This window comes from Symsagittifera roscoffensis, chromosome 3 (genome assembly GCF_963678635.1).
Source record: "Symsagittifera roscoffensis chromosome 3, txSymRosc1.1, whole genome shotgun sequence".
In the NCBI taxonomy this organism is placed as follows: Eukaryota; Metazoa; Xenacoelomorpha; order Acoela; family Convolutidae; genus Symsagittifera; species Symsagittifera roscoffensis.
Window position 1 is genome coordinate 7,040,880 of NC_087064.1, and position 62,091 is coordinate 7,102,970.

Here is a 62,091-nt window from a genome sequence, read left to right on the forward strand (position 1 = left end):
ATGCTGTTGCCACTTTGTTTGTCCATCTTCTTGCTTAAATTTTTTGTTGGATCGTTTTCTTGTCTCTCGTTTTCAGTATTCTCCAGAAGTGTTCTTTGGATTTGCTACCGGTATAAGGAGTCTTCCCGCGTTGTTTGGTAGTCTCAGGGCCATCTTGTTTCAATTTGTTGTACACCTGTATCGTGTTGTTATTAATCATTGCTTCTTCACATTCTATGACAAACGCTTCGTATCATTCGTTTTCCCAACCTTTCAGCTTCCGTTGTATTCCCGTCTAGTTGCTCCTATTTGTTCCATTATTTTTTCGCGTTGCAGTTCCAGCTTTTTTATTCTGATTGCCTTCTTCACCTACCATATAATTCGTTTTTCAGTCTCCTTCACTTACCTTTTTTTAGTTTCACTTTTGAGATTTTGTCGTCCTCTTCGTGTCTTCGCAGCCATTGAATTGTTGTATTTCTCGTGTCCTAAGCTCCTCATGTTTCCGTAACACATTTCAGCATGCTTTTCGTTACTTGGTTCCATGTCGCATCGGTGCTCATTTCTTCCCTTTCAAGTCTTTCTTGGTTTTCTAGAAATTTCTCTTCATTTCTCGATTTCGCCGATTTGATTTGTTTGTTTTTTGTCTGTGGCATTTCTCTTTTTTCTTATCAAATTTCACTCGCATGGTCTTGGGCCTATGATCTGATCATCTATCTTCTCTTTCGGTCTTTTCGTCATTTATTATCATAATTACCATGCCTCGTTGCACTTCTTATCTATTAGGCTCAGACTCACTAAACTCAATTTGTTTGCCAACAAGACAGCAAAACGTACTCTTCTTTAGAATAAATAATTGAAATATTTTATTCTCGGTTTTTTCTAAATAGAAACACACCTGCCAGATGTTACAGAACTCAAAAAAAGATCTGCATAAATCAAATTTTAAGCTCGAAAATATGCAATGAAATCATAGAAAAATATTGTAACTCAGATAAAGGGCAAAATACTATGTAAAGAACAAAAACAGGGTAAGAATAAATTAAATTTTGATCTAAAAATTTGCAAACAAATAAAAAAAAATCATAAATGAAAATCAGATTTTGAGCAAAAACTTCTGAAACGAATCAAGAAAAGAGCCAATATAGATCAGTTTTTGAACTAAAAAAATGCGAGGAAGTCATATTATCAATAATTTGTTTTTTTATTTGGTCTTTTTAAAGCTACAATACGCTATCGATGTATAACTTAAAATGATAGGCAATGAATAAAAGCAATAAAAACTCCAAACTGATGAAACTCGAAGGAAAAAATTCAATTTAAATCCGTTTTAATCCCCTTAAAAATAAAAACAAACTATGACTGGACTGGAAAAATTGAATTTAAATTAATGTAAACTCAATTTGCATCAGTTTTTTAGCTGGGATTTAAGATCAATTTAAATCAATTTTAAATTGATTCAAATCAATCTTAATCTTTTTTATTTAATCAACGTAGTTTTTCATACTGCAATTGATCCTAATCCATTTTTGTCAGTGCGGGTATCTTTAGACTATCCAAAATTTTTATATCAAGCATATGCTTCGGAAACCTGGAAAAGGCTTTTTATACAGATTTCAGAAAAAAATTTGGCACAATTATTTATAGTATTCTTCTGAAAAAGAGAAAAGTTATAGTTATTGTGGCATATGCCACAGTTTCGTACAGCCGTAGTTAAGCAGTCAATTTCAAGACATTTTGTCAAAACAGGGGTTCAACATTGTTGCAATTAGATACAATGTTCTACGGGGTTCTGCTCATGGGCCGCTGATATTTTGATTATGACTCACATAGAAACTCAAAAAATGAAAATTTTGCCAATTTGCGATTCACAAAACGTTGTTTTCGGCAAATAAATTTCCATTAATTTCCAAAAATGATAAAAAATCATTTAGCTAATTTTGAGCGAACAATAGAAAAATCAAAACATCTCGAAAAAAATGGATTTTATAGGTAATATTAATTTTTGTGTTTCATACAAGACAATGGTTGAATTTTCATCAATTTGTTGACACTATTTGCTAAATATTACCTCACTCCATTTTTTTAACTTAACAAACAAAACGAAAGTTCTTTTGTTTTGCAGAAAACAAAACAAATTTTCTGCAAAGGTAGTTCAGTCAGAAAATACCGAAATTTTATACCAAATTTTATCCTCAAACAAACTGCAACCTGACTTTTTGAGACATTTATAAAAAAAAATCGAAATAAACGAAAATACAGATAAAGTATTAAGAACTGTTTTTGTAGATACTTCCGATTTACATTTTTTTGGTTTTACATGGTCATCAACCCTCCATCAACCCTCCGTTTCAACAAAAGCCGACAGATTTTTGTGGTTTGACATTCTAATTTCGTTCTTGGTAATATGAAGTGTTCAGTTAAATTAATTGAATACTTCTGATTGATCGTAGTGAAAACCGTGACAATTTCGTAGCACAAACCATATTGCAAAAACTACCTTTTTAAAAATAATTTCATAACAACAAAATACTAGTTGTAGATATTTTATTTTTTTATTGCATCGTAGCATTACTAATTTGTGTTAGCTTTGGTGTTTTTGTACATTAGTTGAGATTTTCATCAATCAATCGAACGATTTCTCGAGTAGGTTTCAATTGAAATCATTGTCATGTAACTGTGTCTTTGAAAGTGTGAACAAATACAGTTACTTAACTGTTAGTCATACTTCTTCTATCGGAAGCAAATTGCGCCTATTCTTAATCCCATCATTATTACAAATCTTTCCCCTTCAAGGTCTTGATGAGTTTCAGTTTCAGAGATTTTTCTACCCTCTTCTGCAAAACATAGGGTTGATACGTGAACGAAACTTTTCAGCATCAATCGCATAGCATAAACTTTTTGGCAAAAAGTTACACTTTTTTTCCGTTATTTGGATAGATATGTCATATTCAGAAAATTGATAGAAATTAGAGTTCGTTGGAGTTTGATTGAGGTCCAATCTTGGATCTATAATAATAATAACTTATCAAAACCAGTTTACGAGGTCAACATTTCTCCGGGCGAAAGACAAAGGACCCCGATTAAAGATGTTCTGTCAAATCTCTCTATTTCTTGTACACTAACTTAACATGAAGACTCCTTAAAATACTGGCCAATATTGACGAACTTCGAGCATCCAACTTCTGACCAAATAAACTGAATGAACAAGTTAAACAGAACTGCATGTTATGCACAAAGTGGCAATTATATGTTATAAAGATATAAAAAACTGTTGTTTTCTTCCTTTTTTTACAGCTGAAGGCGCGTCATTAGTTTTCTCAGAATATTCTTTCCTAACAACCCTTTCTAGACTTTTTTCATTCGGTTTGCTTTTTTTTATTCAATACTTTTATAATTCCTGCTTCAAAAATATGTTAGATTGACTCGCTTAATGTTTTGTATATTTTATCTATTATCAAAGGCTACTTTTATATTTCTAAATGAAGCGCAGAAAACTTTGGCGAAATTACATTGGCTGAAATTTCCCCTTTTCCCTCAAAATGGAGCTCCCGTTTATGGAAATTACTTTAGAACACTACTGTTTTGTTTGGTTCTTTTCACTTTGTGATATTTTTGTATTTATTTGTCTCAAATTATACATTCACAATTTTGAGAAAATTAGTTAATTACACTGAACTTGGCGATGTTAATCAGATCTTTTCAAATAGAAATAGGTTCTTGGATTATTTAGGATTAAGTTAAGGAAATTATTTCAATAATTTCCATTTTTAGGGTTATTTATATCACAACTTTACATTGTTCCAGGTAAATTACAATTCAAAAGTAACAATAAAAAGCCTCCAATTTTATCATTACTTTCCTATTTCAAAGTTAGAATTTTTGTAGTCTAACGCAAGCAATGTCAGAATAATATACTTTTTGCAAAATTCACAAATAATTATTTTCTGCTTGAAGTTGGTTTTTCAGCATTGAGACTTCAAAAGACGCGAATATTTTATTTCTAGACTGCCACCGCGTTATTACCAGAAGTTTTATCACCTGACTGAAGTAAAAAAAGAATCATTAAAAACATTCCATAAATAACGCCTAAAATTATAATTTTGACACGGAGTACAAAAGTCTGCAGAGCTTTCTTATACTGATTTTTTAATGACAGTTTGAACACTTTTTTTCAGTGTTACTTATTTTTTTTCTCGAAATTTGAACTCCCTGTTTCGACAAGAGACATCTGCTTGGTAGAAAAAAATAGTGCTTCAGCGCAAAAGTATGAAAACAATCTCGAATTTTGCAAACCAGTTCTAAATATTCCAAGTTAATCAAGCCTATTTAGAGAATCATATTTTTTGATTCTTCGATTTAAACAAATTGCTTCTTCCAATTTCTTAATTTACGTCTTTTTCTGGTTACTTTAAGATAGCACGTTTTATACAGTATTTGGTATAATTGTACAATTTTTAAAATTCATAATCACCTGTGTATTATCAAAATACTTTACATGGTTATAACTTTCTCGTTTGTCTAAAAGTTATTATCAGACTTATATAAAAACGAATTGTATAATTAAACTTTCATGTTTTTATTTGTTCGACGCAGTACTTGCTTGAGTTTTGGTATTTATTTTTAATTTGGCCTTATAGTATGTACACGAAAAATAGCTCGATAATTTGTAGAGAGAAATCAACAAAAAAATTTGGTTGATTAGACCAGCATTGACAACTTTGACCATCTTTACTTAGCTGTCAGAAGCCTCTTTATTCTTTTGTCTTGCTAGCTGAAATTTAACAATTTAACACTCATCAAAACTCATAATTACGTGAAGAAAAAAATCATTTAAAAACAAATTTGAAAAAATTTGCTGCAAGTTACGTCGAAAGCATTCCAATTCCTATTGTGCAGGTTATTATCGGCAGATAAAATTGATGTTAGTTGTGATGAAAGTTCTACATTTACAGCTGGTTTTGATTCTTATTGCGAGGGGTGGCTTCGTGATAGCTCAGGGATCCAGTTTTTACGTCGAGCAACCAAGGGATTTGACCATTTTTGAAAACGAGAACGCAGTTTTCGAATGTCGCATACCTGAAGACTACTCTGCTTGCTTGTTCGAATATCGCGGTGTTTATTTGCTGTCGAGCCGACAAAACAGTTCCGAGTATGAGATGTATTCGACGAATGGATATTGCTCGCTGACAGTGTTGTCGGCTCCTGGCGACCACAACGGCGCTGAGTTCTCGTGTATTGTCGCAACAACTAACGGCGGCAGTGAAGACAGCCGGAAAGTCACTCTTAAAGTGCTAAGTAAGTTTCACTCAGTTTAAACTTATAGAATTTTATCTACCCTTGTTTAAGAACAGTTTTTTCATGGACACGTTTAACCCGATTCGTTTTTTCAATCTCTCTTGTCGGTGTCACTTCATCCCAATTGCCTTTAACATGCAGAAACAATGCGTAAACTATTTCAAAGTTTATCGAGTCACTAAAAAAACATGGACACCAAATGCAAAATCGAAACTTTTCGAAATTTACAATTTAATTTCTTTTCGTTTATCAAATTTATATATCACAGTTTCTTTTGATACCATTGAACGTGGGCTCACAGGTTTCCGAGAAAGCGGCTATTCGAATTGACCCATTGCTGCCAAACATGTGGCTATCTACATGTAGCATGTTTTTCTTTCAAATCTTTTGAAATACTTCTGCTGCCTCGAAGTTTTCAGACACTTAGAAGGAACAACAAAGCTGAAAATTGAACAAACAAAAACCACACTTCTCGATTTTGTAAAATTTTCACGTTGTATTCACCTTTATGACATGAAATCATTTCTGCTAAGTTGAAACAGGCTCTGTAAACCATGAAATAACGAGCGTTTCCTCTCATTTCAAAATTGGTTTCGCGGATCCAATTAAGGTTTATGTGGCACCAATATTTTGGTTTAGCACGTTGTTTGGGTAACTGCGCGTGGGAAACTTTGGGTGAAGTTTGGTTGAGAGCCAGCCTCAAAGTTTCAAGTAACGAAAACATACTTTGAGAAAGTTTGTGATAAAAATCATTTCTGTTTGGCCTCCAGATTGATGTTTTCATATTAAACTAAGCGTCGACTGACTTGATAAGAAAAAACATTCGAAAACCGCAATCTTGAGCGTAAGTAGTTATGGGGAGCGGTCCTGAAGTGGTTACGTTTTCGTCTCTCAAGCGAAAGGTCAGATGTTCGAGTCCCACCATAATCCTTGCTTGTTGCTAGAGGGCGAAGCATCGTCACCCAGCCCAGAAGATAGTACGTACAAAATGTTGCAAGTAATTCTTAACCAGGGATGCAACAGCGGTTCTCCGTGAAGAACTGAACAGCTTGTTGGTTGAACCTTTCCCTGTGGATAAATCGTCTTAATCTTTATCTTAACGGGGAAAATTTTTCCTTAGGTGGTGGGGGTGCTCTGATTCACGAGTTTTTTGGTGCAATGTTTACACGCTGAAATTGCTGCAGGCATTTTTTGTACAAAATTACAAGTTCGTTATCCTAACATTTTCAGATACTTTTGCAAATTAGTTCCAGTTTTCATTTTAATTTGCGGCAATGTTCTCTAAATAATCAAATGTGAGTTGGAACGCTCTTATAATCAACCGAGTGTTAAGCCGACTTATTAGAGTCTGATTCAATGCACGTGTGGTCTTCAGAAGGGTCCCTGGGGTAGTTTATCGTTGGATATCTGTGTCGCCTGTTTGTTTTAAATCCGACATTCTGATAGGGTTGAGTGAACTAAAACACCTCAAGGCTTTCGTCAGCACATTGAAAGTGAAACAGTTATCATTTTTGATTGTTACTGAATTTGATATTGTGTTTTCACTATAGTGAGTTGGGCTCAATAAAATAATTCAATTTGGTGCTATTGGTTTTATAGTGAGCCGAAAAAAGTTGTTTAGAAGCAGAACGGAATCAACTTCAAAAACTTTTTTGCTACAGCAATCCTCTTCAAACAGCGGTTACTGTAGTTTTAAACAAACTTGTTTTTGTTGATAAGAAACGGAAACTATTTTAGCCGCTCATTTCTATGCTGAAAATGAATGTAATCTAATTTTTATAAGCTGAAAACAAGTTTTTTATAATTTTTTTTTACGGAATTAACCTCAAGGCGTTTGAACTTGATGGGTTATGTCCAAAAAAATCCTTGCAATCGAAAGCATTCGACGTAGTTGGAGGGAAACAAGTGAACCAAGGGAGCGGCTGTGAAGTGGTTACGTCTCCGCATCTCAAGCGAAAGGTTGGATGTTCGAGGCCCGCCATTATCCGCGCTCGTTGCTTGAGGGTGAGGCAACATTACCCAGCCCAGAAAAACAAACAAAAAACTGCATGTGGTTCTTAGGCAGGGGCACAGCAGCGGTTCGCCGTGATGAGCTGTACAGCTCTTGTGTTGGTCCTTTCCGTCGTGGATAAATGTCTTAAATAACCCAATTTCAGTTGCTCTCAAACCTTTAAAGCAACAAAAAACGGAAACTGTTCAGCTTAAAACTTGACATGTCATAATATCACACTTGAATTCCTGCATGTCATAAATTCACGATTGCTGTATGGTCCAAATAGGATAACATCCTATATGTTAGTAGACACGATGCAGTAGCTAATTTAGGGGAGGGGGGACGAATTCGACCCGCTGACCCCCCAAAGGGTCCCTCCTTTGGTACTATTTCAGGACATCCATTTTTAACTGAAAATCCGCCCCGCTCCTCGGGAAAATCCTGGATCCGCCCCTGATATTATGCAATCATAAGATAAAATATCCCATTACTGACAAAAAACACACTCAATTATATCTATTATCTATCAATTATAACTAATTATTTTTAGTTCCTCCGAAGTCTCTTCAGATGACAGTGTCAATGAACAGTAAAGATCAGGCGACAGTACTTCCCTCCGGGGAGATCCAAGCAGTGGCCGGACAGGTTGTTCAGTTCTCCTGCCAAGTTGTCGGCGCCAGACCAGCTGTGGACATCCAGTGGTACTTGGACGGGGGAGTGCTGCCCAGTGAATTCTTCAACCAACATCAGGAAATATCGGAACGCGAAGGTAAGCATCTCTGAATGACATTTGAGGAGCTAATTTTTGTGATTTTGGGATTCTGAAGTTCATTATTTGCGTATAGTCTAAATGATTCCTATTGAACGTTTGTACCTATGCTAGAATATGAAATTTAACGTTGACTTTTTATTCAGTTTAATTACGAAATAGATAAACGTCTGTATACTATGTTAATAACTGCTTTGATTTTCCTTGATAGAACTTGGAAGCAACATTTTTTTTCTTTTTAAGCAACATTGAGTTTCTCCAAAATGTAATATGTCTGTTTGTTAAAGCTGCCTTCTCGAACGCGATAGATCCCCAATATGGTAAACACATCAAATTCACCACTCAAAGTATCTTTTTGGTGTTCACATTTTGTTGGACTGCTGTCTACTTGCGATGCAGTTTTATGCCTGTCTTGGTTATATTTTGAATGCAATCAATTTTCAACCTGATTTCAGTTTAATTGAACAGTTCAGTTTATTTGCAAATCATGCCAAAACTTGATGGAAAGTTTCCGAAGACCGTGTGTCTGTTTCTGAGCTACAAACGCATGACAAGCCAATTGTTTATGTTAATGAGTTGAACTATTTCGAAGTTTTAGCTGTTTTCAAAAGTTTTATGTTATATTAACCGGATTTTTCAAAATAAATTTAGTTCTGTTGCTTTATCCATTTTATTTCTGTTCTTTAACCTTATAGAAGCTCGTGACTGTCGCTTTGACAGCGCAGATTATGACGAGTTTTGTACCAAAACAATCCTTGGTAAGAAAAAATCTTAGAAGTTGAAAACCATTTTGAATCGTTCTCATGTAATAGAGTTTTCACGTGTTCCCTTTTCCCGAAAAACGTGATCAAATAAAAACAATAAACTGTCATCCTAGTTTTGAGACGCTTTGCATTTTTTAACCACCATCTCTCAAGTTTCATAACAATAATAATTTTCGAAGTACTATCAATTTATTCTTCATGTTCAATTTTGTCTCTTACGCGTGGATCCAGGGTGGCAGGGGTGGGATGGACGCCCCGTTTCTCAGGGATTCGACACCCTCACCAACCAAAGGGTCCTCCCTTGGGTTTTATTTATTTTTATTTTATGACCAAGCAACCCTAAAATTTTTCTAATGGCGCCTTTTGGGCCAATATATGCTAATTTTGGAGGGAAGTGCGCGCCGAAAAAAAACGCTATTTTCGGTCAAAATTTCCATTAAGTGCCCAGAAACGGCATTTTTGATCTGTTTTTTTTTCAAAAATAAGCCTGCGGTGCTAAATCGTTTGATAAAAAAGGGGTCTTTATAGTGCTCTGGGAAACACTCGGGAAAACAATTTGGACGACCTAAAAAAAAGGTAGCCAAAGTTTTCAAACGTTTTTAAAACCCCACCCCCCCCCCTCGATTAAATCCTAGATCCGTTTTTGTATGGCTCGGCGATGTTTCAATATTAATAATATAATAATTTCATTATTAGTTTAAGTTTTTGCATATGCATGGCATGAATGTTTGAATGTAATTTTGACTTCGCATGGTGTTCGAAACTTACGTTGCGTATTTGATGAAATAACGTACTAAAACATCAATTTCACAAGCGTGAACTCTTAATTCATACATCTTTTCAGTGTATGACACCCATTCGACCTTGGATTTGACCATAACTGAGCAGCAAGACCAGAGTGACCTTTCTTGTGCGACTGTTGAACAAGAAAATGTGCAGAACCAACTGATGCAAACTAAGACACTCAACATCCTCTGTAAGTTTCAATGTTCTGGGCAAAGTTTTATTGACTTATAGTTTGCCGCATCCCGGTCGCTAACTACTTTTATACCTTTTCTTTGAGTTTGCCAATCGTTTAATCACTGTGAATTTTGTTGAGCAACCCCTCCTTACCAAAAATAAAAATTTGAAGGAGCATAGGAATGTTCTTAGAAAATAAATTTTTACACCTGTAAAAATTTATCTTTATATTGATCTTTGTAACGAATTTCTACCCAATTTTCAGCAAAATTATGTTTGACCGGTGAGTAAAATCTCCTAAATTTTAGTAAGTTTTTTTGGGTACTTTAGGGGGATTCAAAATTTTTCGTACGCCTTGCCAAAATCTTTGAGTAATTTTTGACCTTGTCGGTCGAGCCGATGTTAATTCGGCGACCGAATATCTGTGAACTGGGCAGGGTTATATAGTCCTCGACAATGTCTGCAAATACAATATCTCGGTCGTGATAGTTGGAAAAGACCCGGGTTGACCGAAAATTGCTATATTCGAAGTTTTCTTATAAGAATCTTACAACTTCTTACAAAATTAGGCTCTAAAATTGTTAAAAGTTAGGGACTTCTTTTTATAAGAAAGTTAGATGGTAAATTTTTCGTTTAATTTTAAATCCTAACTTACTTTTCTTTCTACAGCCAGATTCAAAGTTCTCCGCTGTCGCAGAGCACAATACCGGAAACTCGTATTCCGAAAAATTCGTCGTTTTGCTACATGAGTTTACCGGAAAACCCACTCACTTTACAAATGTTAGATTTTGGCTAATTCTTGCGGAATCTTTGTCAATATATACCTGAACCCCACGTACAAATCGTTCAAAACTGTATGACATGACTCGTCAAAGTTAATTTTTTATTATCTCCAAAGTATTTTACAACCCCTAATTACATATAACTAACAGATTTATTGAAGAAAAAAAAATCAAATTTTTTATTTCGGAATTTTTTGTATATTATAGCCGCTATCTGGACATTGTTAGATCCATAACATTGAAAACAATGAAAATATTCAAAATTGATTTTTATCTGTCAAAACTGTTTAGAAACACTTTCAAAAACAATTTCGCCATTTTTTGAGTTTTGTCAAAAATTTGGGACCTTATTGTTGCAATAGGGGGAAATAGTTAACAAGGTACAAAACTCGTATAAAATGAGTGTTCATTTCTTTCTTTAAAGAGAGAAGATTCGTTACAGGGCACCATTAGTGGGAAAATAGTTAACAAAATCAAAAAGTTGCCATCTCAGAACTTTTTTTTATGTTGAACCCGGGTAAGTCGCGATATGTTCTAATCGAGATATAATTTCAAAATGAGCCGCGGCAAAGTCAGAAAATTTGTCTAAGCATATTTGAAAACTTTTTCGCGATATTCTAACAAAAAGCCAATTTAGGATTTTGGGGGAAACGCATACGTATCTATCGCCTTCAAACCGAGCGTCCTAAACATTTTAATTTTTCACTCCATTAAATGGAACTTTTAGCCTGCTTGTTTCACAGCTTTTTTTGCGCAAAAACTCTCAACAATTTTTCTTCCGACTTTCGTAACGAGAGTAACGGAATATTTGTGCTCGGGTGGGTTTTTTTCTTGAGACAAATTTCGACTCTTCAACTAGCCATTTTGTCAAAATTTTTAAAAATTATTCAAAAGGTTTTGTGTTCCCGAGCTGAAATTTGAAAAGATTTTTCACCTGTGATCTTTTTTCGTGAAATTAGGGGGGGTTGAATTTTGCCATTTCGGCCAATTTGGGACAGTTAACGCGCGATTTATTTCGCGGTATTAACGCGTAAGCGGAGATTTGATCCGTCTTAGAAATCGTTCGAAATTGGTAGAAGGAACCTTATTTGTCATAATTGATTTGTAACTAGGAGCAAAACCGATCACGTTGTAATTTATATGACGTGTGGGGGGATGATTTTCACAAAACATCTCAGATTTAAAAAAAAGTTCATTTTATTTTTATTGCATTTACTTTTTTCATATGATTACTGCTCCATAGACCATAAAAGGCAGTCGGAACATTCACGGCTTCGCTCTGATACGAGCAGTCTTGTTTTGCTTTGGTCTGGAAATGAGGCGCGACGGTCGCGGACACATTGCCTCCGTCTACACAGTCTCTAAATAACAAATTTTGTTCGCGGCGGTCTAAAAACACCCAGTTTTGGTCTCGAAATTCTGGAAATTTCAAAAATGGGTCGCGTCCGTCTTATCATAAAACCACATCTTAAACCCGGGTAAAATTTAAACCGTATTCTACGAGGGAAATGTCAATACTACCTGTTAAGCGCTCTCGGGAGAACCGATGTTGTGCTTCCAATTAAGACATGTCTGCAATTTATTTCGACTGATGGTTTCCTTTTAACATATTCATATGAGTTTTTCAGATCCCCCGACATATGTGCAGCTGAACTCTGCCGACCTTGCCAGTCCTGTGAAAGTGGGGGAGTCAGTTAGGGTCCGATGCACGTGTGATTCGGGGAACCCCCTGCCTGAATTGAAGTTATATCAAAATGGAATTGAACTCAGTGGCTACAAGTCAGTCACCAGTCAACAGGTTAGTCATTGTAATTCATAGATGGGTTTGTCTTCAAAATTTTTGACAGATCAAACAAAAATTAGCGGCCAGAGCGAAAATGAACATTACGAGGCCAAATTGTCCATTTTGTGAAATGTAAATGGATTCCGCAACAGGCCAAAATCATATTTGTCGCGGAATTCGCAACATTTTTACCTTTGAAAGTTGATGGAGACAAAATAAAAAATTGCAAATTTTTCATTTTATAGATGCATTTTTTATTAGGATCACTAAAAAGTTTAAATTTTAAAGTTTGTGTTTCATGAGAGTTTCATCAAGTTTTTGAATCCATGCATTTATGTCATTTTCAGGTGTTGGTGGAGTTTGACTTTGCGGCCGAGCGAGATGACCACTCTTCTGTGTTCAAATGCGAGGCCACATCACCCTCCATCCCTCATGCACCAGTCATCAAACAGGAATTACTTCAAGTATATTGTAAGTCAGCAGTTATACTGATTATGATAAGACTTCATAGTATGAAAAAAACACTTGTTTTACTCTTTTCATATACTTTTTTCAGTCCATGAAATTGTACGAAACTGTATGAGAAGCATTTTTTCCATAGTATGAAATTTTATGATTTTTTTTTTGCATTTTTTGTCAACCCGAATAAACCCCCTCCCATCCACCCTATCACTCACCACCGTTCCTTGTCTTCATCTGCGTGCATTTTTTCATTTTTTTTTCTAGGTCAGTCTCAGGTTTTTTCATTGAATCAGTTAAAGAAGAAACAAGAGAAAGAAGAAAGAAACTTGATATAAATGTATTTTCAAAAAACAAAATTTACTTTAAACAATTTTGAACCATGTCTCAGGCTTCTATTTAATTGAATTTTTATTCTTTTCTGTTTTTTCTATGGAAATCTTTTGATTTTTGGGAGAAACTTTGATCATCAAAAGTTCAAAAAATATCAGATCCTGCCTGCAGCTCCTTTTTTCAAAATGAGATTGAAAATTTGTTGCAGACAAAAGAACCAGTTTTTAAAGACTTAATACGAGAATGAGTCATACTTCAAAATATCAATACAATCAAATTAGGCCAAGTTTGTCTTTTAGATTTCTGATAATCAAATCACAAATCTGAAAACACACTTTTATCTCAATCGTTTCAACTTGCTTTAGTTTCATGAATTTGATAATAACTTCCGCATTCAGGTCTTGTTTACTTCCACATTCAGGAACTTAATGGGGGGTGGGGGTGTATTGTTTTCGAATTACCGACGACAACAAAACAAAACAGAGTGAAAACCCGGTCTGAGAAAGACCCTTTCATACAAGTTTTGTTTTGGTTTTATCCGGGTGATTTTAATAACAACCTGTTCCTCGCAAAATGTTTCCACTCCAGATAATTTGAAAATTTGTTGACTTTTCGAAATTTAATCGGAGTCTTTGATCCGTAGACGCACCCTGAGCTGAACAGTTGTTGGTTGATTTAAAATGAAAGCTTAATATAAATTTCTAATTTTGATTTCGATATGTAATTGAATGGCCGTAAATCAATTTGGGCGGACTTTTAAAATATATTAAGTGACAAATCTGTTTGTTTGAAAACAAGTCAGCTTAATATGATTTTTATCTGATTTGAGAACGAATTTGGCAATTGCTCGTAAAAATAGTACAAATCAGAGGTTATCTTGCGGTTTTAAAAAATCTTTTAAGCGTTTTCCTCAGAAAGTGCCTCCAGAAATTTGCTTGTCATGTGTCAAATTAAAGTCTTTCAAAGACCACAGTCAAAATTTACTAAGCAATACACCCATGCCTTGAGCCAAAATCATTTTTGCGGTTTCTGACTTAGCGACACTTTGTAATTTGATACTGAATGGTGTTGACGCATGATTTTTTTTGGTTCGATTGATCTCTTTCTCATAAAACTCAGGAAATTTTCCGATATAGCGAGCAGTTTTCTTGTAAAAATGTTTACAAAAAAACTCAATTATTTTTGAGCGCTTTGAGACTAAAAAAGCTAATACATTGTGTTTGCAAAATATGTAATATATAAACCTCAACATATAAATCAACAAGTTTTTAAAATTATTTTAAAAAAGAGAGAAAAAGTAAAACTTTTCGTTTATAACTTTAGTCAAGCCAGCCGCTGTCCAGATATCCGGTTTCAACAGAGAGATCCGTCGCAATGATGTCATCTCCCTCGAGTGTCGCACTGGCTTGTCTTACCCCGCCGCCGATGTCTCTTGGACTCTAAATGGGAATAAAGTTGGGCTGTCCCAAGACAAAATCAGTGGGAACTCCTCGCATGGGTACCATACCACTAGTCTCTATGAAGTCAGAATTGGTAAGTTAATCGACCAATGACCTTTTTGACAATTTTGAAAAAAAACAAGGAATTTAACAAACCAAAGAGAACAATTAACAAAAACAATAAGCTCATTGAAGAAGTTTGCAGACAGACTCTTTTCTGATTACTTAATTCTTTTATATAAAAGCGGTTCTTCATCATATTAACTAGTTTGTCACTTTCTCTCAGACGATATTTTTTTTTTCAGACGACGAGTCAATTTCAACTGTAGCTTGCGAAGCTGAGAACCCTCAGTTTGAAGGAGTTGTCACTAGGGATACAGTTGAGCTTCAGATCCAATGTAAGATCTTACCCAATTTAACTCATCATTCTCCTGTTTTGTTTTGCAACTAAGTTTGTATTTTTATAGACTGGAATGTCTTGAGATTTTTAATGATTTAAAATAATGGGACTGTCTCGAGTTGAAATGTTTCACGCCATTTTGAGCCAAGTTTACTCAACTGAACTGAAATGTTCACCATTTCGCACGACTTCTTCGTAATAAGTAGAAGTTAATTCACGCTAACAGCTGAACAAGTTTGAACACTCTTGGAAAAGTCAGCGTTTCTTCAAATGTTATTCTAACAAACTATTTCACACTGAATTGATCAACATAGACAGTATTCATGTCAGTTTGGCCATAGGGTAACGTAAAATTGGTCGCGGGCTACATGTCAGTATGTATCTTCAGGACGGCCTTAAAAAATAGCCCCACTCCAAATGACCACCCGCTTTATATGTCGAAAAGGGTGCAGAGGAATAATTTAAATAAACAGTTTATAGTATGTCGTCTAAAGAAAAATATTAGCTTGAGCTATTTTTGAATTTATTTTGAGAAGTTAATACTTTTGTTTGCTCGTGGTTGATTTGGAGACGAACGCGACATGGGGTTCAGTCTAATTTCTTCAGGCAAAAAAACTTAAACTACTTTGCTTTTGAACCTACCAATGAGTCATTTAACCTGCAACCAAAATCAATCAGTTTTTCAAACCTCCGAAATAACCATGGTAGACAAAATGAGTTTTAGTTTTACAGTAGCTAATAAAAGATAAGAGCTAATATAGCTAATAATAAAAAACAAAACATAAAATTTATGATATAATCTTTTATTTTGATCTTCACTTACATCAAAAGTTGGTCGCACACTGTTTTGGAGAAACATTAAGACGCAACCCATGGTGAGGACGAATAGCAAACAAGGATAGCCGTTTACTGTATAAGTAGCTCAGAAAATTCCGACCAGAATAAAAAAAACTACTAGAAGTGTTTTTTAGGCTCATTTTAGTGTACTTTTTTTGAGAGTGGTGCGACAAGAGAACTATACCAACGCATAGAAAGTTGGTGGAATAAGATTAATCGACAGCAGTTGTCTTCCAAAAAGTAAAAACAGACCAAAACTATTTAAAAAATTTCAAACAATTTTTTTTCTATGTTTTTTGCACAATCATTGAAAAATAAATTCTGAAAACTTTTATTGCCAATGAAGCTTCCAAAATCAGTTTTCCTGTTAGGATATAAAGTTTTTTTCTTAGCTTAAACGACCAATTTCTATATAACGGATATTATTTGATCACACGTTACTTTGTTAGAATGTGAACAATTGTAATCGAGGATAGTCAGTTGCTGTGCAAGGAGTAAAGAATTTTCCGATCACGTTTATGAAAAACCCATAAAAGTTTTTTTCTTTTTCTTGCAAAGTTTTTTGTGCGTAGTCTGTTGAGAAAACTGTATATACGCATAGAAAGTTAAGGATTGAGGCATGCTAGATAACAGTTGTCTTCAACAAGCGAATAACATGCAATAAAATCGAAAAAAAAAATTCAAAAAAGTTTTCAAAACTTTTCGTAATTTTCGCACAATAATTTTAATGTTTTCTTGATTTTTTTGTTGCGAAGGAAGCGGTAAAACTGGTTTTTTGTACAAAATTAGGTTTTCTGAGCCCAAATGACCAACTCTTACAACTGAAGAACGATATTGCTGTACTTGCTCAAAATTAAAATTAGACAAAAAAAATCAAAATTTGAAAAACGGTTTTTCTCATCACTGGAGCGACTTTTTCAAACGGATCCAAAATGATATCCAAATCAAGCTTTATTGAAAAATTAAAACCTTAACTGAAAAGAAAACCTTAAAATTTAATTTCATTTTTTGAAATATTGGCTCACCAGCAGAAAAACGGAAGTATTCAGACCAGTTTTTTTTTGACACGGAAAGTTGTTTGAAACTCTGTTTCAGAATCCAAATCATGACTGAAAAGATTTAAAAGTGATACCAATCTTGACTTTTTTGAGGCACTAGTTTTGGCTGGAAAACAATTTTGCCCAGACCATAGTTTATTCCCAGTATTTCAAGAGTTGTCGGATTCTTTAGCTTCCATTGTCAAAGTAAACAAAATTTGCCAGTTTTTGTTGCATCAACTCACAATTTTTTCAACCAGGTTTAATTCTAAATAACAACAAAAATACGTGTATATTTTTTTTGAGTAGTTTTTCTTTGTGTCAAATAATGATGTCCTTAAATGACGAAAATGTATTTGCAAAAAAGAATCACAAAAACTGAAAAAACTCAAAACGATTCATTTTTTTTTTTAAAAAAACTATTGATTTTTTTTTGGTTGAAAAGCTAACATGTATAAAGGTTGGTTTATACAATTGTTAGCATATTTTTCATTATCTAAAACAAGAATGCTGATATAAGGTTGAAACTGTGAACAATTTTATTACAGTTTACTGTGTCGTCAAGAAAAGTTGTTTGAAAAATTGAAAAAATAAATCGAAAAATTAATTGCAATATTTTAAATTATTAGCGCTCGTTTTCCACTTGCAGTGCCATAATTTCTGAGCTGCGTTAGCTCGTCCGGAGTCAAAATAAAAATTGTAATCTTAGCTGCTGTTAATTTTTTCCAGCAGGCTAAATTGTCAATCTTAAAATGTTTTATTTACGAAATTTGATCATAAAGGAAAAATCTCTAAAATTTGTCCACTACAAATATCTTAGTCAGCGTATAAATTATTTAGTAGGTTGTTATAACTAAAATAAAGTAACTTAAACACGGTAAAGGACAATTGTTTTATACGAAGTAGAGTATGCTAATGATAAATTTCATACTTAAAAAATTTTAGCATGCAATAAAAAATAAAACCATGAAAAGCATCTGATTTAATACTTCTTTAAGAAATAATAACCTGGTTTGTTAAATTTGTTATTCAATATAACTTTTTTCAGACCCGCCAAGCAAACCAGAACTGACAGTTGAGCCTGTGAAGATGGAGGGAAGTTACAAAGAGGAGGACTCTGTTAGACTGTCCTGTCAGTCGAAAGGGAGGCCGATGCCAGTCATCTCCTGGTACAAGGACTCTATCTTACTAGACTCCGGTGCAGATCCAGTGCCTGATATAGGTATGGTGTCTTTATAACTACGCCTGTTAAGGGGGTTAGATTTTGCTTAAGAAAATTTCAAGGGGCGGATTTTTTAAGGGTTTTTGATCTATTTTTAGGGTGACCAAATTGATTTTATGAGTTTTCTCAAATCACTGTGATGACTTTATTTTGACCAAAATTTCTGCGCCACAGAAACATTTAAAAAACAGGCCAAAAAACAGGCGCTCGCCATCAAAGTTAGTATGCATGGGCACCCAAGGCGCCCTTAGAAAAATTTTAGGGTTGGTCGGCCAAAATTGGTTCTCTTAAAAGAGTATCAAAGGAGGGACCCTTTGGGTACGTGGAGGGTCGGATCTCCCTAAATCCCCCCTCCTAAATCCACTCTTGTTTTGGTGTATGCTCCAGTCTTAAATTAGTTGAATTAGCGAAGGATTTTTGATTACCATTATATTGTAAACCTATATAAAGTACCATTATATTGTAAACCTATATAAAGTACCATTATATTGTAAACCTAAAATTTGTTAACCAGAGTACCCGGGTATTGTAAAACACGCGAGTAATAGTGCATCACGAATCTTACATCATGAAAGCACCAAGTCAAAATCTTTTTTGATGTTGAATTCTTTGAATTTTACAAAGACCAAAGTGTCCCAGTTGAAAAGCGAGATATTATTATAACCGAATTATTATTATTGTTATAATTATTATTGTTGTATTATTGTTGTTATTATTATTGTAGTACCAAATTATTATGATTGTTATTATTATAGTTATTGTATTATTGTTGTTATTATCATTGTAATACTAAATTATTATTATTGTTTGTTTCAGAGTACACTAGCAAGTACAGCTTCAGTCTCTCCCACCTGTCGCGTGAGGACCACGGGAAGACCTTCTCCTGCGAGGCATCCAATGTGGTAGTGGCAACAGACCAGACTCCGCCCACTTCCACTTTCACATTCAAAGTACACTGTGAGTGAGAAATTTGACTTTCTCATTGAAAAATTTAGAAAAACATTTAGAAAAATTTAAAATTGTAGAGAAAATTAAAACTTTAAAAAAATTAAGTAGTATTTGGAGATAAAACTAGAAATCTAGAAAAAAAAAGAAAAATTTAGAAATTTAGAAAAAAATTCGAAAACTTCAAAAAATTGGAAAAATTTAATGCTATTTTGATGACCAATTTTTTGCACGGCATATTTTTTCAAGCGATTACCTTTGAGTATGTTTCTTGAATCCCGGCCTTATTGTGAAGCTCTGAGGTCCGTGTCTGCAACCATGCTTTGCGAGAATATTTGAACCATTTTCAAATTTTTCAATAAATTAAGTTTATAGACATAGATGTGCTACCATTTTTGATGCAAAAAGTTTTGTAGAAATGTAATGAAATCTACTATTAGTGAAAAAAAATTTGAATTATGTATTTTTTTCAGATCCTCCTCTGAAGGTGACCATAACTACGAATGTAGAGAAGCCTTTTCTGGAAAACAAACAGGGGGTGCAGTTCACATGTACAACTGACAAGATGAACCCAAACCAGGTCATATTCGAGTGGTTCATCAACGGGTCACCAGTCAATTCGGAAGGTCAATATTGACTACAAATATCATTGGATAATAAGTTAAAGAAGAAGTTAAAGATTTGTTATTCTATTGAACCACTAGCGTCATCGAAACAAAGGATTTTGTTTTCGAGCTCTCGAAAAACACTACAAAGACTGTTTCGGCCAAAATTTTTGCACCGCAGCTTAGGTATTTTTTGGAGTGTTTGCGCGGGCTCTTCCCTCGAAATTGGTATATATTGGCGCCGAAAGCGCCTTTAGAACATTTTCAGAGTCAGCCAGCCAAACATGGATGGCTTAAATTAGTACCAAAAGAGAAACCCTTTGAGCAGCCAAGGAGGTCGAATCCCTGAACAAAAAGAGGCGTCCGCCCGCCCCCTCCCTAAATCCACTACTGTTCTGTTAAAATGGCCAAAAATTTTTGAATCTCATGTTCTTCAAGCAACACGCGGTAAGCAAATTTATCTTATAGATGAGTGCTGACCATATGCTTATAAAATAGTTCTCACTTTGCATAAAAATTTTAAAAAATAAAAAAAGTTTGAAGTCTTTTAAATCTATGATACAACTCAGTGTTCGATTGTTCAGACACGGAGACAAATGACCCCGTGACTCAATCGAATGGCTTTGTGCTGAGCAATACTATGCGCCTCAACCGACCCATGGACAGACAAGACCACAACCTGCCTGTCACGTGCAAGGTCACCCCAGTTCAGTTCCCAGAAATGGTCGTGTCAGCCACTTACCACATCGAAGTATACTGTAAGTGCATTAGGTTTGTTCACATGTAAGAGCATCATATGAATTCATTTTACTCTAAGTTTTCTCGAAATGCTTTCACTGAGAAAAAAGTTGAGCTATTCTTTCGGTTTCTGGTGGATCATTTCAAAATTTATGCTGGTTTCATCTGCCAAAATTTTTTATGCTCTAAGTTCAAATATGAAAATTTTTCAGTCGAGCCTAGACTCATTTCAAATATTCCTCTGAGAGTAATCGTGAATGAGTCATCGACGACAAACCTCGACTGCGGAGGCGCCGAGACGAACCCAGTTATCGCCTACTACCAGTGGACTGGAACCAAAGTAGTCCAGACCCCCGGATCCAAACTGGAGTTCCTGGCGACGTCGCGAGAGGATGCCGGGGACTACTTCTGCAAGGCGTGCAATTGCGATGTGCCTACAAATCATGACTTGTGTCCGTGGACTGCGTGTTCAGTTACCCGACAGATCACATTAGAAGTCGAATGTAAGATTATACTTTTCGGGGTTAAATTCGGATCTACAGGGTCAACTCTTCGATATCAACTTATGATAATGTCAAATGATTATGATGACAATTCGAAACCTGAAAAGCCGAACTGCAAAAAGTTGGTTCGAAGTTCGAGTGAAATTATCGAACAATAGAAAAATGAAAAAAAAAGTTTCATATTAACTAGAAGGATTCCTTCAAAAAGTAAATCTAATGCACAAGCCGATGTGAAAATGAAAGTTTTTTCTTCTGATTATGAGGAACAGATGAAAAAAGTGCGAGTCATTTGGTCAAATATATCAACATCTTGAGTGAAATTTTTTTTAAAGATTTTCTTTTTTGAATATCTTTCAGATGCCCCCACCCTGACAACGGAGACAGATCTTCTGGAGGTGGACATTGGATCCCATGCTACCATCAGGTGCAAACAGACTGCAAACCCACCTGGACAGGTTAAAATCATTATGAACTGCTTCTCAAAATCAACGTAGAAATAGAAGTGATTTAAGGGAAGTTGTCGGTTGATCTGAAATAGTAAGTCCAAAACATAAAACCCCCAGAAAAAAAACCATTTTTCAATTTGTTTCATAGCATCAAGCCGCTCCCTTGTCTGTTCATGTATGATATCAAAATAAAACAACGACTTTCAAATGAAAATTTAATAAGTAGTTCCTCTAAAAAATCAAAAACATTTGTTTTCTTCCCACTTATGTTTTCTTTTCATAGTATGTTGTAATGTGAAATTCAGAAGCGAACATAAAGATTAAGACCATTTATCCACGGGGAAAGGACCAACACAAGAGCTGTACAGCTCATCACGGCGAACCGCTGTTGTGCCCCTGTTTAAGAACTACATGCAAACATGTGTTGAACAGGTGTTCTGGATGTTTGAGGACCAGGTCATTGACCCCTACGCCGTGAACCTCAAGTACAACATCAGCCACGACAGATTCACCCAAGTGTCCTCTCTCAAAGTGGAAAGTGTGGTGCAGGCGGACGCGGGACGCTACGCCTGTGGAGTGGTGAACAAACTGGGCGAGGATCAGATCAAAGTACAACTGGCTGTCAAACGTTCGTTTTTAATTTCTCTCTCTCTCTCTCTCTCTCTCTCTCTCTCTCTCTCTCTCTATGGATATCGGACGCCAAAAATGGATATCTCAAAATAGTACAAAGGGGGGACTCAAGGATTCGACCCCCTGCCGACCCAAACAAAGGGTCCCCCTTTGTACTACTTTGAGATATCCATTTTTGGCTGACATACTCTCAAAATTGTTCTAATTTTTAGGGGGGAGCGCGCGCCGAAAAATCCCAACTTTTTGGCCATTTTTTTCTTCAAAATTATCAATTAGCGGCTCAGAAAATTTGGTCGAAATGGGGTCTTTATAGTGATTTGGGAGAGATTATGTAGATTAAATGTTTCAATTGGTGTTATTCCAAGATGGGAATGATTTTTTTGATACATTTTGTAAATTATAGTCGAATTGTTCCCATTTTGACAACAAATTTGATTTTTATTATTATTTCAGATGCTCCCTACTTTGAGAGTAACGAGAACACGCGACTGGTGATCAGTGGGCGGGACGAGGGGGACATATCGGCCACGCTGCATTGCGTCGCCAACGGGTACCCCGAACTCAACTTCGATTGGATCAATTACCCCACAGGTGAGTTGTTTTAATGACGCAATGTTGCAAGCATCCATTCACCGCTATTCGTTACATTCTTATCGGTTTCTTACACAGCTAATCTGCTAATAATTTAGGCTATTATCGAGTGTGAACCGGAAATTTAATTTTTGTTTTTTGTTAAGACTAACACCAAAAGAAACTTCTTCTAGAATGGAAAAGAAAAAAAACAACGATATTCAATAGGTGCCTAAAAAAAGGTCTACAAAATTGTCAAGTATAATATTTTTCAATAGCAGAATTTAGAATGGCTAATTTAGTTTTCTGCCACTTGTTTTTTTTTGGAAAAGGTGATTACCCAAAGATCATCGACAGATACAACCCAGAAGATGCATTTCTTTAATCTAAGTTTCATATTAATTGAAGTTTGAACTTACTTTTTGCTAACATATTTTAACTTTTATTGCTTCGACACTGATTAAAAAAAAACAGTTTTTAGGCGTCCAAATTTATTTTTTTTTTGAAAATTTTCTGCCTGCTTTCCAAGTGTTGCAGTTTTTTCTGCCGTTTTCGTTTTGTTGTTTAGATTCTTTTTGAATTGGTTATCTGACACCTTTGTGATACCAGGAGCTCAAAAATAGCTCTGGAACAGAAATTGATAACTTTTTTATGGCCGAGATAGATGCAAAAAAATCACGCTTTTCAAGGCTTCCGAAACGCCCCACGGCCTAAAATTAGCATAGGTTTGTTAATTTTACTAATAATAGACAATTTAAGCTATACAAAAACCAGCAAGCCTGCTCGTATCAGGGCGAAGCCTTGAATGTTCTGACTGCCTTTTAGAGTTAATGGAGTAGTAATTACATTAAAAATTAAATGTAAAAAAAAACGAAGTGAAAAATTTTTTTTTCTAAATTTTGAGATTTTTTGCAACAGTTTTCCCCACACACCATATAGAGTAAAAAAGAACAGATTTCGCTCCTTGTAACAAATCAATTATGGCAAATAAGCCTCTTTCAGCCAGTTTGGAACGATTTCTAGGACGGATTAAATCTCAATAACAATCTGTAAATGGCAATCATTAAACCCCCATAACTTTACGAAAAATGATCACAGGTGAAATATCTTTTCAAATGTAAGCTCAGGACAACATTACCTATTGAATGATATTTAAAAATTCCGTCAAAAATGGCTAGTTAAAAAGTCGAAACTTGTCTGAAGGAAAAAAACCCACCCCGAGCACAAATATTCCGTTACTTTCGTATCGAAAGTCGGAACAACAAGATTCGTAGTAAAGAAATAGTCGAAACTCATAACAATTAACAATTAGTCCCACGCGCTCGAGAATTTCTGGCTGATTTTATGGTTTAACAGGTGTTATATAATGAGCGGAATGTGACAATAAAACAAGTATCTATCCTCAGTTGGAAAAATAGCGTTCAGACTGGAAATAAACAATGTCTGAAAAATAAAGAGCAAGGGCATCTCGATTCTATAGTGACAATGAATAATAACAAAAAAACTGACCCCTAGGAATGGGATAAACGAGAATGATTTGATCAGATATTGATGAAACTTGTTTGGTAGAATTTTCATTGGACCTGAACTGAAAGATTAAATGGGTGTCATTTTTTTGCATTACAATCAAAAGTTTAGGAAGGTTAAAGTTGGAAAGACATTTGATAAACATAGAAATTAAAGCTGAGGTAGCTAGAAACTCAGGATCTAAAAAGAAATTAGCCTGTGTTTTTTTTTAGATTTTTAGGGGAAAATTTTCCCCTCAACCTCGAGAGACCGAAAAAAAATTTAAGAACATTTAAAAAAAGTCCTTTGCACGACGCTCCGGTTAGAAATGTTACTCAATGAAACTGAAATTTAGATAAACAAACATAAGTTTCGGATTATAAACAACCACCTATTGTCAGCAAATTACACTAAGAGACTGCACGTTTGGTTTGAAATGAACGATATCATTTAAAAAAGAATCATTTTTGGTTCTCTAATGAGAATAGAATCATACATGGCTGGAGAAAAACTGACCAACAACATGATTTTTTCCCAAATAGTTGAGTTACGGACCCGAAGTTAGATTACTGGTGTTTTTTTGAATTGAATCTTAGGAGTATCGGTTGATGGCGATTGACTAGTTAATTAATTAGTAGTATAACACGGAAATTAGTCTCATTAATCTCTGGGTTGGATTAGTTATTTGAGCAGCTGAGCAGAACGCATTGCTAGAGTTAAGTGCAACGAAGCAACGATCAGACTTGACTATTCAGTAGCGATGAACTTAATCAATCAAGATGTTAAATCGAGCAAAACGCGGGCTTCGTTCAATTTGCAGTATAACAATTAGTTACCCGTACCGAAAACATTCTTTATTTTTGACCTGAATTACTTCATATCTAATTTATTTTCTAGTCGGAAATTCTCTTTAAAATGTTTAAGTGAGGCAGGGATTTTCTTTAAATGCTTTTTTCTCATCTTAATTCTGATCAGAAATTAGCTAAATCTAGGCTATTTTTAGCTAGAAAAGAGTCTCCTGGTGGTGCTCGAACCCCTGACCTTCAGTTTTATGCTAAATACTAGGCTACAGACCTTGATGCAGATTGATAGTTTTACCGAAACAAAACTTTTTTGTTACAAGTTTGCATTGTGCTGCTACTGTTATTGTGTATACTCGAATCATGTTATCTCGTTGCGGCTGAGCAGTGAACTGGTTTCTATTTTTTTTCCAGAAATGTTAAAGATCACTTCTGCAAGAAAAACAGCCTCCGTTGGGTACGAGTAGCTCATCACGGGCTATGTAAACTGTATTAGTTACTTCGGTATTGCAGATTAACTTTTTTTGTTTTGATTTTTAGGCTCACGGAAACTTTTCACGCGGCCTTTTAGAAAAAATATTAGAATTGGTGAAAAATAGTATTTTCAACCCCGAAAAAAAGTATGTGTTCAAATTTATACAAAAATTCATGTAAAAGTTGGAAAAAATGAAGCAACAGACGTCTAGGCTACCCGCATATCAACTCGCTCATTTTATTGTAGAATCATTTTTGATTTCAGATCAATCGACTACAAAGCGGATTGTCCAACTGAGTCCCAGCAAATGGAGGTCGGAGCTGACGATTAGTCCTCTGTACGCCACTTCTTTCGGCAACTACACATGCACGGCTAAGAACAACATGGGAGCTGATACGTGGAGGGTCGAGCTCAGCAAGCCAAGTGAGTCGAACTGAGTCTTAGCCGATATAGACGGCTGACCTGTTATATGTACGTAGAATACTAGCGAATATTAATCTTGATCAGGGTCGGATCTAGTGTTTTCTCGAGGGGGGGGGGCGGATTTTCAAAAAAAGGAAACTTTTCTCCGACCTTTTTTTAGGCCGTTCAATTTGATTTCTGAGCTCTCCCAAAGCACTAAAAAGATCTTGTTTTGGCCAAATTTTCTGCGCCGCAGTTAAAACTTTAAAAAAAAAACCAGTCCAAAAAGTGCGTTTTGTCATTTTTGGAAAATTTTGACCAAAAAGACTTACGTTTTTTGGCGCGCGCTTCCCCCTCAAAATTATAAAATATTACAGCCAACGGCGCCTTTTGAAAACTTTTTGTCGTCCCTCAGCTAAGAATAGATATCTCAAAATAGTACAAAGGGGGAGGGTCGAATCCCTCAAGAAGGGGCGTCCGCAACCCCTCCCCCCTAAATCCGCCCCTGATCTTAATAAATAAGAACATCAAACGGTTCTTCAATTATATATTGTTGTTTTATTTCGGAATTCTTTTGATGTTTGATGGAGTTTTGTTTTGGTGTTTTAGGAGTTCCTGGAAAGCCGTCAAAGTTTGTGATTCAAGAAACGTCTCACAAATCTCAGACATTCAAATGGACCACAGGCTTCGACGGCGGATGGCCTCAGGCATTCGAGATCCTATACCAGGTGCTGGGCAGAGAAAACGAAGGCTGGAAGATCGCCACAGTCACTACTGAGTGCAAGACTAGCCACTCGGATTGTAATTATACTGTTTCGAGTCTGGCGTCGGCTACGACTTACACGTTCAAAGTGTGTGCTCACAACAGAGTCGGTCCCGACAACCGAGAGGCTGCCTGTTCCGAGATTATTCAGGCCACTACTTATGCTGCTCCCATTCAACCAGGTACGATTTTGGGTGACCTCTTTAATTAACATACATTTAGTTAAAATCGCCTTGGGTTATACTGCGTTAATTTTTACAGCGTATACCATCATTGGGGCTCAATATCCGTTTTCAATTGTCTACGATATAGACACAAAAATAGCCAAAAAAACAGCGATAATTATCACAATAATTAACAACTGCTAAAAAAAACGTAATGGTCTTTTAGTAAAAAACAATTTTTCCGGGTTTTTTTAATTGAATTTAGGTATTTTTTGTCCCACTAGAAACTTTTTCAGATTATTTTCTCGCAGCTCCAATCACCATTTAAGAGGAAACTAAATTAAAAATTTAGTGGTCTGAAATAATCGGATAGTTTTCTGCCGCTGTTGTGCCCTTGTTTCAGAACTACATGCAATTTTTTTGTTTATTTTGCTGGGCTGGGTAATGTTGCCTTACCCTCAAGCAACCAGCACGGATCATGGTGGGCCTCGAACATCCGACCTCTCGCTTGAGAGGCGCAGACCTAACCACTTAACCACCCGACAGGCTGATGCCTTTTTGGTATTCTTTCCATCCGAACTTTATTGTAAACGTACATTTTCATAGAATTGCTAATAAATTTTGGCTTGAAAATAAAATAATAATAATCAATTCAAGCATTCACTACTCATAAGTCGAAATTTTTGGTATTCTCTCAAGCCGAACTTTATTGTAAACGTATATTTTCATAGACTTGCTACTAAATTTTGGCTTGAAAATAAAACAAGACTGCTCGTTTCAGGGCGAAGCCCTGAATGTTCCGACTGCCTTTTAAGGTTTTATGGAGCAGTAATAACATCAAAAAATTAAATGTAATAAAAATAAAATGAAATTTTTTTCTTCTAAAATTTGAAATTTTTTATGAAAATCATCCCCCCACACGCCTTATAAAGTACAAAAAGATAGATTTAGCTCCTTTTAACAAATCAATTATGGCAAATAAGCTTCTTTCAACCAATTTGGAACGATTTTAAGACGGATTAAATCTCAGCTTACGCGTTAATAGCGCGAAATATATCGCGCGTTAATTGTCCCAAATTGGCCAAAATGGCAATCTTTAAACCCACATAACTTTACGAAAAATGATCACAGGTGAAATATCTTTTCAAATTTGAGCTCAGGACAACAATACCTTTCGAATGATATAAAAAAAGTCCGTCAAATATAGCTAGTTAAAAAGTCGAAATTTGTCTGAAGAAAAAAAAACCCACCCCGAGCACAAATATTCCGTTACTTTCGTACCGAAAGTCGGAACAATACTAATAATCAATTCAAGCATTCACTACTTATAAGTCGAAATTTTTGGTATTCTCTCAAGCCGAACTTTATTGTAAACGTACATTTTCATAGAACTGCTTATAAATTTTGGCTTGAAAATAAAATAATAATAATCAATTCAACCATTGACTACTAATAACCCGAAGGACTTTTCAGCCCACAAGAGCTTCCGAGAGATGCCCTTCTGGCTGATGATAGCTCTCCCCACCCTCACAGGCCTCTTCATCGTCACCAACCTCATATTCCTCGCTCTATACTGCCGCAAACGATTCTTCAACAAAAACAAAGGTGGTAAGTCGTCTATGCGGTAGGGCTTAGCCTATGGTACCCCCCCATTGCAATAAGGGGTGAAATTGTTAAAAAGATCACAAATATGTAACAGTTACGAAAGTTGTGCAAATTCATTCATATGATGTAACTTTTTGGCTGGCTCATAATCTCCGCGCATTTTTGGTTGGTTTATTTACTCTCGTATTTCTTTTAGAAAAAGTTTAAAAATTGCCATTGTGACCGGTGGCCGGAAAATTTTAACTGTTTTGACGTCTTGCTCAGAAACTTTCAAAGATTGAAAAAATTCAAAACGACACATTCATTTCTTTTCCTTCCATGCTTTTTGCTGGTATTTATGAGTCATTTTTCTGTCAGACCAAAAGGGAAGCAATCGATATTCTGATAAACTATACACACTTGACAGCTCATTGATATTGATTTGTTAACTCTCCCTCCTCTATTGAAAATTCTGTCAAGTTTCCTTTTTAGTGGTAGCGTGATACTTCGCAACTTTTCCCTCTAATTTAACTGTAGTTGTAATAATGCAAATTGAAAATTTTTACCATTTCTTTATTCCTAATTCTGTTACGTGATCTATTTTTTTGTTTCCAAAAAGTTACCTGTGCGTGATTGTTTCAGATGAAAGACCTTTCTCCATATCAACACAAAGCAGCAGTCGAGCAGGTGAGACAATTTGGCCCGAATTTCACCCAAATTTAGCCCAATTCCATCAGTTTAAATCCATATTGCCCACTTTTATCTTTGCACTGATGTGATTCGATGACTGATTTTCATGGTGGAATATCATTTGTCTGCCTTCTGGTGTCTTAATCACGTATATTGATTTTACCCAGAGGCATATTTGAACAGTCTTGAATTTTGTTCAAAGTAAGAAGAAAGGTGAAAAAAGGACCTTGCCAATGGCGCTTTCAGGGTGCAAAGTTTCTGCGACTAAGAGAAAAAACAAAAGAGTATTCCTGTAGGGTTTTGATAATTTGATTTTTTTTTTGTTGCAGTATATTTTTTTTGCATACAAAATATCAGCGGTATTTTAAAACGCAATTTTTTGGTCAACATTTTCAAAAAAAAGGCCTAAAAACGTCTTTTATGGCCTGTTTTTAAAAAATTTCGCCTGGTGCACAGAAATATTGACCAAAACAAGGTCTTTTTAGTGCTTTGGGAGAGCTCGCTCGGAAAATCAATTTAGTCAACCTAAAAAAAGGTCGGTTAAATTTTTAAACTTTTTTGAAAATCCGCCCCCCTCGAGAAAATTTTAGATTTGCCCCTGCAAAATATGAAGTTTTATAAAATGGCAGATTTAAGAGGAAGAATGTCGTTTCAATGTGAAACTGTCGATATCATGAGCAACGGCAGAGCGAGAAACGATAAAAAAATGGTCCACTGCTTAGCATGTTTTATGACATTTTCCCCCAAATTCACACTTAGTTTGTACTTTTTAGCCTCTAACTGTGCCGCCATGAATACTTATTCCACTTCTTACATGCATAATTTGTATGGTAGGTTTGCTTCTTCCCCTGCTGGGCTCTTTTCCAGTTCCCCCCCCCCCCCCCTTTCAAATTCAATTTTGAAAAGTCTATTTAACGTTGTCATAATGCAATGAAATTTGGCGTGGTGAACAAATCGACAACTGTGAACAGATTTGTTCTTCATACTTTACAGCGTAACATCACGCATTTAGCCGTAATAACACGTAAAACAAACATAAAACTCGGTATTCTGAAGGGGGGAAACTGGAAAAGAGCCCCCTGCTGAAATTAAATTGAAAACTAACATTAGAGAAACATCAGCTGGGCTGACTCATTTCATGGTAACATCTTTTGTTATTATTATACCATCATGACGTCATCTTTGCTGATCCATTGTTTAAATCAAATCAAATGAATGATAGGTTAAATGTAAATGGGAATCACCTGATATTTCATCCTTTAATTGTCAAATCAATCACTTAAATGTTAACTCGAGTATTTATAATGTGAACTGGATTTGCAAAAAAAGAACAAAAGACGCCCCAAGGTCGCGAAAACTTCGTATTTTGAAGAAATAGATTTAGTACTATATCTCCTCCGGGTCCACTAAAGACAATTCATATGCGTTAAAATGTTTTAATTCGACAAACGAAAATACAGAAATTACAAAAAAAAAATTTTCAGAAGAACAAGACCGCTAGTATCAGAGCAGAGCCCTGAATTCTCTGATTGCCCCCTCAAGATCTATAAAATAAGTGAACTTTTAAAAAATTTCATTAACTGATTAAACTTTTTTAAAAGTAAGTAAAATGCCTAATTTTCCGTTTTTTTGCAAATACTCGCCCTACACGTTAAGTTTGCAGTCTCTTAAATTGCGTCTAGGAACAACTTAATATTTAGTTCCAAATAGATTGCCTCAAGACAAAATGAAACAATTTATGAGCCGGATTAAATCACCGCTTACGCTTGTATAGAGCGAATAATATCGTGCGTTATTTGTCCCAAACTAGCCAAGTTGGCAATTTTCAATCCATCACAAACTAGGAAAAATTATCACAAGTAAAATATCATTTCATACTTGAGCTCGGTACATCAATACATTTGAAACTGTATAAAACTTCGTTCAAAGTTGCAAGTTAAAAATTTCGAAGTTTTTCTAAGAAAAAACTACACGGAGCTTAAATATTCATCTTTTATTCGAAAGCCGGTACATTAAAAGTTCATCAGAGATTAAAAAAAACTGAGCTCATTTATGAAGCAACAAGAGCGATTCTTCACTTCATATTTGTCTATGAAACAGAAATTTCAAGCCAAAAACTGAAAAATGTTTTATAATTGAAATTAGATTGAATCACGACCGAAAAGAGCAATATCATGATTGACATCCATACACAAAAATGCTTGTCATACAATTTCATGCAAGAAAAATGCTTTATCATAACAATTTTTTTTACATTGCGTGTATATAAAAAACGCTTATCATGTTCCCTTTTCCATACATGAAAAACTGTTTGATAGGCATTTTTAAACATGGTTTGAAAATTCACAATTTGAAGATAAAAACTGCAAATTTTTGATGAATTTTTTTGTTGCAAAATAAAATTCTATGCTCAAAGAGCTGATTTCCGAAAACTATGAACTTTATGAGTCGAACCCTAAAATTTCATATTTTCACATAGATCAACATTTTTTTGGAGTAAAAACATTTCAAGCAGACTAGTAAATTTTTACTCTACTAGAGTAAAAATTGGCCCAAACATTGCCCTTTTAGTGCTATTGAGAGCCTGGCACATCAATTTGGTTGCACTACATAAAAGAAAAAAGATGACCATTTTCCGGATTTTTTGCAGTTCTTCTCTTCCTCTCGAAAAAATTCTATATCCTCTCTTGTCAAGCCATATACAAAAGGTTTTTAGTTATAACTCAATGATTGAAACTTAATACGTCAACTTTTCTGGCGAATTTTCAATTGAGGTTCACCTGTGCGTGCGAGTCTCGCCACTTAACCTATTGGTCTTCTAACAAAAAGAAAAACTTGGCTATTGTGTTTTCGGTCAAAACAGAAATCGAAACAAAATTCGTATTTCTGAAAAGAAAAATACATATAAAAAAAATCTCATATATAAAAAAAGGTTATTCATATAATTTCTATTTATGAGAAATGCTTGTCGTAGAATTTTCTTAAAATTTTATGTGCTATGGAAGTATACAAAATTTAGGATTATCGTTTTTCCTTCTATCAAAATTATATGATAAACAATTTTGGTTCTACCTAGATTTTTGCCAAAATTAGTACATTTTTATGTTAATACAAGGGAATGTAAGATTTGTTACCTTTAAAATATTTCTTTCAAATTTTATTTGAATAAGATTATTTTTTGCAACTTAATTAAAAATTACAAAAAAAAGTTTTTCAAGTTGTAATAGAAAATCAAACTTTGATTCGGAAAACGATTTTAAAAAAGCTTCACTTATTTCTTTTTTTTCTTCAAATTTTTGACCTAAATGATATATACACACTACGTGGATACTTTTGAGCATGAAAATAATAAAATTAGCAATAGTTTCACCTTTTCCGATGTTGCCATTGAAAATACCACTTTAATATTAGATAATCCTAGAGCCCATCTGATAATTGTCTGTGCTACCTGAATGTTCGTGAACAAAAATTAAAACTTTTGCGATGTTCAGCCAAAAAAAAATTCTCTTGGAGTGTTTTCCTTTTTACCCTGTTAGCAGTACCCGACAATTTGCAATAAAAGACAAGTCGTAACGAACGACAACTATCAAAATTTAAGAAGAACGACAACTCGCTTGGCTTGAAAACTAAAAAAAAAAACTAAAAATTTTTTTAGCTCGGTTTGAAAACTAAAAAAGTTTAGTTCGTCGGTGGGCACGCTTTGCACGCTCCGCCTCTTCGCGGCAATAATCGACTCTAAATTTTGTATAAGAATTGCCATCCGTTAGTAAACTCGAGACACGTTGGCGCGACGGCAGCGAAGAGTAATCTGCCAGTTGTTTTTAATGCGGATTGTCTGTTATTTCTACCTGTATTTTTCTGCTAGTTGTCGACTATTGCTAGTTTTTTTCTTGCTTAGTGTCGTATTACGCCCTTTAGTACTTCACTTAACTCAATTTCTTTTTCCCCATACGCTCTTATACCATCTTTTATACTCCAATGGATTTTTATTCTCGTTTTTACCCCATCTCACTTTTTTATTCCGGATTTCTACCCTCTTTTTTCGCACCCCTCCCAACCCCCCTCCGCCCAACCCCCCCCCCCCCCCTCCGACATGACACTTTTCGACCTCTTTTCAAGTAACTAACGGTCTTGTTTCTCAGTCATAAAAACGGCCATGCTGAAACGGATGTGGAACTTGGTATGGATTGTTCAGGAAATAGCATAAAAAATGGAGTAAAGAGGTCGTTAGAAGAAGTAGAGGAGGGGGGGGGGGAGGGACTTGGAGCTGTGCGCAAACAATTTAGGGAAAAAACAGTGGCATGCGCAGAAAATTTTCGACAACTTTTGGAAATTTTGAGTTTATAGGTCGATCAATTTGATTTTCCGAGCTATCCGAAAACACTAGTGACCTTTTTTGCCCAAAAATTTTCTGCGCCGCAGGCAAATTTAAAAAAAAACATGCTAAAAAAGACTCCTTCAAATTGGTTATACTGCGCCGAAGGTGCCCTTTGAAAATTTTTAAGATTGGTCAACCAAAAATGGATTTCGTAATGAAATACCAAAGGGGGGACCCTTTAGAAAAATTTGGCAACCAGAATTGTGAGGTAAATGGCGATTGCCCCCACCGCGCCCACCACCCCCACCCCCCTCCCTCACACCCGGCACGCTTCTGGGGAAAAGTATTTAAGTCAAAACAAGTATGAACCATTTCTTTGACAATACAATAAATTTTATTCGCTTATGATTGCTGCAAATAGCTTTAGCTTAACCAGTAGTAAAGATGCCTATCTGCTCCCAATCAGCCTTATTAATCTGAATTTGACAATTGAATTACTTAGCTTATTTTGTGTCGTAAAAAGAGTCTCCTGTGTTTAGATCACGCGGGTATGTTGTACCAGGACAGTGGCTACTACTTCCCAGCGGGGGGATCCGACCGGTGGCCCCCGGGAGGGGGGTCCGACATCGGCGACAAGGACAGCCGATACTTGTGAGTCATCGACTGTTTATGACAACATTTAGTTTTCAAGAGTATGTGATAGTTTTTGCGGATCTCTTTAACTATATGTACTCCTTATATTCTGATATACTTAACCGTTGATTTATTTCTTTATAGGGGATATTCGTTACTAGGTACGGCGGTGGGGGGGGGGGGGGCGGTGGGGGAATATAGTTGAAGATATCACTTTTGCATGAAGTTTTTTCTCACTGAAATTTTGGAAGAACGAAGCAAAAAAAGCAAATTCAATTTACAGATTTATTGTAACTCAAAGAAAAAGACGCCATTTGTCTGGGACATTTTTTTGATCTGCTTAGTATGATCGGATATGGTTTCAATTAATGCTGAAATTTTTATGACTATTTCTTGTCTTTATTGCACAAATCTTAATAGTTAGAATGTATGTAATTTTTGCGTTCTGATTTGTTCAGTGGTAACTACCCGCACGGATCGCCACCGCAGATGAACCGAATTGACCTGTTCGAGAGGAGTGCTGCAGCCAGCACCCACAGTGATGACGTCACCACCCGCATGCACGGGGTGAGTAGCGAGTTCGACCCCGCCTGCAGAGTGAACCCGGGACTGGCAGCTGCAGCCGGGCACCCCCTCTACCTCACTGGACCTCCCGTGCACCACAGGGGGTCGGCCCAGTGGCCAAACGGTAGGCAAATCATGCTCACACCCCCCCCTTCATTATAATAATTAATAATTTCGGATCTCTTTAACTATATCCTCCTTTTGCAAGGGGGGAGAGATTTGTTACTAGGTATAAAATTCTCATATGCTTAATCGTTGATACATTTTCTTGTAGGGTGGGGGATATTCTTTACTAGGTACCAGAGGGGGACATAGCTAAGAGAGCCAAAATTTCAAATAGTTTTTTTAGCTTCTGCCGGAAAGTTTTGAATTATTCCTTTTTATCAAAGTTTTCAAGGTCAAATCAAATTAAATTTAATGAGAGAATAATTAATCGTACTGTGTGAACTTGAAATTGATAGCATGAAAATGAAAAATGTTGATTTACGTTGATTGATGAAATATTTTCCGGTTTTTGATATATTTTGGCAACAACTATTTTTTTAGCTTCGGAAAAATATCGGTATATTTGTCTTTAAAATGCGACAAAAAAGATACGTAACATTTCTAAGAGACTAGAGTTATTTCCGCAGAAAATTAAATGAAGTGACTTTGGAAACAACTGTTTGATTTATATGAAAATGAAAAAGCTTGTCATATAATGTTTTTTTTATTTTTCAACAGTTCAGCTCATTTTTAAAATGAAACTATTTAGTTTTTGTTTTTTTTTTTGGGGGGGGGGGGGGGGGGTTATTGGACAATTTAGCATCTTCAAACAAATACACATACTCATCATACACTCAGCTCCTAAATAAACCTGTTGACTTTATACTGTTTACTTTCTGTCAGCAGTGCAAGCCTTGTAAACTAATAGGCGGGGACGTATTTTTAATCCCCGGGGAAATCTGAATATCCGGAGTGTCATTCGGCGCCTGCCCTTTTTTAATTACCTGTTGTCTCTTTTACACACATGAACAGAAATGACTAAGTATCAATTAAAGCGTTTATGGATGTGAAAGTTTAGCTGAAAATGTGGGCGGTGTGTAATTTTTTCGCCTACACACTGTGAAGTAGAATAATTTCTAAAAAGCGTAGGTTGAAAAATATAATAGAAATGTTGAATGTTTAACATGAAAAGACGTCTTGCAGTTTTTTTGCCATTTTTTGCTTTGCCTTAAAAGGTTTTTCATCTTTTTTCATGAAATTATGTAAGCTTTGAAAAAATTTCTGTCGCCGAAACGTGAGGCGACATTTCCTCGCAAGCGGCAGTTATTGGTATTATTAAAAATGACAATTGAAGTTGAATTTTTTTAGATGCAGTTACAAAAATTGTTTGAAAGCAAAGCCTGCAAACTTGTTTATTGCGAAATCTCAATTACAGCATCGAGGATAATAGATACTGTACGGCCAATAATTATCATCAAGTAGTAACCTAGGTAGTACAGTTCGTCGCATAACAATTTACCAGAAATCTAAGATCAGAAAATTTGTTTGACCGAAGATCAGAAAAATCTCAAAAATTTGTTTCTAAACTACATGGTCAAATGTTCGTTTTAGTAATTTTTCCGTACTTTTTCCATAATTAACCGACCATAAAAAATGTATGGTTGGTTGATTAAAAACTCTACAAGTCTTACTACTATTTTTTTTACCACGTTCATGTTTTCAACCCGAAAACTAATTGCGTTGGTTTTGGTATGTTGAATCCCTAACAGCCGAGCCACTTATTTAAGATGACACGTTTTACCTAATTGAATAGCGTTTGCCCTTTCAGAAATGATTCTTATTCGAATAGGCGAATTGAGCTGAAAGTATATATATAAAAATATATATATGTCACAAAAAAATCTGATGTGTTTATATCGTAAAATTACGAATCGATGTGTTTATATCGCAAACGTCATTGTTTTTGCTCTTTTCTTCAGGTGGAATTGGAGTTCGCACTTCCCAATTTGACTCTCCGCCCGTACAAGCAATGAGTAACAACAACGAGGAGTCCTACAAGAATCAGATCAGACAGAAGTCGAGACAGGGCAACTGCAGGACAGGCGAGAGCTACTTCTCCGGCGAGAGCAGGTCCAGCACCCCCGTGCAACACCACCACGTCCAGGCACCCCTTCTCATGCCCCCTACTAACCCCCTCAGTATGAGTCAGCACTCGCAGGAGCAGAGTCTGCTCAACAGGTGAGAAACGAACGTCTTCTGCTTAGAAAAGGCAAATTGGAACCAAGAGAGGGTCTTATGCACTAAACGGCCCAAAATTAATTTTTCTACATCGTAAGCTGGAAATTATGCGATCAAATTTGATTGGGTAATTTTAGCCAATCAAATTCAAGTTACACGGTCAGGCATTCCGATCAACTTTTCTAGCAGATAAAAATATTAGCCGAAATTGCCGAAAAGGTGGAACTTCGAGTCAAATTATCAAATTAATTTTGAGTCACTTTTGAAACCTTGCCCAGACAAGCAAAATTCAGTAAAATGGCTTGACAAAACAAAATTCAATTTTCTTTATCATTTCGGCTTATAATTTTATCTGCTTGAAATTTCAATTGAAGTGGCAGAAATTGTCGATGGAACTTGATTGGCTAATTAGCCAATCAAATTCATCCACAATAATTTCAGTTCAAGAGATGTAGAAATCATGAAATTGTGCCGTTTAGTGCAAAAGACCCCCAAAAGATTACCAGTTCGAGTCTCGCCAAGAACCGCGTGCTTGCCACGCATCATGTTGAAGCGACGTTTCCCCGGGCCCTATCCCTGATAGATTCTATCTTGGTTTTATTTAAGGCAACTAAAGACGTTTCCGCGTAAGGAGATAAACAGTTTGTGATACGCTTTTTCTTTTTTGAACACGATATTATTTAATCTTAATCATTCACAAAACCCTACCTAAGATGATTCCATGTCACGAGATCAATTTAAATGATTTTCGTTTTCAGGTACGACTCCTTAGCCGAAACGCATCACGAGAGTGTCTCGGACTGCACGAATCTGGAGTCGGGTCGGGGCTCCGGGTGCAACCTTACAGTGAATTCAAACTCCAACAACCAGGAACACCAGAGCAGTCTCTACTCTAAGAAACTGTGACGTCATCGCCATCAATTCAAACACAAATGGCGTCTGCAAATGACATCATAAACCGGAGGAAAAATGTTGCGTAACAACATCAAAGTGTTACGTCATTGCACAAAGATGTGAAGTCATCACAACATCGCCAAAACCGGTTGTCAGACCGAATAACGGTCTTAATTCATTTTCTACCAAATATCAAAAAAGTCAATTTTTATAAATTTGCTGTCAAAATTGACAGCATGACAATTGTTGCTATGAGCTACCTATCTTTCATACCTAATTTCTCAGTGCTTTGACTCAAAAAAATTAACAAGAGTCAAATTTGAATTTACAATTTAGGCTTGCAAAATGATCGTAAATTTATTTGTATTTTGTAAATTACATAATTTTTCAATTCCATCTTTCTGTAATAAAACTTTGTCACTCAATCGGTTTTTGGTATGCTCAAAATGAGTTTATGAGAAGAGAAATGTTTTCAAAAGAGGGCCTTTTCGTGTAGTCTTGTTCCCAGCAATCAGAAATAATTTTAATCAGTTGATTCGAAACCCGTCGCTGATCAAAAACAGGCCGTTGACCAAATTTCACTTTTTCGGCTATCTGTCCTGTCCGTTCTCTGCCAAAGAAATCTCTCTTATGCGATATGCAGTACACCATAACACCAAACATGTAAACATCTGATTGAGTGTAAAATGGGTAAATGTGCTGACATCCTTGGGACCTATGATTTGAAACGCTTGTAGAACTTGATGTCCCAATTTGTAGATTAGATAAATGCAAGCTTATTGGATCTTGGTTATTTTCGACCCTGCAACCCGAGCAAATGCAAAGGAGAGCTTCGGGTGGGTTCAGTTTGACTGGACCTCGAGGAACTTTCTTGTCGGATCCGACCCTTTTTGCGAGCCCGAAATCGGCAACTTTCGCAATCCAAGAAACTCCATCAGCAGCCCTTTTCAATAAGATATTATCGGCTTTCAGATCTCTGTGTAAAACTCCAGCGCCGTGTAAATAACTCATACCTTCACAAGTATCCGTCAGAATTTTCTTGTAAGTTGCATCTGGGAAACTTTGTTGACCTTGAAAAAAATAATTGTGTGAAAACTTTTCAAGGTCAAAGTCGCAGATTTCAGTTAGCTCGTAAAACGTGTTTGAATCAAATGAAACTCCGATAAACTTCAGAATGTTTGCATGGTTGATTGAGTTAAAGATGTCAATATAATACAGCAAATCATCAGGTTTTTTTGCAGTTCTCCGATTCCTTCCGAAAACATCAAGAGTTTTCGCGGCAATTTTTTCACCGGATTGATTTATCTTCGCTTCGAAAACGGAACTCCTGCTTCCCTGTCCGATTTGATTGTTACCGAATATGGTAAGTTCTCCCGGGTTGAAGTTCCTTACTTTGAGCTTGTTTAATTCAGAAGTGAGCTTGTTGTACGTATTGTTAGGCTGATAAAATCCATTGTGAGATGAGCCTCTCATTTTGCGTGCACGACGTAGTTTAACAATTACGAAAATTGTTGCTTAAAATCAAAGTAAACGTTTTGATTTCTTAGATTGAAAAACGCATATTTTTTTTCGGTTTTCAAGCTTTTCTAAATGAACGGAGAAATAAATGAACAAATGATGAATAATTTTGGTTGAAATTTAGATGCAGATCGAGCTTGATGTGTTATGGTATTATGTTGAATAAGGCTGGCAATATGGTAACATGAAAGAGTATTCAAGAACATTTACCATACAGTTTGCGGGTCTAGGACAACAAGCCGACGGGACTTCAAGCCGAAGGGACTTCAGGCCGAAAATTAAACTTTACAAGCACCTCAAACCATTATTTTTTTCATCTGTAAAACGTTTCTTTTCAAAATTTCAGGCTAGTTTAGTCCATAATAAGCGTTATTTATGACAATGAATTACTTATGATTGGCATAAGTTTGTAATATCAGCCGTTTTTTGAAATGCATAAATTATAAACAAGAAAATTACCTTCAACCGTGTTTTATTTTTCACTTTTCCTATACTTCATTTGGAGCTTTAAATTTCGTGAAAACGCTATTAATTACCGAATAAAGACCAAGAAATTGAGAAATTCTTTTAAAAAAGTTTTCAAAATAACCTTATTTCATGACTTAATGAGAAAATTTTCGGCTTGAAGTCCCTAATTTTACGATTCGGCTTGAAGTCCCGTCGGCTTGATGTCCGGCACCCACAGTTTGCTTGCGGATTATACATTCTACAATTACAATCAATAGTCGATGACGTAAAAACCACCATAGAATAACATATGCAACTGTATAAGCGATTTTTCTGAGAAATGGTAAAATTATACTATATATTTTCACATTACGAGCCAAACTGCGCATTTTGTGATTTGTAATCGGATACCGCAACAAGGACGTTCTTCTTTTTGTCTTCCGTTTTCTTTGATCGTTCCGATAAAATTTTAATATGTTTAAAGATTTGTCTCTGGAATCCAGGAACGTACAGACACAAAAACCACGACAGTTCTCTAGGCGCAAAAAGTTGTTTTAGTACAATTAGAAGGAATGGATCAAGTAGGGGGGAGGATGTTAACTTGGTCCGAAGGAATTTTAATTTAAAACGGCGGGTCTACTGGATCTTGTTAACTATCCCCCCCTATTTCGATTTTCAGAAATTCAACTCTGGCGGCCACATTTTCAATAGATTGAAACAATTTTCAGAAAAAATATATTAATAAAAATTTTTACGTGGGTATTACATAAATAGTGAGTAATACAAATACCAACGCGCGAAAATGAAAACCCACTTAATGGTTGACACTTTGAAATGCATATTTTATATAAAAATGGTTGTCAAAAATAATACATGCATAGGGGAAATAGTTAACAAGGTCCAAAAGGGGGGAAATAGTTAACAAGGTCCAAAAAGGGGGGAAATAGTTAACAAGGTCCAAAGGAGGGGGGATAGTTAACAAGATCCAATCTACTGAACAACCTAGCCCCTTCAAGAAAGAGGGAGATTTTTAAGTAGATCAAAATGGTCGATTTTTCGATTAATCAGAATGCTGCAAAATTCGAATTCTCAATACAAGCTCTAGTGCTAAATTACTGTATTTATTTATAGATGTAGATATTCTTCAGATACCATAAGAGGGGGAGGGGTAGATTGTTAAGTAGAACCAAAACTACTTTAAATGCCAAAACTTTATTTTATATAATGAATTATGCTATTACTTAAAAATTATGTCAGATCAGATGGGATTTCGGAACAAAAAAAATCAATTGGGGAATGCATTTTTTGTTCCAATTGATTTCGAAGGAAATGACAGAATATTTGTGCTCGGCGGTTTTTTTTCTCTAGGCAAGTTTTGACTTTTCAACTGGAAGTTTTTGACGGATTTTTTTGATCATTGGAAATAAGTGTTCTATTGAACTCAAATTTAAAGCAAATGTTTCAGCTTGGATCATTTCTCGTGAAACTATGGGGGTTTAAAAATTGCCAATTCGGCCATTTTGGAACAATAAACGTGCGATATTATTCGCGCTACCATTGCGTGAGTGGTGATTTAATCTGTCCTAGGAAATCATTCCAAACTGAATTGAGACCAGCTATTTGGTCTATTAAACACTTCATCATAAGCGAAATATATCACTTTGTACTTTAAATAGTGTATGAGGAGATGATTTAAGAAAGCTCAAAAAAGTTGAATTTAGAAAAAAAAAGTTTTAAATGTCACCCATTTTCAAAAAATGAACACTGCTCCATTTACCTTAAAATGCAGTTGGAACGTTCAGGGCTTTGTACAGATAATAGCATTTTTATTTTCTCCTCGCAAAAGTAAATTTGAACTCAAAAGTAAAAGTAATTTAGATTAGCTAGTAGCAAGTCGCAAAAATTTTCTCAATTCAACAAGGATAGCCGGTTACTGTGCCAGTAGCACAGATTGTTCCGAGCATAGTCGTTTAAAAAACTACGGTTCAGAATTTTTTCCAAATTAGTGTAGTTTTTCTGCTTGGTTTGATAAAAAATTCTAGCGTAAAAGCAAGATATAGGCATACTAGATAGTCATAGTAACAAAGGCATTTGGACAAAAGTTTTTGTAGAAAAATGACTAGAAAAACTGGAAAAAAAAAATTGAAATTTAAAAAAAAAATTTTTGGGAGATAATTGAAGCTAAAAAAGTCCAAAAACTAGTTTCATTTGTTAAACTGAAGTCAAGGCTAGAGCCTAATTTTCAAAACTACATTCAAGCTGAAAAAGAATGAAGCAAAACGGTTTTGACTTTTCAATTATTTTCTGCGGTAGAATCTGGCTGGCTAATATTTGGCCAACCAAAGTCAAACAACACGGCCAGGCATTTCAATCAAAAATTCAAGCAGATAAAAAATAAGGTGAGCTGAACGAGAATGGGGAATGTACATAAAACAAATATTGCTGTTTCAGGCCTTGATCAACGGTAACTTATCCATGACCAAAATGTTTGCAGCATTCATTTATGATATAAATCTGTGCCATGACCAAAATGTTTGCAGTATTCATTTATGATATAATTCTGTGTCAGGAAGGACTATTCCAGCAATGTCAACCCGGGGCACCTGTCCTTCAACACTTTTTTATACAAAAATGTTGGAGTTTCGCCTCATTTTACCTAAATTAAAAATCATGTATGTAAATGAACCTTCCAGAGCCGACATGACATAGAGTAGTTAGAAAAACATTTTAACAATAAAATTCACTCTAAGTAAAGTTCATTCTTTTTTGTTTTCATGCTTCAGATATAAAACCTTGAACAACTTGCGTAAGACAATTGAAGAAAGCTTGGCTTTTTTTTCCAAAAAATTTGAAGGTTTTTTTGAGTCCAGAAAAAAAACAAATATTTATCACGTGATTTCTACTCCATTTGTTTTAATTGAAATAAATTATTTTGTTGAGGGCTGTTCTGGACCAAATGAAAATTTTTAGCACTCAGTCAATATAGAATGAAACTCTTTGCATTCTTTTTTAGCCACTCAGAATTTAAAAAGGCAGTGTGCCAAACAGCATATTGCGTGTTTGGCACACTACCTTAAATTATCATTTTTTTTAACTGTTACTTGGTTAATGAAAAAGAAAAAATGTTCACTGGGGCCGTTTTTTTTTACTTTATTACTTGAAAAAATCATGGTGTCACTAATCACACTGATATACAAAAAAACGCTTGAAACTAAATTGTAATTGGGGCAAAACTTGAGTTTTTAACTGACCATTTTTGGCGCTGATTTCTTTCTGACCTGAGAATGATGCTGCACTCCCTTCAAAGTAAAACATAACAATTGCATGTTTCTTTTGATTGTTCTTCAAATTATTTTTTAGCTTGTCTCAGTTTTCGCTTCCAAAAAATGGCGCTGTTTTTCAAATGATTTTACAGTTTTTGAAATTAAGATTTTTTTCTGGGAATTTCAAAAAAAGAGCAAACGCAAATTGACGAAACTTCATCAAAAGTATAATTGAAGCTAATCGTAAGTTAGCAAATCATTATAGGATTTTTGCCAATTCATACTTTTGCTTTGGAATCAAACTGGAACCGAAAAAAGTTGTCTTAAAATTGATCACATTCATGGACTGTTAATCCGAGTTTAGAACAATTCTTCCTCTAAAGACCAGTTCGAAACATAGGGACGAAAAACATGAGGTCATAAAGTCGAATTATAGTCACAACGTGATCGAAACCCCTTGGTCGTAACATATTGCAAGCAAAGGGTCGGAATGTGGTCAAACTCATAAAAAGGCTACTCATTATCAAAACTAAGAACGTCTTTTTTTGCAATAAACGTAGCTAGATGATAGCATCGATGCAATTAAACAATTCCCGTGTTTGTTAGACACATCTGAACTAATATTCTGATGACTCGAATTTGAATTTTTAGAATTATCAGGACTGAGTTTATCACCGTTATTTACTCTATGTTAATTACACGTGAGATAAATTGCAACCGTGTACTATAACTGTTTTCCAGTAAATATCTTTATTCACAGGACTAACTAACTCCCTCTTCTAATTTTGCTACTGAGCCTTTCTGTTTCAACAGACATCCTGTGGGATTTATAGCGTTTAGAACATACGGCCTAACCAAAATTTTTTTTTGTTGGTTGTATTTTACCAAATCGATTTGTTAAAATTTCTTCCTTTTGTATTTTTTTGGCCTTTTTCGACTGAAAAATTTTTCGCTTATTTTACATTAACTTAGTTGACTTGTTTACATTGTTTGAGGACCAAACAATTTTGGTGTGCGTGTTTGTTTGATCCGGGGGAAAAGTTTTGAAATCTTTATCAGTTTTAAGTTTTTGAAATTTTTTTCGGCATGGAGGATTTCTGATAACGTACTTTCTGTTTTTTTTACCGCTTGGTAATTACAAAATCAAAACCAATCAACCATCCGACGGATCTGGCGTAGAAATAACACAACTGCTGTAGACGGCAAAAGCTTGTGTTTCGAATCCTTTTTCGCAAACTGGAGTTTTTGTTCTTTTTTCGGACTATCGTCCGGTTGAGCTTTCCTCCAAATTGTTTTTATTCTCATGAGACGCCCCAGCCCGCATAATTTGTCAGTTCAGTTCAGCAAAATATTTTGAAAATTCGACTTGGCTGTAGCACTTCCAAAAACCCCAGTCAGTTTTCTAATGTGGCAGGTAATTTTGAATGTTCGTTTGAGATACTTTTGGCTTTTGATGCAATTTTCATAATTTTCATCGACAAAAATGGTTTTTTAACGTTTATTTTCTAAATCTCTGTTTTTTTTATTTAATCATAGTCAATCGTTTTTATTTCGCAAGTGGAAAAAAGCTCAGTTTTGCCTGTGTGTCAAAAACTAGAAAGTACACTAGTGGCTGAAATCAAGCGCAAATTCATATTTTTCTTCTCTAAAATGCCTGTTTTCAAGGATGGTTTTGGACAACTTGCACAAGTAACTTGATCGAAATTTTTATATATATCAAGAGAAAAAGATCAGAGCTGTCCTCTATGAAATTACCAAAGTTTGTTTTCAAAGACCTAACAATTTTTTGGCAATTTCAGATGCGGAAAAAACTGGTAAGTGCTTCAAATTAAAAATTGAAATTTTCCGAGAGAATAGTTTAGATCATTTGCTGTCGGTCAATGTAACAATTTTTTTAACATGCAAAGTAAATTATGTCTGAATGGCGCTGAAAAATTGGCTTTTAGAAAAAAAAACTTGAATTTGCGTTTAATTTTACAGACGAACACAATACAGACGAACACATTTTGCTATGATTTAGTCGGTCGAAACAATGAGTTTGACTAAAACGCAATTAAAAACCATATTATTAGGTCGATTTGATCGAAACATAGGCACTCTTACACATTTACTCGAAACATAGACGAAACATATTGCCAACCTGGGTGTCGATAGTCGGTACGTAGTACGTTTGGATCGAACACAGTCGAACATAATTTTGCTTCAGTCGAGTCTATCTAGTGAAATGTAGCTACTTAGGGTCTATTAGGTTGATTCATTGCCATTTTGGGTCAAGACGTTAGAATCATAAGGTGAACACTTCGATCCGGGTACCACTTCTTAAGAAAGAATTGCACTAATTATAGCTACTCATTTTCTTTGAAAGAAAAAAAAACAATTGTTTCGGATTTAGTTTGGACATGGTTACTTATAGAACCATTGAGAAAGCACTGGCGAGACCCGAAATCACGTGCGCTATTCCAGCGAACACTCCAACTGACAACTGATACACGCTCTGAATAAACTCGATCTTCAAAAAGCCAGGAATCAACTTCGTCGTTGTGGCTATAACAACCGCAAAAACTTTAACTGAAACTCCAATCATTTTAAAAGCCATTCCAACTATGACTCCCATTAAATACACGATAGTTCCGATTGTCAAAGCTATTCCGTATGTTCCGTAGACCGACCAAAAAGTCCAAAGACCCCCAATTGACAAAATTAGGGCCACAAAACGTCTCTTGCACGTCACGTGTTCACTTAAGAACAAGTCGTCAAGTTCGAATTCGGGTTTATGTATAGCTATGAAGAGATTAATACATGTCCAAATAACTGAAGCGCCGGCCATGAAAATACACGTGCATGGAACTATGTCCCAAAAATTAGGGCTTTTAAAAAGAACCAAAATTGGGCCCATAATTTCCATTAGTCCGAGAAAAGTCAAAATAATCAGGCCTTTTTTGAATCTGTAAAGGTCATTTTGGGTCAAAATTTGAGACGAGCAGCAGAAAAATTTACATTCTTGGTACAGGGACATAATACTTCGGTTCGACTTTGGAGTTGTATTGTTACTGAGTTGCGAAATCGTGGATTGGTTTGAGCTTTGAATATTGTTCACATATCTCAAGTTCATTCTTCTGTTCATGTAGTTGGCTACATCGTAACTTGAAGAAGTTCTTGGTGTCTGCAACACGAATCCTTGTTTTTCTGCTGAAAAAGCGTTGCTCTCTTGGTGCATGTACATGGTTGTTGGATGGAGCCTTGTATAGATCGTATTTTGTCGAGTAATCACGTTGGTTTGCGCAGAAAAAAAGACAAAAATCCGGTTTCTCTTCGATTAAGATGACCTTTCGTTGCTGATCATAAAATAGTTTCAATGAATTTTGGTGGGAAAACACTTTTGACTTCCAAAAAAATGAGACTTACTCAAATTGCGTTTTGTTTTGTTCATATATAAATTTTCAAAGCGATTTCCTGTACACGAATAGACATAATGCCTCTGAAATGCCTTTTTTAACGTCCATTTGGGACAACATTAACTTAGAAATTCAGCAAAAAAAAACATTACAAAAATTTAACATAGACCAGCACTATCCTCTATGAAATTGTAAAAATTTTATTCCAAAGACGTAACAATGTAACTCGGGTCTGAAAATGCCAGATTTCCTCATCTACAGTAAGTTTTTCACTCCGAGTGAAAAAAATTAATTAACAGCCAAGTTAAAGTGAAAATTTCAGAATATTTATTTCAATTTTCTTGCTGAAAATGTTACGGATTACACTGGTAAGTCTTGGAAACCAAATATTGATAGATTAATAGAGGGTAGCTTTGATCATTTGAGCTTTGGTCTTGGTCTTTAAGAAAAATTCGCTAGAAATTTAAGTAAATTTTACCCAAAACAGTCATTAAAGGCATTTTAGAGCGTAAAAACGTGACTTTGCGCTTAGTTTTGTTCATAAGTGTAGATAAGCAACAGCTACAGCTACAAACTTTACTGAGTTTTGGTCTTGGTCTTTAAAAAATTAGCTAAAAATATAAGTAAATTTTGTCCAAAACAGTCATAAAAACCATTTTAGAGCTTAAAAACGTGACTTTGCGCTTAGTTTTGTTCACTAGTGTAGATAAGTAACAGCTACAGTGGACACAATTAAAAGCAAAATGACGTTTTTTTTTCTAAAATTACTGTTTTAAATGGCCAATTTGGACAAAATTTACTTCGACTAAAGGCAAATGACAAGTGCTATCTTCTATGAAGTTATCAAAGTTTTTTTCAGATACTTACCAACTTTGAAATCAGATTTTCTCATCAGCACTAAGTTTTGCATCGGAATGAACTTTCTTTCGAAAAAGCGGGGTAAAAAAGTGATCATGCGACCTGAAACTTCTTCAGCGAGAGAATTGATTTCAACAGCGTGAAAACAAACTTTACTGAGACTGGCTGGGTCTTATATTTTCACACGGTTCATTTGGCCATGGTTCGTGAAAAAGTTTTGTTGAAGTTCGAAGTAAGCGTTGTCCAAACTAGACATTGATTTTAAGCATATCAGAGAAAAAACCCGAAGTTGCGCCTAATTTTGCCAGTTAGTGTTTATATTGCATGGTTGTGTAGCATTTTTTAGACAGCCGCGTATTCAAGCCTGTCAATAAGCGGACATACACAATATTAACCAATCAGAATTGAGACAAGCAAGTGCGAATAAACATAAATCTCACTCCATATTGCATAAAGAAATTTTCTGAATAAATCGAGACACGCAGTGTCAAGATTTGAACAAATTTTGAGATGCAATCTAAGCTGTTGTTTATCTGGTAAGAAACTCCTCCGAAAAAATTGAACAAAACACAAACACATCTGAAAAATTTTCCACGCTGACACGCAAGTTTTTTTTCTAATTTGTTTTGGTTGGTTGTCCTACGAAAGATTTTTCACTAGTGTTTCAAATACTTCACTAGTGTTTCCGATAGTCCATTAGTTTATTAAAATTGCTCTAGTATTTCAAATTTTGCATTAGTTTTTCAAATATGGTACGGTAACATAATGAAAAACTGATTTATATCTGCGGCGCACAAATTTTGGTTAAAACAGGGACTTTTTAGGTTTTTGGGAGAGCTCGGAAAACCAACTTGGTCGATCTATAAAAAAATCGACAAAATTTCGAAAATTGTTTGAAAATCCGACCCCACTCGAGAAAATCCAAGATCCGCCCCTGAAACCAACAATATGAAAACTAATCAAAATGACGATAAGTTGTTAGGCTGAAACTCAGCTTTTTTTCAACTGATCATGATGATTTATTGGAAATTTTTTTGCTGTTTTGCTGTTTTAACTCCAAGCTTCGATCTGGGTTTAACTTAAGACTGTATGTCTCAAGCTTTGATCTGGGCTTAGCTTAAGACCGTTAGTCAACTAGGGAAAATACTAACAAACGAGCGGTTCAGCCGTTCAGCCCTTTACAGAAAACCGCTGTTAAAACGGTTAATAAGACCTATACACATTTTTTTTTGTGCGGGCAAAGTCGCCTGAATCTCAAACTATCAGCATTTTGACTGAGACGTTGCCACCTCAGTTACTAAGACTTTATCGCTCTCCCAAGCTATTTTTATGAAACAACATAATCCAAAAAAAAACTTTTTATGAGCAAGTAGCATTCGCTTTTCCGACCACATTTTTTGCTGCTATAAGCAACTGAAAAAAAGAAGACTATTTCTATAAATAAATATTTTTTGTTTTTTTTTACAATGGTTTTTTTGTTCAAAGGAAGAAAAAAGCATAATTTCTGAAAACAGTATTTGATTGTTTTTGGATCAATTTAACAATCTTTATCCCTTTCAAGAAAGGGGGATTGTTAAGTAGACCAAAATGGTCGATTTTTGCACCAATCAGAGTGCAGCAAAAGTAGAATTCTCAATAGAAAGCTCAGTACTAATTTACTATTTTTATTTATACGGCTGGAGATTCTTAAGTAGATACCATAGGGGGAGATTATTAATTAGATCCTTGTGTTTAATCATGAGTAGGTAGTAAATAGTACACCAACCAACCTAGAATCATTTTTCTTTTCAAAAACTATGAACAAATTTTTTTCTATTTAATTTTCTGGATAAAGAATACAAATTTTTACATACAAAATTAATCAGTTTAAAATTATTGAACACATAAGAACAATTATACTTATGACAAAGGCATGCGTTAGTTGAAAAGAACAGATGAAATGTTGTTTAATTGCTCATTGAACGTATTCCATGTCTTTACTAATTCAAAGACGCGACTCCGTTTTAGAAATGTCGTAATGACCTTTCTCGAAAACCATTTTGTAATTTTGACCCTAGCTAGCTGACAACTCACTATTACAGTTTGATACCAAATTGAAACCACTTCATCAATTTTTCAGTTTAAATCCACTTTATAAAACCACGTGGCTTAACGCTCAGTATTATGGTCATTTTTATGGTGTGATTGATAATAATGCAAAACCTACGCACAGGGGCGGATCTAGGATTTTTTGAGGGGGGCGGATTTTCAAAAAATTTCCGAAAAATTTGACGACCTTTTTTTTAGGTCGACCAATTTGATTTTCCGACCGCTCCTAAAGCACTAAAAAAACCTCCCTGTTTGGCCAAATTTTCTGCGCCGCAGGCTAATTTTAGAAAAAACAGGTAAAAAAGCCGTTCTCAGGCACTTTTTGAAAAATTATGACAAAAAATTGCGTTTTTTTGGCGCATGCTCCCCCTCAAAGTTAGTATACATTGGCGCCGAAGGCGGCTTTAGAAATACTTTAGGCTCGGTCGGCAAAAATGGATTATGGGGGGACCCTTTGGGTCGGCAGGGGGTCGAATCCCTGAGGTGGTGGGAGGAGAGCGTCCGCCAACCCCCCCCCCCCCTAAATCCGCCCCTGCTTACGCAGAAAAAAATTTTCTTTCTTAGTTATAGAAGAAGGTCATTTCAAATTACAGATGTGGTATTTTATCAAAAGAAGAATTTTTAAAAAAAAGACACTTTTTCACTATTTTCCTTATTTGAAGTTTTCTGTTTTCCTAGTTTTACGTTTAAATGTGTAATGTTACGATGTAAAGTATCAAGATTGAATTTGTTCGCTATATTTAATTTGTTTGCCATGCAACTCGTCATTGAATCATCACATTGTTAGAAATCTTTTTCAAAATTGAATTTCAAATCGGGGTGCAGAATATAACTCGAAGGACTTTTCCAACCCAAAAGCCGAGGGTTAATCAAGTTAATCAAACGAAAAACTAAAACGACGGAAAAACAATTAGAAACAACACAAATCAAGTGATGTTAATAGCGGAACACAAATCAAGTGCTTCAATAGATATTTTACTTTATCTTGTCAAAAAAATAATGCTTTCCGTAAAAAACAACAACCAATGCAACATCGACAACTGAGCGGGCATTTTATCTCAAGCAGTGCTCGTATTTGGATCAGAGCTCGTGTTTGGAGCTGAACTCGTCAGTTTGGAGCAGAGCACGTGTTCGGGGTACAACTTATTTGTGGATTGGTGCTCGTGTTGGATGCAGAGCTGATGATTGGAGCTCGTGTGTGTTTGGTACAGAGCCGGTGTTTGGAACTCGTGTTTGGAGAGGAGCTAGTTTCTGGAGCAGAGTGGCCCATGCTCGGGAAGAGTTCGAGTTTGGTTGGAGAAACGCTCGTGTTTGCAGTGGAGTTGGCTTGCGGAGCAGAATATCGTTTGTTGTACTGAGTGTGACTCCAGAGATCTCATTATCTCAGAGTTGCTGCTTCTGGTTTTCTTTTCTTCGTGAAACAAGAGGTTTCACTACCACGGTGGTGCTTTGATTTGATATCATGAGGCGGACTCAGAGAATTATCAAACCGCCTAGTTATCTGGGGTATAATTTTGATTCGCAACTCAGTTTTTCCAATACCAGCGCTGATTGATTGCGCTTGGTAAATGTCCTGTCGTGCAATCTATTGGCATAGGCGAGTGTATACGGAAAATTATTTGCAAAAGTGTGGCCGAGTTCACAAAAATTGAACTTAAAGAAACATGTTCGACTGATCAATTAGCTTGTGGGCTGAAAACTGGCGTTGAAGGTGCAATTCATGCGCTCTCTGATGTTTTTGATGACAGCAAAGAAGATGGCTGTGGCATGCTGTTGATGGATGCATCAAATGCTTCAACTCGCTGTATCGTGAATTGTGGCCTAGTTATTGTGGCCTAGATGTTCTAGATTTCCCTTCAATACTTACAGAGGCTTCGCGTCGCTTTTCATTGCGGGCGCCGATGAAGTGATATACAGTAGGGAAGGAACCACACAGAGAGACCCTTTGGCAATGTTGTTCTATGGCGTTCCACTTCTTCCCCTGATTCAGAAGTTAAAGGATCCAAAAAAAGTGTTACAAAGTTGGTATGTTGATGATTTTGCGGCCATAGCAAAACTCAAACAATTGGAGATATGGCTCAAAAACCTGATTGGGGAAGGTCCCGCCTTCGGTTACTTTCCAGAGCCTTCCAAAAGTTTTCTGGTTGTCGATAAACATTATGCTGAAGAAGCGCATCACAAATTTGACAAGTACTCGATTACTATAGTGGAAGGGAAGAGGTTTTTGGGCGATTTCATTAGAGACGGATATGAAAAGGACATCTACTTGAAAAAGAAAGAACTTGAATGGGCAGACAAAATTGAGAAACTTTCGTTTGTGACTAAGTCCCCACAAGCGGAATGGAATTTTTCCCATAGTTTTTTGGGTGGTTCTAGTCAGCTTTTTCAACCGCTAGAAAACCTGTTGAAGGAGAAATTATTACCTGCGATACTTGGAAATTCGTCGATTTCATCAATGGAGAGACGTCTTTTTTGTTTGCCAGCAAGAAAGGGTGGTCTTGGAGTGTCTAACCCAACCAGTTTCGCTGATGAGTCTTACAACACGTCACGGGAAGCAGTTACGGTTCCATGCGATACTATTGTTGATCAGCACAGTTTTTCCCATGAAGACCAGAGAAAGAAAATGTCTCGATCGCAAAAAAAATAATATCATCGAATAATGGAAGAAAAACATGAAAAGTTGTTGGGGGAGTTATTGAATGAGCTACCAGCAGACCAAGTTCGCGCAATAAAAAGAATCAATGAAGGAAGCTTGTCTGCCTGGCTGACAGCGTTACCGACTGCTGCTGCAAACTTTGATCTTTCGGAAGTGGAGTTTCGGGATGCATTGAGTGTGCGATATAACAAAAACTTGATCGCTTCGCCAACCTTTTTTTGTGATGGTTGCCGGTCTTCCTTCGCCCTACGGCATGCGTTAGCGTGCAAAAAAGGTGGTCTCTTAACTTTACGGCACAATGAGATTAGGGATACTGTAGGCGAATGAGCTTCTTTAGTGTGGAAGGATGTACAGAGAGAGCCTAATATTAAAGAATACAACCCGCAAGATGAGACACCTGCATTAATTACAGATTTGTTTTGTCGTGGAGTTTATGTTAGACAGGGGGGAGCGTCTTTTGATATTCGTGTCTCTGACACCGACGCCATCTCCTATCAGAACAGAAGCCCCATGAGTGTTTTTAACTCAGCAGGGTTTGACAAAAAAATATATATTCAGACGCGTGTCAGGAAAGACATATGTCTTTCACTCCTCTTATCGTGTCTATTGATGGGATGCTCGCTGTAGAATTTGCAAATTTCCTTCGGCGAATAGGAGAAGCATTATCTACCAAGTGGAAGAAACCCTATAGTAAAACTATGAACTGGGTGAAGAGCCGGCTGTCTTTTGCCGTGCTCCGTGCTCCGTGCTTCCAGTGTGAGCTTCCGATGCACAAGGACCAAGTGGAGGAGTCTTGGCTCAGACCATGATTTCTTTCCCTAGAGAAATGTTTACGGATTTTCTACATTGTAAATCAGCTTTTGTTAGCCACAATGGACGCTGCTACACTGGTGCATACCGAAACGATTAATGTTCACGAGTTGAATCAACCCCCACGTTGAGTTGGCCTCGACATATTTACGGATGGTCTACAATGTAAGTCTGCTTTTGTTAGCCACAATGGACACTGCTACATTGGTGCTTGCCGAAACGAGTGATGTTCACGAAATGCATCAGAGTACTCAAGTCTGGACTTCTATAAACTATTGTTACGTTGATTTGACTTATACTGATGATGATATTATGGTTAAAATGTAAAGTGTGTTCTTTTCTTTTAAAAAAATCATGCAGAAAAAAAATGACTTGATTTGTGTTGTTTCTAATAGTTTTTTCCGTCATTTTAGGTTTTCAATTGAATAACTTGATTAACCCTCCGCATTTGGGTTGGAAAAGTCCTTTGAGTTATTTTCTGCACCCCGATTTGAAATTCAATTCTGAAAAACATTTCTAACAATGTGATGATTCAATGACGAGTTGCATGGCGAACAAATTAGATATAGTGAACAAATTCACTCTAGGTACTTTAGTTGTAATTCTCATTATTTTGTTAACAAGATAAAAAATGCTTTTATTATCATTATTGTGTAAAAGTTGTTTGAAATTGGAGAAATCGCCGTTTGAGTGATGTAACTGCTACAGAGCATTAAGAAGAAAGTATACCATGACTGAAATATAGCAAACTTCTATGCTTACAAAACCGCTATAATACAGTGATTAGAATTGCAATTGCCAGTCCCTCGTTTGATGGTACGAACCCCACCGGGGTTGCGGTTTTTGTAAAAATTATTAAAAATAAAGACGAAGGCTAATTAAGTCATTTGAACAACAGAAAACGCTCGGTTGGAAACTGGTCTGCTGAAAAAATTATATTTGAAAAACTATGGACAGCGTTCGAAAGAATATGAACAAAATAATCGTGCCAACCATTTGCTTATTTTAATGCAATACATTATTTAAAACCTTGCCACTTAATCAATTTTCAAATTCTAATATATCAGATAAATCCAACTTTTGTTACTAGTTTTATTTGAGTCAAAGAAAATACAGAATAATTAAGCGCAGCGGATTGGGACCCCACCTCAATGCAAACCCAAACTACGACTGTCTGTTGATTGTGCAAATAATCTTTTTATCAAAAAAAGTATCGCTTGGTAAACTATAATCGAATCATTTCTCTCATTGGCAATTTGTTTATGGCCGCAGTTAATAAGGTTACAAATTAAAACTGTTTTTCCGACTGTCGAAAAGTTTGCTCGTAATATTTTGACACATTAATTTTGTTCGACGCTTTTTTCAATTCATATATTCGTTGTGACCACAAATTAAGAGCGTCTTTTTGGATATTCAGATCTCTGTAATATTCGCAGTCTTGACTTTAAAACAGAAAGATTGCAGCCAAAAGGCTAAAAAAAACTGTAAATTTTTATTTATTTTTTTAGTAGAAAACTAACTTTAAATCTAAGCAAATCAAAGTTTTGAAGTTTTGAAATAGCTCTACAAAAAAAATGCAAAAATTTTTTTTTTGTGGTTCATTTTCACAACCTGGTATGAACGGTATTGTACCTTCCTATAAATTATTAGCGGATACTACAGGATACACAATTGATTAATACTTCCGCAACCGTGTCTGAGAAAGCCACCTTACAAGCCAAAAAATGCTGTCCACAACACAAACGGCATTCGAAACTACGAGGCCATGACAATCTGTGAAGATGAGTGGATCACGCGTCCCACTTTTATGGTATTTTTATGCACCTACCGCATGTTTACAATTGTTAAAATGAATAAAAAAGAAAACTCAGAATTAGACTTCAAGTTGATGCCACCACATCTGTATCAAGGAAAAGATCTATATTTCTTGCATAATACAGCTCTAGTTGTCTTCCACATCAAAAAGCTAATCATTCCTCGCATGAAATCTATGAAAAAAAACGTGCCATGCAGATTTTATATTATTTTAATGAACTGTTTTAAAGTTTTTGAAAAGAAATGTTTCGTAGTTTTGACGGCTCTGAAGCTTTCATGAAAAAGAACATTTTGTTATTTGGATGAAACAAAACATCTTTCCACATTTGAAAATTGAATAAAAGAATTTTTATAAGAATAATGAATTCAAAGATGTTTTTGAAACGTTTTTGGTAGATAATCATGAATGAGTTTAGCATTGTTTTTTGTTGATAACCTTTTGTGAATAACCTTTTTTGTTCCCAAGTACTATTTTTTATTGCGTTAAAAATGCTTTTTATACAATTTACATCTTTGAAAAATATTCAATAATTTATTTTAAAAGAAGTTAAATTGAATAATAGAAGCTGGGGCGAAAAATTGTAGATACAAAATTTTTTGGCTATAGCCTGGTTCGTGCTGATTTTTTGAAGCTAAATAACCCAAAATTACAATAAGTACCATGTGTGAAGCCAAAATTAAATTATTTTCCTTCTTTTAATGATGTGGTGAACTTGAAACTAACAGAAACGAGCAAAAGTTTCTTTCAGCAACTAATTTTTTTAAATTAGAAGCTCTATAACCGTATTCAAAAACTTTTTTTTAGTTGTTCACTTCCAATACACTTCCATAGTACTTTTGATTGTCGTGTTTTTCCATAGGCGATTTTCCATAGTATTATTTAGGTTTTTCCATAGTACTATTTTTTTGATTGTCGTGTTTTTGTGTAAGAATTTGAATTCTGTAGTTTGAAAAATAATTTATGACGCCTCTATTTATATTTTTTTCTTTAATAAAATTGCATGCCCCATAATAAAAAAAATAAATAAAAACTTTTAGTATCAGACATTGCAACAAAAACAAAACGCAGCGTCGAATAGATTTACGTTGTAGCCAAGCATTAGTTTTATGAGGTTGTCTATGAACTCAAAATGTGTTCATGTTAAAATATTGTAGGAGAAAAACGTAAGATAAAAAACACATCATAATCATATCACTGATCCACTTTCCCATGTTGATCTAAGCAAGTGATTTTATACATAAGTTAAAATCAAAAAAGATGAAGTAAAACGCTAGCAAAGAAATAATTAATTTTGATTCAGAGTACGCTTGCTAAAATAAATACAATAGAACAAAGTTTTCTTTGTAATTTTTTTTTTAAATAAAAATTGAGCCTGGACTACCTCATAGACTTTACTGTTTTACTAAGCGCTCATTGCTGGTTGAATGCTTAGTAATTTTATCCTAATTTATAAGTCTCACCTTAGATCGTCAAATTGTCTTGACAAAAAGTAGAGTAGAAACAATAGTTAGAAAAGGTATGAACTAATTAGTTGGTTAGATACAAAGCACTGGGTTATTAGATTATATAAACGAATCGAACAGCTTAAAGAAATATACCTATGAGGGGAGGTTGAGCTAATCTTATTTTGTTCATCAATTTTTTATCTTCTTACTAAGGTCGGTGGCTGATTTGTATGTATGGTTGCCCTTGATTTTGTCCAAGTCAGCACTTCTGGTTGGGTCGTCTGAATCGTCTTGCCGTAGTCCTTTGGGTACTTGTAGTCCAGACTTCCTCGGGGGTGCGTATCTCGATTATCTCGATTTATAATTTTTCAAATCAAACTTAAAATGAGAATTTATTCTCTTTTTATAAATGAAAATGGCTAGATTAATTTTAGTGTTAGGGCAGAAAAGAAAAATTATTTATTTTTAAAAGATCTGACTGAAGAGAAATGACTTGCTGCTGACTGAGCAAAATGAAACACTGAAGATTTCAGGCCAGTCCTTTTGCTCATAAGCATAAACCGGCGGCTGATTCAATCTTTAATTATTCAGGTTTCACCTGCTCCTTTGTTCTCCCTTTTTAATAAGGGAATTTTCAACTAGTTTTTATTTGATTTTTTCAAATCAAATATCTTCAACTTATTAGTCCCCTTTGATAAAAACCGCAGCCTTCAGTTTGTCTTATTAAAAATTCATATTACTCTCTCTGATGCATCATATTGCAGGTGCACCTCTGCTTAATCAAAGCAAGGAGAATTTCAGTGCAGCCGGCAAGACTGCTAAATATTTATCCAGTTTGTTTCAAGTTAAGTTAAAAGGGACGTATTAATAATCGCCGCCCTTTTAAAATATTGAGCATGAAAAAATGAGAAAAATTGGACAAGTATTTAAAAAGGAGTGGATTTTCAAAACAAGATTTTATAGTCCTAATAAGAGTAAATCAGTCAATATCTGATTTAGTGAAAAGAGGCTTTAATTTAAATGGCACGCTCCAATTTAGAATTGGGTCGTTAAATAAACAATTAAGACAATGGTCTTTTGTGTGTGTGTAGTATTTCGCAATACTACAAGACAAAGATGCTCATTTTGTATAGGAAAATCTCATTTTTGAGCGTCGTACTGGTTATAAAAATAAAGAGAAGAAAAAACCTAATTTTGATTTTTGATTTGAAAAAAGGATTTGGAATTTTTAACAAACTTTTATCTTAAAATTTCAAGATATTTTAAGTAAATGAAACGAAATTTTTTTCATAGACTTTTCTATGGAACTGATTGATAGTCAATTTTCTTGTATGGAGTTGATTGATAAGCAATTCTCGTGCACCTAGGTCATTTTGTGAGTCCAACTTCAGCAATAGTTTTTTAAAACAAAACATTTAATTAAAAAAACTAATAAATTGATAAAAATAAGCTTTGATGTGACCATTTCCAGACAACATCATCTACAACGTCTAGTACCTCGTCGCCAACAACATCAAGCACGATTTCATCTACAACATCATTTACAAGTTCGAGTACCTCGTCGCAGAGAACATCCAGTACGATATCATCTACATCATCGAGTACCTTGTCGTCTACAACATCAAGCACGGCTTCATCTACAACATCGAGTACTTTGTCGCCAAAAACATCTAGCACGACGTCTAGTAAGATATCGCCTACAACTTCTAGTACTTCTTCACTTGCAACATCGAATATTCAATCCTCTACTTCACAAAAATCATTTTCAATCATAAGCTGGACGAACTCGTCAAAAGCGTTTAGAGCAAATAATAACAAATTAAATGGTTAAAAAAACCTCAATTAAGGTACTAATTTTTTAACTTCAAATTTTCGTTTTATTTGTCACTTTTTAAAAATCAGTTTTAGGTTTTTCTATTACCCGATTTCGATTTTGCAATACTTAACAATTCATGTATCTACATATTTTCTAATTGGTAATTATTAGTTTTTATGGCCTTTCTTTGAGATTTTTGAAAACTCAATTCTGATTGGCTGCCAAAAAAGGAAATTAAATTTCTAACATCTATCATGAAGGTTCTTTTGTCATGAGGAACGCCACCATATGGTTAGATTACCTTTGATAGTATTGTTTACAGGCGCGGATCTAGGAATTTCTCGAGGGGGAGGGGGTGGATTTTCAAAAAAAATTGAAATTTTTCTCGACTTTTTTTAGGTCGACCAAATTGATTTCCTGAGCTCTCCCAAATCACTATAAAGGCCTAGATGGTCCAAATTTTCTGCGCCGCAGGCAAAATTTCTAAAAAAAACACGGGCCAAAAAAGGCGTTTTTAGGCAGTTTTTGGAAAGTTTCGACCAAAAAGTTGCGTCTTTTCTGCGCACGTTCCCCACAAAATTAGTATATGTTGGCGCCAAAGGCCCTTTTAGAAATTTTTGATGCCATTCGGCCAAAATGGATATCTCAAAATAGTAAAAAGGGGCAGGCACCCTTTAGGTCGGCAGGGGGTCGAATCCCTGAAAGGGGCATCCCCTCCCCCCTAACTCCGCTACTGGTTGTTTAGACAGCAAAGCCTATCAAAGTCAAGATACAATAAGGAACACTGGAGTGCAGCAGCTGGATCAAAGTAGAAACAACTATGAAGACTATTTGGAGCATTACCAAAGCAATTATAGAAAACTATTTTGTCCCGAAGCCATTTCTTTCAGTGTATCTGTTTTGAAACTTTTAGCTCCCAGTAATCATTTAAAGAATAAACTTCACTATCTTATAGTTTTGTATTAAGTGTATCAAAACAACTTGCGGCTTGCTATCGGTGCTAGAGTTCAGTGACAACAGTGTTTTGTAAAATTTGAATTAATTTCACATGAACGTATATATTTTTAAGGAAAAAACGTAAAAAATTAGAATTTAACAAAAAGTTTTCAATGAACCAAAAGCAACATATCCGGAATAGCAAACAATAGTACAAGTTTTTCTCTATTAGACGTGGCGGCAACACAACTGTGCAAATTTGATAACTTTTTTAGAAGCGCATTTTGGAAACTCTTTTTCAGGGTGTCTTTGTTTGATAGGCTATGGTATGAGAATTCAGGCAAAGTGAGAATTCTGGCAACAGCACGGAAGTTGAAATGATTTCTGAATAGATTTTTTGCTGCGTTAACAGACAAAGTTTAAGGCGATTGCATTGTAACAAAATGGTAGACTTCAAACAATGATGATGTGCAAAAAACTAGACATGGAATAAATTTTTAAACGTTTACCACCCAGCTATACAATAAAATATGTTTCAAGCTAAGAAACACCTTTTTAAAAGTTTTTCGGTTTTTTCAAAAACTCGTTTTATATTCTATTTTCTGAAGAATTATTAACGAGATAAAAGAATATAGTGTTAAGCTTAGGTAAATCATTCAGCAATTGCATTGTTTTTCTAACAAAAAATTCAACTTTCGCTTTTCCTAAATCCACCCGGGTTGACCAAAAATGCTTATCATACAGTTCTCATAAATAGGAAATTTCTTTTCATACATTTCATACAATTCCATACGTAGAGGAAAATTGTATGAAAACTCTATAATAAACATTTTCCCATAAAAGGAAATTGTTTGATGGGTATTTTCTTCTTAAACCAAATAGTTGTTTTTTGTTTCTAAAGTTATTTTCTGAAAAACTTTGGGTTCTGTTTGCAACCGAACACAAAACAGCAAAAGTTGGACGGTCTTACATTTTCAATGCATGTTAAACGACCGGAATTGTCTTGTTGATGTCTTTCATAAATTATATAACAAAAGTAACAAACTTTTAACTTTTGGCAAAATTTTTCAGTGATGATTAATTTAAATTTTTGAATTTTCAAATTATCAGACATTGATCAAGGCATACATAAACACGCCATTCAACAGAAATAGGAACTTTCAGCGTTTTTGAAAAAAAAAATTGTCAGTGAAAAGACAAACAAAGCCAATATTATCGTATCCACGACTACGTTATGCACACAAAAAAATATGGAATGCAAAAAAAAAGTTTTCGGAAAATGTTTATTTGGGTACAAAATTCGATTTGCGGTTAAAAAAAAATAAAAAAAAATTTGGGGCAAATTTTTAAAATTACTTAAAAATTTCGTGTCCCCATCAAAAAATGCCAGTCATACAGTTTCCATATATGGAATTTGTATGGAAAGCATTTTTTATTTCAAACCAGTTTTTTTGTCACCAGTCTGTTGAACTGTTCTCAAAAAACCGCAGAAATGGTTTAATTTTTTTTCTTTTGTTTTTCGAAATTGTATGAAAATTGTATGACAAGCATTTTCTCCATACACTTGATGTATGGATTTGTATGATAATGATTTTTGTTGTATGGAATTGTATGATAAGCATTTTCGGTGTATGGAGGTCAACCCGGGCAGTTGGATTTGAAATGATCCGCAGATCTTGCCAATTGTCAAAAACTGTCGTTCCAATCCGACGCTATATCAAACACTGTCTACCAAGGACCTAAAATCTTTGTCAAACCAAAACGAAAACCGTTTGAGTTTCTTTTCCGATTCGAAAAAGTCAAAATACGCCTCGTCTTCCAATTTCGATAAAAGTTAATTTGAGTGGGACTTTTCACGGATATCGGGAGAGGATCAGAAAAAAAACATCTAAAATAATAAAGAAATTCATAGGGAGAACTATTGGTTGGAATAGACCATCCATCTACCGCTACGTAACAAAATGACCTTGGGCTGAATTATTAATTTTCCGTTTTTCTTCGACCAGATAATTTTTCGGGGATAAACCTACCAATGTGTAACATCTATCCACAGCCGTTCTTAGCTGCTAATAACAGATCACAGTGATACATTCGTAGCGATGAGAGAACTTGTCAGTTGCAAGTTGTTTTTCTGCGATTCAAAAAAAAACAAATTGCCAGTTGAACGTTTTGTTTTGACATTTTCACCGGGAAAGAAAACTACTTAGTTCGTTAATTTCAAAATCAACCGAAACGAAAGCCCGTGGAACCAAGCTGGAAATTAAAAATGAGACAGCAAACAGCAGAAATAAGTAAAGTCAATAAAAAACCAACCAGCATGGAGATGGAACAATAAGCAGAATGAACAAAAAGCAGAAAGATTCAAAGAGCAGAAAAGCCGAAAAATATTGAATTTTATAGGCTAACACCTAAAATATATGTTATAATTACCATCATCCCGAAGCAAATGAATAAAATTATCATGAATTGTTTTTTTCGATCAAGTTTATTTTTTCAACTTACTAAAAACTTTACGAAATCACTAAATGCTTGAAAAGTTTTTCATTTCACTGGTAGTATTGACGATTTTAACACATGTTTTATTCCCTTTTTTTCGAGTTCCAACTTTTCAATTAACCATTTTTGCCAAATTCGTATAGCATTTAACAACTTGTAACGTCCTGAAAGCGAGTTTAATGAAGTTTTACCTGTGGTTTTTTTCAAATTTTATGTGGGTTTGAAAAATGCCATTTTGACTAGTCTGGAACAATTAATGCTCGAATTGTTTTGAACTACTAACGTGTAAGCGGCTCTTCAATCCGCTGATAAATTCTTCCAAATTAAATTGAGGCAATGTGTTTGGTGTTATTTACTACTAGACTCTAAGACATTACTGTGTAATTAGCATAGCGTTTGGAGTAACGTTTGCAAAAAATGATCAGTGAATTAAAAAAACGTTATTTCATATACATTGAAGAAGAACCTTTGGTATCGATTAGCGCGTGTAATTCAATATTCCTTTGTTTTGCTGGTCTAAAATTTTATTTTGCTGACCTAAGCTTTCTGCAATAAGACCATTCTGCTCAGTGACTGGCCACAAACCATCACAAAAAGCAGCAAACAACATAAAAAGCCAAAACCTGGCAAAAATTTTAGGACACAATTAAATGAGCAATTGAAAAAACAAATACATGCCTTACAACTAGGAATAACTTTGCTACCTTTCTTATTTGCTTTCAAACAGGTTTTGGATCTTTTCTGAGGTTTGGCACAAAAAAAATTAAAGTAAGTCCGATCAAACAGATCAAAACATTTAAAAAATTGGGTTGCTAAGAAATTCAATCTTAAAAATTATTGCCAGAATCATGCAAGATCCTGCCAAGACCATTCAGGATCTTGCCAAGTTAACATGCAAAATTGTGCAACATCATTCATGATACACATCCCATACAAGATTTTGGTAAGGTCGACTTGTTACTTCAAAGCCTTAATATGCTCTAGGGAAGTTCTTCCAAGATCAATGACAAAAAAAATTTGAAAACTCTAGAGAGGTGGCAAC

General features: G+C 35.2%; 2 protein-coding genes across 7 annotated transcripts; one reads left to right on the forward strand and one right to left on the reverse strand.

The window, feature by feature from the left end:
• Positions 1-3,794: 3,794 nt before the first annotated feature.
• LOC134841240 (nephrin-like) lies at positions 3,795-37,517 on the forward strand. 6 transcript variants are annotated; one of them, XM_063857093.1, is made up of 25 exons: positions 3,795-5,274; positions 7,818-8,036; positions 8,324-8,356; positions 9,645-9,776; positions 12,171-12,340; positions 12,673-12,796; positions 14,441-14,650; positions 14,862-14,954; positions 17,879-18,052; positions 18,869-19,009; positions 19,471-19,623; positions 20,187-20,360; positions 20,553-20,843; positions 21,201-21,298; positions 21,722-21,917; positions 22,373-22,510; positions 25,535-25,693; positions 26,282-26,617; positions 28,073-28,207; positions 28,826-28,870; positions 29,647-29,703; positions 33,731-33,842; positions 34,283-34,512; positions 36,353-36,611; positions 37,370-37,517. In XM_063857093.1, exons 1-25 carry the CDS (start codon positions 4,899-4,901, stop codon positions 37,515-37,517), a joined length of 4,203 nt encoding a protein of 1,400 aa, XP_063713163.1. In that variant the 5' UTR covers positions 3,795-4,898. The 6 variants fall into 6 exon arrangements, with proteins under 6 accessions (XP_063713163.1, XP_063713161.1, XP_063713162.1 ...); XM_063857091.1 differs by lacking the exon at positions 8,324-8,356 and adding an exon at positions 8,732-8,794; XM_063857092.1 differs by lacking the exon at positions 8,324-8,356 and adding an exon at positions 8,732-8,794 and having other exon boundaries at positions 28,073-28,204.
• A 429-nt stretch (positions 37,518-37,946) lies between these two features.
• On the reverse strand, positions 37,947-39,239 carry LOC134841242 (dual specificity testis-specific protein kinase 2-like). Its single transcript, XM_063857097.1, has one exon. The coding sequence runs from the start codon at positions 38,976-38,978 to the stop codon at positions 37,947-37,949; it is 1,032 nt and encodes a 343-aa protein (XP_063713167.1). The 5' UTR covers positions 38,979-39,239.
• Between the last annotated feature and the right edge of the window lie 22,852 nt (positions 39,240-62,091).

Bases quoted from the DNA above. Each gene is read 5' to 3' on its own strand.
- LOC134841240 (XM_063857091.1), top strand. From the start codon at position 4,899: ATGTTAGTTGTGATGAAAGTTCTACATTTACAGCTGGTTTTGATTCTT. The intron at 12,797-14,440 runs GTAAGTCAGCAG...TTATAACTTTAG, and splicing joins GGAATTACTTCAAGTATATT to TCAAGCCAGCCGCTGTCCAG. The intron at 36,612-37,369 runs GTGAGAAACGAA...TTTCGTTTTCAG, and splicing joins GAGCAGAGTCTGCTCAACAG to GTACGACTCCTTAGCCGAAA.
- LOC134841242 (XM_063857097.1), bottom strand. From the start codon at position 38,978: ATGAGAGGCTCATCTCACAATGGATTTTATCAGCCTAACAATACGTAC.